Raw genomic sequence first — 72,089 nt, 5'->3', positions numbered from 1 at the left:
TCACGGCAAATTCTGCCGTGTCACGGTACAGTGTACCGTCTGACGGCACATTGTACCGTGACACGGGAATTTTTACCGTGTCACGGCAGTCCTAAAATCAGTCCGGTGACCTATTTTCTTTTCCCACAGTTGACTTCCTTCGATTTTTCTGAAAAAAACGTATGTGTTCTACATGCGTCTTAGCCCCGGGGAATTTAAGCTCTATCAACCCAAAAACGCTCATGGCAATAAGGGTTCATCCGAGTCATTAAGTTCACCCAAACCATGGAGTCGAGTTCGATTTCATCACGAACTCGCGGAGCCGCCCGTTGGCATACACCCTCAAGGGAGGCTGCCTTGCTAACGCGTCCAAACTCTTAACCATGGTACCCTTTTGACACCCAAAGCTTGACCAATAGTTGAACATAGATCTTGACTTTAGGTTGCAAACTTTTTTTGCATCATCGTGCCTAAATGCTATGTGTTTGTTCGGTGCTAACCCTAATGTGTTTGCTCTTTTTGTTTGACCCATGACCGAGGGTTTTTATTCTCACATAGTAATTAGTACGGACTTAAAATCGATTAAAATCTGAAAAAAATCACAAAACTGACCTGGAACTGCGCACCGTGTCACGGCATTTTCTGCCGTGTCACGGTGAACAGTGCCGTGACACGGTAAAGGCTACCGTCTGACGGTAAGCCTTAACCGTGTCACGCCAGTCTGTACCGTGACACGGTGCCCAGGAAAGTGTCCCGTCAGTCTTTTTTCTCGATTTTTGTGTCCAGTATTGAGTCGTGTCTAGTTATACGGTCAAAACACGTGTCTATAACCTCACTTAATCACTCACATGTCGTGTTTACACACTTTTTTGCTTTAAGTCGTGCACCACTTTTTTGACCGTATTTTAGGGAAAGTCTTGTTTTTATGTCTCTTTTTTAAAGTCGGATGGTATTCTCCCTTTAAAAATAAACAAGCAACGTTTCAAAATTATTATTTTTTTTTTTTAAAACAAAAAAAAAAAAAAAAAAAAAAAAAAAAAAAAATTTGACCGTGACACGGGAACTTATCCCGTCTGACGGGAGAAGTGTCCCGTGCCACGTCACTCTTTTTTTTTTTTAAAAAAAAAAAAAAAAAAAAAAAAAAAAAAATTGACCGTGACACGAGAACTTATCCCGTCTGACGGGAGAAGTGTCCCGTGCCACGTCACCCTTTTTTTTTAAAAAAAAAAAAACAAAAAAAAAAAAAAAACAAAAAAAAAAAAGGAATTTCGACCGTGTCACGGGAACTTATCCCGTCTGACGGGAGAAATGTCCCGTGCCACGTCACCCCTTTTCAAAAAAAAAAAAAAAAAAAAAAAAAAAAAAAAAATTGACCGTGACACGGGAATTTATCCCGTCTGACGGGAGAAGTGTCCCGTGCCACGTCACCCCTTTTCAAAAAAAAAAAAAAAAAAAAAAAAAAAAAAAGAGCGTCAGTTTAGCCTTCCGTATTAATTTGGTCCTCGCGTTAGTCATTTTGGTTATTGTTCACATGTCTAGCCATACGATCATACCACGAGTCTTATAACATCACTTGATCACTCACGAGTCAAGTATAGTCCACACACTTTCTTTATGTTCCGACTCGAGTCGTGCACCAGGTCGTTTATGATCGTATATTAGGTTCATGCACCCTTTTTTCGTCATAATAAAAAAAATGAGTGGAGTTTTCTCACCTGTTTTCAAATGTCTATTTTTTCCTTCCTTTCCTATCTTGAGCAATGAGTCAAACAATTAAGTGAATTGTTTTATTTCACAGTACTTGTTCAAGGAACAGAGATAGATCAATACGGTTCGAGCCATTACCGCAACAATCTCTCAGATCTAATAGGCGTTCAAAGAGAACTTTGTCATCTCCGTTACTCATCACCTTTCAATGGCCACTAAAGAAGACATTGAGAACATCAACAAATCCATTGAGGCACTGTCTTCCATGATGAAAACCCTTACCACTAGGGTCACTACCATGGAACAAAACAAGGTCATTGTTTCCACCTTTGACAAACTGAAGGAACAAATGAGTAATATTTCTGAGGATTTCACTTATGTGGAACGGCCTCCCACTCCTTTGGATGTGAAGGATAGACTCCCCGAAAAGTTCTCCACTGCTGATATTCCAAAGTTCAAGCCTACTAACAATCCAATATTCCATTTGAAGGCGTTCTCTGCAACCATGGCTCTTAAGGGATTGGACGTAACACTCTTCCCTACGGTGTTCCCTCTCTCCTTAGAACATGCCTGCCAACAATGGTTCTATTCCCTAGATGCCAAGCGTACTGCGACTTGGCAAGATGTCACTGACAGTTTCATGAATCGTTACAAGTGTAACATTCAAACTAAAACTTCTGAACGTGAACTCTCCATTCTCAAACAGAAAGAGAATGAAGGCTTCACCGCTTACTTGAACAGGTGGAGGGAAACAGCTTCACTCTTGGTAGATCCTCCCAAAGAAAGAGAGATGGTTCGCCTCTTTATTCAAAATCTGACTCATAAATATAGGGAACATCTCAAATTTCTTCCATTGAACACTTTCGAAGCTGTATACGACATCGGCATCAATATCGAGGATGAGCTAATAAAGACTGCTGGTAGTAACAATAATAACACTTGGAAAAACAAGAAGAATGACCATCCTTCTTCTTCGTCTTCTAAGCACGAAAATACTACCAACAATATAAGCCAAGTTGATATCAATGAAGTGTTAGCCCTTGATACTCCATTGCCCAAGAAGAAAAGAACTTACACTCATTTAGGAATGACTTATGATGCGGCCTTCGATCGCCTTTACGGTCAAGGCTTGATCACGCCTATTGGACCATTTCCAGAGCCAAAACCTGAAGAAAGGAGCGCCAAATGGAATCCCAATGCCTATTGCAAGTACCATCAAGGAAGGGGCCACACTACGGAGCAATGTTGGAATTTGAAGGACGTCATTCAAGACTTGATGGATGCAAACAAACTTCATGTCCCTCCAGGCGGCAAGAAGTAATAAATACAAGGCATGCAGATCCTTTGTGCAAGATTTCATGATTTCTTTCTTCATCATTCTTCTCCATTCCCCCATTCATGTCTAGCATAGGTTTTCCACTTCGAATTTTTTTTTATATGTTTCATGGGTTTCGTTCATCTTTTCCATTAATAAAATGAGCAATTTTCCTTTACATCTCGATCATAGAATTTTTCATTCTAAATAAAAAAAAATTACCGAACTAAACACAAGGTACACCAATGATTTGAGGCACCTTTGCAACCCTGTCATTCCCCATTAACCACTCAATCACATATCCAGCTCTTCATCAACCACTTTGAGCCTCGTCTAACGTCTGGCCTTCATTTCTTCAACCCACATTCACTCAACCCTGGGATTTGAAGATGTGTAATTGTATAACATTCAAAAAGCAAGTAAAAAAAAAGTAGCAAAGCAAAAATAAAACAATGTCTAAAGGCAAGTGTTCCAATGTCTTTGATATGAACACGTCTCAAATTGCGTCTCTCATCGAGTGCTCGGTACCGTGCCTGAGAAACATGAATGCTAAGTGAGTGATGGACCGCATGATCTGAGATTGCCTACATTGATTCAAAAGATTCGAAAAAAAAAAAAAAAGTTCAAAGCAAAAAAATGTGTTGAAAATAAACTTGAAAAATTCAAAATTTTCAAGTTCAAAATTACACATCTTGGGGATTCTCTCGGGTCTTGAGCCTTTTACCCCTTTCTTCCTTAAACCATCAACTTAACCACATTACAACCCTTGAAAGACCTCTTTGAGGTGTACATACACTTGCGCAAAGTTCGGTTAGAGCTACGTTCGGCCTGATTCCTAACGGATACGTAGGCAACCTCACATTGAGGTGCGGCCACATTCATATTCATATCCATGCATGATCGAGTCAAAGAATATCCAATGCTTATCCCTACCCATTTAGAGCTAGACTTGGGGGCTTGAACCCAAATCACATTAGCTTACCCAGCCTGAAGAGTCATCATCTTTAACTCTTCTCACATCTCTTTCCATCGCTATAACCCTTGCAGCCAGCCTTAGTATCACATTCACACACTTCACTCACACATCCATATCCATATCAATCATCCTTCCCTTTAAGAGTCCTTTATCATGAAATCTTGTTTCAACACTGTGCATGTTTCATCATATTTAAAGACAACATTCAGTAGAAGAAACATTGTATACTTGCTTAGCTTCCTGACCTGAGCAATGTTCATTGTTTCGCATAATGTGCTAAGAAACATTTATATATCAATGATTTTTAATCATACAAAGCATATCGTGCTTAGCTCCTTGACCTAAGCAACGTTCGTTATGCAATAATCACTATACGTGCTTAGCTTCCAGACCTAAGCAACGTTCAAAATCGCTTCTTTACACCATATATGATGCTTAGCTCCATGACTTAAGTTCATTCATCTGTCGTGTCACATGATGTAATTGTCCTTAGCCTCCTGGCCTAAGAACATGCATCATGCATACATTATTTTCAGAACAAACAATTCAATCCATACGAATCATTTCGTCTTGCTCAAGGAAGAAGTTCAAAACTTCTCTCCCTTTTCATTATTTTATTTCGGGGAAGTTCAAAAAAAAAAAAAAACTTTTTCCAAAGTTTTCATCGAAGGAAGTTCGAAAATAAAAGTTCAGTTTTTACATCTTTCTTTTTCGGGAGAAAGTCGGTACCCTCCACTCATGACAAAAATTGACGGAAAATTTTTGCTTTTGCATCTTCGTTTGCTTGTGTCTGCACACACACATATACACACACACACACACACACACACACACACACACTCACAAGTCATACACATGTCATGTCACATCAAGTCAAACTTGGTCAAGTTAGTGGTCAAGCCAATCACAGTGTATACGAGTCCATTGGAAAATTTATTTTTGCAGGTCTTATCTACAGCCCACGTCCGGGGACAAACGGACCATTTACAGCCCACGTCCGGGGACAAGCGGACCATCTATAGCCCACGTCCGGGGACAAGCGGACCATCTACAGCCCACGTCCGGGGACAAGCGGACCACCATCATTTCATAACGCAAGGTTCTCGATACACAGAGACTTGCAATCTCATCATCTGTCGACTTTCCTCAAGCATGGAAAGTATTATCCGGTGGATTTCTTCAAGCATAGAAAACTGCCAAGTCGGCTTTCCTCAAGCATGGAAAGCGTTATCGGTGGATTTTTCTTCAAGTATAGAAAACCGCCAAGTCGGCTTTCCTCAAGCATGGAAAGCGTTATCGGTGGATTTTTCTTCAAGTATAGAAAACCGCCAAGTAGTCGGCTTTCCTCAAGCATGGAAGGCATTATCGGTGGAATTCTTCAAGCATAGAATGACACCAAATTCATACGTCGACTTTCCTCAAGCATGGAAAGTGTCATCCGGTAGGTTTCTTCAGGCTTAGAAAGCTACCAAACTCATCTGTCGGCTTTCCTCAAGCATGGAAAGCATTTCAACAAACATCATTCGGTGGATTCCTTCAAGCATAGGAAGCTACCAAACGCATTTGTCACCGATACACCGGTGCCAGATACGTATTCTATCCCTTTACTCTTTTATCTGTAGAACTAACATTTTTCTGCAGGTATCGGCGTATACAGAGTGATTTAGGATCGCAGAACGTCTTAAATCATTCTCTGTCCCTATCGACTACTTTGACCATCGTTTTCGAAACTGACGTTTCTACAAACTCAGTCAAAGTGGGGGCTTCTGTAGACACCTAAAAATGTCTCCCCAAAACCAAACCCGATGATAAATAACCTTTCACCGCCACTGTTGGTCGGGTTTAGTATTTAATCCCGAGAGTGCTTAAAAAGTCGTGTTTTATTAAATCCATATTTTTGAAAGATCCATGGATCAGTCTTGGTGTTTGGTAAAAGCATAGTTTTAATTTTAGCCCAAACTTGTTAATTAATTTTAAGCCCAAACCTTTTTATTTTATTATTTTATTATTTATTTTTGGCCCAAATATTTTATTTATTTTTATTTTATTATTTTAGCCCGAATAATAAAAGTCAGAAAAAAAGCCCGAAATTATCAATCGGCACTTAAAAAGCCGAAAGAAATTAGGGTTAAAAATGAATTTAGACGGAAAAATGGACTGGAAATTTTCCCGTTTGACGGTGGGACTTCCCGTGACACGGGAGGTCTGCCGTGACACGGGAAGTTCTGTGTCCTTTCCGCGTAAACCCTTAACGCGTTTTCCGTTCCGTTTTCTAAAAATTTCCCGCGTCACTCTAAAACTGACCGTGTCACGGGAACTTGTACCGTCTGACGGTACAGTCTAACCGTGTCACGGTACAGTCTGACCGTGTCACGGGATACTTTTTTAGGGTTTTTATCATTTTAGGGTTCCGTGTGCTCCCTCAGCACATTTCCCTATAAATACCCCCTCATTCCTGATGAACGGGGCAACGAGAATTCGATTATTCTTATTTTTTCTCTCTTCTTTGCTATTAACCTAAACACTAGCCTACCCTTTTCACTTCAAAATTCCTTCTTCAAGCACTCAAAGGAGTCCATATTTTACTCGAGGTTCTGTCCTTAAACCAAGGCGTGAAAGGTAGAATCATTTGAGGGTTTGGCCCCAAAATCAACTTTATTTTATTTAATTTAATCTAGTTATTGTTTTGTTATTTCCTTGAAGTTACTAACTCGTTTATTATTTTGTAGTTGCAAACAAACAGATTCAAAGTAAGGATCATGCTCTTTTTATTATTATTGTTTTTCTAACGATTTTTATGTTGTTGGAATTATGATTAAATTGGTTTTTATGTTCATATTGATTTTATTATATTTATGATCACTATATTGCATGTTAAAGGGAATATGTAATTGAAAATCACGCCTAATAAGATAATTTGGACAACCGGTTTAGGTTCCTTTTAATCTTGTTGTTTAATCAAGTGATCACAATATTTTAGAATTATATGTTGCATAAATATTCAACCAATTTAGCCTAATAATAGTTTGGAGCAAATTGAATATTTTATTGTATGCCTTTGAGATCACAGGAATGCTTTTCAATATAAGAATCGAGTAGAGGCCAATACGGGCGAATGTGACTCCATGACTCACTTCGTACCATCATCCCCGATCCTCCTTTCGTGGTTCCGAACCATATGGAGTTAGTAATCTCATGGATTATGAATGGGGTGTAACCTTCACGGGTCAATCGTTGTTGCCTATCGTTGTCCCTTATCGTGGTTGCCTTTTTATGATCCGTGAACGGTTTACAAGTTCCTTAAAAACTTGTTGGCGGCTCCCTACTTTGTTTGTCCCTCATCGTTGTCCCTAATCGTAATGTCGATTCCCACTTCCTATGAGTGTCAAGCATATTCACCACATGCTTTTAACGTAGGCGCACTTCGAGCGACGCCTACACCTACATAACACATTTCTTTTATCACTTTTTTTAATGCAAAAGTTCAATCGAATATATCTTTAATTATATTATTGTAAAAAATACTTAATATTGAATTTTAATTAAGTATATATTTTGAAATGAATCTAATAAGATCCCACATGACTTTTTTTTATTATTATTTATATATACTCCGTATCTATAAATTACAAATATTAGTCAAAATGAAGTTATTAAATAGTGTCAAAATCAAAACGTGTCATCTATTTTGAAATAGAAGTATAGATATAAATTTAGGTAAAAAATTTAGAGGTAAATACCAAAATATCATCAATGGATCTATTGGTTTGGCCCAAACCAAAAGCAAATTGTTTGATCGCCCAAACATGCTTGAAACCCAATGCAAAAATTCCAAAATAACCTAAAAGCTCTTTTGTGTGTTTGCATGTATATCTAAAAGTTAGACACCAACTTTTCACTCCCTTCCCCCCCCCCCTAAAAATTATAGCGATTCATAGCCTAAATTTTGAACTTTGGATAAGTTTATCCCTAGATCCAGACTCAGACTCCAAACTCTGCCACATCAGCTTTCCACTAATTCTCAATTACTATTTTATTATTTAGACTTACACAAGACTCTCTCTACTTTTACACATTATCCCAAGATTCACTCTAGATTCACTTACCCTTCTAAATACTAACATTAATTTATTTATAAATTTATTTCTTTTATAAATTATTATTAATACTAATGATGGGTTGGCAATATATTATTGGGCCATGGAAAATTTGTCAGCTTATTGCCCCCACAGGCATAGTCTTGAGATGAGTTTTCATTTGCCAAACCGCTTGCAAGACTTATGATAGCCTTTTATGACATTATTGCCAAAGTCTTGCATGAGACTCTTCTTGAGACTCCGCTTCACACTCGCGATAAAGACACCCTTAAAAAAAAAGAGCAATAATCACCTAATTAGATAAAGCATCATCTAAATTTTATTGCAATTTATATATATATATTAATCTATATATATATATATATATATATATATATATATATATATATATATATATATAAAGGGGAGTTTTTTTCCGTGTTTTTAGAGATCCATGTAGGATTTAATTTTCTTAAAGCGCCACGTAGGATTTAATTAGGTTAGAAGCCGTGCAATGCAAGGTTATTTTATAATTTGCACATTTAAAAAAAGGATAATATAAATAAGAATTACGCATCTTGTACAGAAATATTTGTAATTTTATAGTTTTAGATTTTCATCAATATTATGATATAATACCTATTCAATGTCACCTAATACATATTTCAATGTAGGAGTCTATTTATTAGTGTGCTATTTACAATTATTTCATTTTTTGAAGTTAGATTGATAGGTTATAATTGTAATGTAGAAGCTACTAATATTTAAATTTCAAAATTGTTAAATATGATAGCTCTACCCAAAAAAAAAATAATAATAACATGATTGTAAATGATGACAAGGCGAGAAAAAATTTATTATGTGAGTAACATGTGAACAATGATGACGTCAGCAACGTTTTGTTTTAGTAATAGTTAATAGATTTTGTTTTTTGAAAATTTATTACTACATACCTTAAAAATATTAAACTATTATATATTATGAAAATTTAATTTCTATATATTTTTGTTGTGTATGTTTTATCAAAATTATTTGTTAGCTATAATTAATATTTTAAAAAATAAGACTTACTGTGCATGGCAAGGGGCCTAAGCTAATATATATATATATATATATATATATATATATATATATATATATATATATATATATATATATATATATATATATATATATTGAGTTTTGCTACCACTAAAGTACACCACTTTGACTTTTGCTACACACCTAAATTTTTATTTGATTTTATTACCACCTATAATCAAAGGATGGGTAGCAAAAGTCAAAGTAGGATGTTTTGATGGTAGCCAAACTCAAAATATATATCAATTAGTTTCAATTCAATAACTACTCCCTTCATTCTTTTTTGTTTTACTCACTTTTTTTTTTTTTTTAGGTATGACACATTTTACTTTGTATGACATATCGATTAGATATGACTTATATTGATTGAAAAAAAAAACAAATTGAGGGAACAAAGTATGAACTCGTCAACAAGTTTTAAGGACATATATCGTGAATGGATCCCATGAATAAGGGACAAACCACACACAACTATGAAAAAGGACATTAATCTAGCTACTAAAGTTAAACCCTTTCAATAGAGCTATGAGATCCATGGCTCACATGTGATACATATGATCTTGGACTATTTAAGATTCAGCGAGATGGTGTATATATTTTACCAAGCTAATTAGTTGATAGTAATAAATCGCAACTTTTTTTTCAGCGATTAATCTAATATATATATATATATATATATATATATATATATATATATATATATATATATATATATATATATATATATATATATATATATATATATATATATATATATATATATATATATATATATATATATATATATATATATATACATATATATAAAGGGGAGTTCTTTTTCCGTGTTTTTAGAGATCCATATAGGATTTAATTTTCTTAAAGCGCCACGTAGGATTATAAATTTTAATTGTAGCCAATAAAATAAGAGATTATTAATTTCTTTTATAATTAAATAATTCAAATGCCATCTAAGCAAAATTGGCGAATGAGATTTTTAAGTTTAAATTAATTAAATATAAAATATTATCTTTTGATATATGAATATTATCTAAATTTATAACAAATTTTAGCACATACATAAAAAAAAGTATATGTATATTTTTAAAAATTCAAACAAACCGTGCATCGCACGAGCTTCATCTAGTCATTAATAACTGAATATTAAAACAGACACTAGAAGTGACACATGTCACATCCTGGTGCTGTTTTTCCCTCCAAAACTCCTCATTCCTTCTTAGTCAAAATCTTAATTTTTTTGGAATATTTGTATAATACCATCATAATAATATTATTATTTCGAATCTTTAATATTATATTTATAATAAATGTATTCCCTTTTAGTTAGTGTGCTCAATTCTTCCATACACATTTGCCCAAAATATTATTCAAATTATTTTTTAATTATCTTTTATGGAGGCTAGTATTATAAGATTTTTCCAAAAAAAAAAAATAATAATAAAATTGATTCATATAATTGATATTAAAGAAATAAGTTTAAAATATCACTTTTTTTTTCAAATTCCACTAATATTATTTTATTTCAATTTAAGTATTAAATATACATTCAAATTAACGACAATTAGGTTAGAAGCCGTGCAATGCAAGGTTATTTTATAATTTGCACATTTTAAAAAAAAAAGGATAATATAAATAAGAATTACGCATCTTGTACAGAAATATTTGTAATTTTATAGTTTTAGATTTTCATCAATATTATGATATAATACCTATTCAACGTCACCTAATACATATTTCAATGTAGGAGTCCATTTATTAGTGTGCTATTTACAATTATTTCATTTTTTGAAGTTAGATTGATAGGTTATAATTGTAATGTAGAAGCTACTAATATTTAAATTTCAAAACTGTTAAATATGATAGCTCTACCCAAAAAAAAAAATAACATGATTGTAAATGATGACAAGGCGAGAAAAAATTTATTATGTGAGTAACATGTGAATAATGATGACGTCAGCAACGTTTTGTTTTAGTAATAGTTAATAGATTTTGTTTTTTGAAAATTTATTACTACATACCTTAAAAATATTAAACTATTATATATTATGAAAATTTAATTTCTATATATTTTTTGTTGTGTATGTTTTATCAAAATTATTTGTTAGCTATAATTAATATTTTAAAAAATAAGACTTACTGTGCATGGTAAGGGGCCTAAGCTAAAATATATCGCGCGCGCGTATATATATATATATATATATATATATATATATATATATATATATATATATATATATATATATATATATATATATATATATATATATATATATATATATATATATATATATATATATATATATTGAGTTTTGCTACCACTAAAGTACACCACTTTGACTTTTGCTACACACCTACATTTTTATTTGATTTTATTACCACCTATAATCAAAGGATGGATAGCAAAAGTCAAAGTAGGATGTTTTGATGGTAGCAAAACTCAAAATTTCCTCAAAATATATATCAATTAGTTTCAATTCAATAACTACTCCCTTCATTCTTTTTTGTTTTACTCACTTTTTTTTTTTTAATTTTAGGTATGATACATTTTACTTTGTATGACATATCGATTAGATATGACATATATTGATTGAAAAAAAAACAAATTGAAGGAACAAAGTATGAACTCGTCAACAAGTTTTAAGGACATATATCGTGAATGGATCCCATGAATAAGGGACAAACCACACACAACTATGAAAAAGGACATTAATCTAGCTACTAAAGTTAAACCCTTTCAATAGAGCTATGAGATCCATGGCTCACATGTGATACATATGATCTTGGACTATTTAAGATTCAGCGAGATGGTATGAACTTATTCCGGAATTAGTGTTAACTCATATAGCCATTTACTTGATTTTATTTTAAACATGTTGAAATTATTATTATTATTATTATTATTATTATTATTATTATTATTATTATTATTATTATTATTATTATTATTATTATTATTATTATTATTATATTTTTTTAATATCATTGTTGAGGTGAATTTTATTTTTATTAACAAAAAGTCAAATAATTTATCTTGTTTAATGATATTAAGGGGCTACCCCTACTGTTACTGATTATACTTTGATAACCTCGCTAAAATTTACAACAACAAACACTAGATGTAATCCTTGAAGAAGTTGAGTAAAAATTGAATTAACCAAAGATATGAACAGATTAATATAAACAAATGAAGGATGCAAATGCTTTCCATTAATTGAGAGATAAAGTCAAGGATATAATTTTATTGTAGGAGGAGAAATTACCTCAATGTTCATACAATTGGAATGGTTGAACGATTTTCAAAACAAGCTAAGTAAATCCTTAACTATCGCTTAGCTACTAAACCAAGGAAAAATTAAGAAAAGCGCTAAAAAAAGTGAAAGGAAATTGAAATGCTTTTGTTGGTTAATTCGATGATGTCTTTTTCTATGTAATCCTTCGCATATATATCAATAAAAACTCCATGGAAATTTGGTCTTGGTCATCCCTATATGCCCTTCTAACCGCTATAATCCTTAGATGCCCTTCTAACCGCTATACACTTTTCTCCTCTTGGCGTCAAAGTATTCCTTTCGAAATAATTTTAACTAGATAAGTCATATGATTGACCACGCTTCTTTCAAGACATGGGCCTTTTAATTGGGCCACATATTGCGCTTGTTGGTTTATGATAATACATGTAACCATAGAGCCAAACCTTCTAGCGTTAGTAGTAAATAAGACTAGCCATAATTAAGTCAAGCTTTGGTCAAACTTCCCCTAACAAGTCAAAGTCAACAAAACCTTTAATTTTATTTTTATTTTTATTTTTATTTTTATTTTATTTTTGTGGTGTAAACGAAGGCAAATCCCTTTTATTCAAACAACAAATTTTTTTAATTAGGTGTAACAATCATGCACTTACAATATTACACCCTAAAATTAAATTATGTTGTATTTAATCACATAAATAATCTAAATTTGATGCCACTTTGAATTGATCTAAGCAAGCCCCGGATCATCTCCTATATAAACCTGAGATATTTGTCTAGAGCTATAAACGCTTTTTTGAGTTGTTAGTTAGGATGTGAAGGTAATTTGATGGTTACACAAATAAAACAGATACGAACAGTTTCACCATAGATAGTTGGTGTTTCTTCTACAACCAATATCCGCAAATTCAAGGAATGCTTTCAAGTGTTTTTCCTTAAATTAATCATCTCCTTCAAATTTCCAATCTCTTGGATTTTACCGTGTCTTTAGTTCGTCATCGATTTTCTACAGTAATTGGGGTTTACTTTTCGCACAAATTAACATAAACAAATAATTCCAAATAGTAAGTAATCGAAAATTAATACAATTAAAAACATGATTGAAAGCCTTTTCAACCCTAATTTCTAGAAGCACAAATATCGTAAACTAGAGATAACCACAGTTCGAAACCATACCTTACGTAGATTAGACCGTATACCAACCGGATCTACCCACCATCGATCACCGTATACCGACCGGATGTCGCGAAATCACTGTTTACCAACTGTATCTAGCCACCACGATCACCGTTATAGGTTGGTAAACCTTATCTCATGAGTTCTCCCTAAACATTTAACTTCCCCATTCAAAGTTTCAACACAAAATTAAAATTGAAAATCTTATGCCTATTTGTTTATATTCAAAAGATTAATTAGATGCTCAATTATATGCTTCTCGTAGTTTTCATTAATAAAAAAGAAATAATATACAACATAACTTAAAGTTCATATAACATCCAATACATTTCAATAAATCTGGTAATAATTAAATTTTATCTTCTTCCTCAAAACAAAGAAAACTCCTACACCCAGGTTCTTGTAATCTTAGCGAGCTCCCTCGTAAAGTCAATAAGATATTCGAAAATCGGGAAATTACGATGGGTTCGGCGGCTTTGTCGCCAAATTTAAAGAAAATTCTAAGAAAAATGTAGAAATTAAGGGAATTGTTAACCCTTAAGGGTAGGTTCTTGTCATGGACGAAGGTCTTCAACAAGGCAGGATAGAGAAATCAAGAAGGAAGATCTTCAACAATGGAGGAGAGAGAAATCTTGGTGGAAGGTCATCAACAATGGATGAGAGAAAAATCGTGGAGGAATATCTTCAACAATGGTACCTAGCCCATGATTTTTAGTTAGAAGGAATGGTGGAGGTGGAGGTGTTTAACGGTGAAAGAAGGTGTCTAAAGGTGTTTAATGGTGAAAGAATTAAGAATACCACAACTGCTTCAAAATTGACTTAACTCACCTTGAGTTCAGTCATGACAGTCATATATATAACAATTGAGTTTGTTAACTCCGTGAAATACCTTTTAGCATGTAAGTTAGACAAAGATGGACACATGGCTTGAAAAATATTTTTAAATGGCTTTTGCGAAACCCAAGACAAGTTTATTACAATAATGCCATGTGATAAACTATCCAAGTTTTTCTAGGAGATCAACTTGAACTTTCTCCTTTGAATTAGATGTCACTCCTTCCATGTTTTAATAAGTGTTACACTTACCAAAAGCGACTGTGCTTTTTATATGTGTTACACTTTCCTTTTTAGAAAAAAAAAAACTACCTTTTAACATTCCCACCCAAACCCAAAACTACGGGTTCGTTTGGCATTGTTGTGGTTTTCTGCTTTTTTGGTTTTTTGTTTTTTTAAAAGTATATGATATATGTCCCATAATGAATCAAAAATTATTTAAACTTATTAAAATCATGATAATTTTGTAAATTGACAACAGAAAAGTGGAAACACTTTTTATTTTATTTTTTTTTATGTTTCCTGTTTTTGGTTTAAAAAAAAAAAAGAAACTGAAAACAAAAAATGATGTCAAACAAGCCCGTACTTTTTTATTTTATTTTATTTATTTTTTATTTTTATCCTCTCACATTCATTACTTTTCAATAAATTATTACTCCATTATCTTTCTTTAACCATTTAAAATACTCTAACTACCCATTTACTTCTTATTTTATTTAAATCAATTAAATTGCCTAAAACTATGTGTCGGTCAAAGTGTAACATTTATTAAAATACGTAAGGAGTACATATTTTCCTTCGTTAATGTTAACTGTCAAAGATTAAATTTTGTGACATAAAAGGCCTATTCACTTCATCTTAATTTCAGTTTAGTTAAGTTCAATTCAGTTAAGATCCAATCAGTTCAGTTCAGTTCAGCTCCTAATTTCCTTCTCTTAGAAAATATTCATTTCAGCCCTATTCAGTTCAATTCAGCTTCAATCAATTCAGTTTAGTTCAACTCAGTTTAGTAAATGTGAACAGGTCCAAAGTCAAGTCGAAACAACTTTCAAACATGACCAATTAGTCTAGGATTCATCCTAGTGTGGCTAGGATAGCTGCACCAAGGCCCACCCGGCCAGATGGCACACAAACCTCCATAAAATGCGAGGCCTAGAATAAATTTCTTCCTTCAACTGCTATAGTTTTATTTCAAAACATAAAATAAAAAAACTGTTCATTTTTCTATGTCTCCAACTTCTCCCAACTTCTTTAATTAAACAAACTTCATTTCTTCTCTCCTCTTATAATTTTCTCTCTCTATAAAACTAAAAACTACCATGGATATTTGAAAAGAGCTTAAAAATCAACCAAATTTTCTTAGAGGTTTGTGGGTCTATTGGAATAATACTAATATAACTATGAAAAGTATTGACCTTAAAGAGCGATGTGCTCATTTGTTAGTAAATTTTAAGCCTTTAAATAAAGATATGGTTATCATAGGGGTTTATTGTCCTGCGCAAGAAGCTGACAAACCTTTGTTTTGGAATTATTTAACCTCATATGGTATTAATACAACTCTTCCGTGGCTTGTCCTTGGTGATTTTAATGAGATGCTATTTCACTCAGATAAGCTAGGAGGTAGAGCACTTACTAGTCAGCAACTCCAACGTCTACCGGCTTTACTTGCTAACACTAATTCCATTGAGGTACCTTGCACTCAAAATGCTTTTTCATGGAAGCAATGCCAAAATGACAAAGTAATATATGAAAGGTTGGATAAAGCCGTCTCCAACCATTCTTTTAATCTAGTTTTTCCTAATTGCTTATCGTCGTATGGTACCTTCACGGTATCGGATCATGCCCCTCTTCTTTTTGACTCACGTTTCAACCTCGCTACTTTTACGCCAAGACCATTTCGTTTTCAAAATTTCCAGACTTTAGATGTAGAATCTCACGCCATAATTAAAAAAGTGTGGCCCTACCCTATTCAAGGGTCTCATTTCTATCGCATTCAACAAAAACTTTCTCAAATCAAAGCTGAACTTAAATCGTGGGCTAAGAAGCGATATGGCAATAATAAGAATAAATTATTAGCTAACGAAGAAAAAGTCAAACAACTTGAGCAGGCTCTTCAGCTCCAGCCTTTTAACCCGATCCTAGTTAGTCATATCAACAGACTAATCCGTTAACGAGAAAAGCTTCTCTTATTTTGCCAGCGGTATTGGGGCACCTTAAGCCAAAAATATTGGCTAGTTCAAGGAGATAGAAATACTCGCTTTTTCCATAATCGCATGCGGAAAAAAATAGCCTCAACGACTATTCACAGGCTTCGAAATGAGGATAATGATTGGGTTGATGATTCAAACGACACGATATTAAAAAGCTCCTTTGGGATTCTTTCCATTTTCGTTTCAACTCGACTCACTCTATGGCAAGTAGGGTTGTTCATAACCGGGTACCCGGCTTTTCGGGTACCCGAAGAGGCGGGTACTCGCTTTTGCGGGTAGTCAATTGCTCGGCCCATGACCCGACCCGTGAAATCCGGGTACCCGAATCTCTCGGATCGGGTCAGAGGGTACCCGATAAAAAAATTTAGAAAAAAATATGTGAATGGAAAAATTTTAATGCGTGTATTTGAAAGCCAAAAAAACATACATCCAAAACACAAATCAAAGATAATTATGATTCAACCAAAGAATTAGAAGAAATTGAGAAAGGAAAGACAATCGCAATTACAATTACAATGTATAAAATATCAAAAATAAAAAAGAATAAGAAAAATTACACACCATGAACAATTACAGAACAATTTAGCTTTAAATATGAATCTGAAATCGGATTCATCATTATCAAGTTATTTAATTCAATTATTTATCAAAGTTGCATCTTTGCACACGATAATTTGAACTCGTACTCAGAACTCATGCGATTGCAGCTACTATGGGAGATATCTCTTGTTGTTGTGTCGTTGCGTGTGGGCTGGAGATCTTTCAAATGGTTGCTTGTGCGGTTGTGCCACTGCAGTGAGACCGACTGTTGGCCGAAGATCTCTGGCTTGTGGTTCGATTTGTGTGTATGTCAAATGTGTATATGATGCTAGGAAGTTTGATTGTCGACCGACGGTGTGTGTTTCAACTTTGAAGGAATGAGAGAGAGAGAGAGAGAGAGAGAGGGAGAGAGAGAGAGAGAGAGGGAGATGAGAGAGAGTACAACACTACAGCGGCTGCGTCTATTCCTATCAAATGCATAAAGCCCTTATTGCCTAACCCTAAAGCAGTAAAGCCCCACTCTTCCAGAAAGAAAAAAAAATGAGTCGGGTATTTAGCGGGTACCCGATAAACTCATAGGGCGGCCCATTACCCGACCCGCAATTCTAGTTTTTAAGCAGGTCGGGTACCCGACCAGTAAAAATGAGAAAAATTCAAAGAATACCCGTCGGGTATTTTGCGGATCAGCGGGTCAACGGGTCGGGTCAACCGGGTCGGGTTTTTTTTAACACCGCTAATGGCAAGGCACCTTGACCTTTTTTTCATCAAACCCATAACCTCAAATGAGGATTGTAGCTCTCTCCTCTTTCTCGTCACCCAATTAGAAATAAAAAACGCTTTCTTTGATATGAACCCTAACAAAGCCCCGGGTTCAGATGGTTTTGGGGCAAAGTTTTTCCAGTCCTACTGGAACATCATTGAAAAGGATGTTACCCTTGCAATCCAGAGTTTCTTTTCCCATGGCCATTTGCTCCCATCTTTGAACCACACTATTATTTCTCTGATTCCAAAAATCAAGCAACCTGAATCGCCTAACCATTTTCGCCCCATTAGCTTGTAAACGCAGTTTATAAAGCCATTTCTAAAATATTGGTTACCCGTTTATGTCCAATTCTCAAAAAATCAATTAGCCCGCTGCAAAATGATTTCATGCCAGGTCGTTCTATTCATGATAACATACTTATTGTTCAAGAAGTACTAAATACTTTTCAAAAGTCGAAGAATAAAACGGGATGATGTGCACTAAAATTATTTATGGAAAAAGCCTACGACAAGATCGAGTGGGAATTTCTCTAGGAGTGCCTTAAAGCTTTTGGATTTCATGATCAATGGATTAATTGGATTAAAGAATGTGCTACTACTATGTCGTATTCTCTCAAAATAAATGGGGAAACGACCGAATGGTTTAAGCCTTCTCGAGGTTTGCGGCAAGGGGCTCGTTTATCTCCTTATTTATTTATTCTATTCTATATATGGAGGTAGTGATTAGGAAATTAAACTCTCTTTAGAAAGCTAGGATCGTAAATCAGGATTTGGTTTTAAAATTTGTCCAAGATTGTTTAATATTCCTTGCTTGCTATTCGCTGATGATATCCTTGTCTTTTGCAAGGCCACCTCTTCGGCTTGTCGTAACCTAAAAAAAGTGTTAGATGAGTTTTATGGGGTATTTGGTCAGCTAGTAAATTTCTATAAATCATCTATTATCTTCTCCAAGAACGTTGCTAATAATCGAAAAGCGAGCTTAGCTGCCAACTTTAACATGATGCCAAAGGCTTCCCTAGGTAGATACTTAGGGGTGCATTTTAGTTCTTATCATCCAACTAAACGTGATTTTAGGAATGTTGTAGAAAAAACAGAGCAGTGTATCCAACACTGGGAAGCAGGCTACCTCTCCAAAGCCGGTAGACATACACTTATTCAAAGAAACCTAGAGGCTCTACCCTCTTATTTGTGCTCCTCATCGCTTCTTCCTATAGAAGTTGCAAAGAACATAAACTCCATTCATCGAAATTTCTTTTTGAGGCAAAACAAGGACAAGAATAGCATTCCCTTTGTCTCTTGGGATAAGGTGTGCAGACCAAGGGGATTTTGGGGGTTTAGGCTTACAGTATACTATACCGCTTAACAAGGCCGCTTTCATAGCAAATTTGGGTTGGAAAATAGTTTCGGACCCGACCAACCTATGGATTCAGATTGTTAGAGATGAATACCTTCGTAATGCTTCCCTTTTTAATACACACCAAGTGTCAAAGACTCCCTTATTTGGCGTAAGATCCTAGCCCAGCGAGATATTTTGAGAAAGGGCATTCGTTGGAAAATTGGGAATGGACAAGGTATCTTTTTTTGGATTGACAATTAGGTCACACACCAAATCTTACTTGAACTCCTACATATGGACCCTAACCTTGTAGATATGGACACTAGGGTGTCTGATTTTATCTTCGATAAGAATCAATAGGATCGCCAGAAACTCAGAGTTGTTCTTCCCTCTCATATTGTCTCTCAAATTATTGGGATCCCCTTGCCCTCCGTCCCGACAAGAGATAGTTCAGTTTGGGGTCTTACTCCATCAGGAAACTTCTCAGTTAAAACAGCCACATGGCTAGCTCATGATCCCAACTTGGATGACTCCAAATGGACTCATAGTTGGATTTGGAGACTAGATATTCCACCAAAACTCCAAATCTTCCTATGGAAAATCTTGCATAATAGTATTAATACCCGTGACATTCTCCATAAGTGACGGATAGCCCCTTGTGGTACCTGTATTCTCTGCAATAGTCTAAGTGAAACAATAAACCATCTCTTCCTTACGAGCTATCGCATTAAAGATGTTTGGAATCATTCTTTGGTTAGACAATGGCTAGGTTGTACTATTCCCTGCAATGATTTAATAGAGGCATTTATGTTGCTTAAACAACACAAAATAACTTCAAAGAAATTTATATTCCTCATTTAGAGTATTTGGAAGGAACGAAACTCCATTATCTTTAGGCAAGACTTCTTTGATATACTGAGAATTTACCACCGAGCGCATATTGCGTTCATCGAGTGGCATTATAGAACTCTCAGAGATACCTTTTTCTCCTCGGGGTCTCCTATCCAGAGGCTCCCCCCTTCTTATCTACCCATCCTCCTCTACCTAATCCCATTTTGGTTTCTTAAGAAGCATCACCCCTTAATTTCCACAAACTCAACTTTGACGGTTCGGTTCTCAACAACTCAGCAACAGTAGGAATCATCACCAGAGACAACAACGAGATTTCTTCAGGAGCACGTATCTTCAATCTCAACAGCACCAAAGTCTTCATTGCTGAGGCGATAACTCTTCACAAAGGTATTCTTTTGGACCTTGAGCTTGGGATAAAAAATATTCAAATCGAGGGCGATAATCTCCTAGTCATCAACTCTCTTAAAGGCACTTGGTCAACCCCCTGGCAGATTCAGCTCATAATTAAAGACATTTGCGCTCTTCTCATCAAAAATGAAAGTTGGAGCATATGGCATATCTTTCAAGAGGCAAATCGGGCAGCTGATTGAATAGCTAATGTCGGTCATTTAGTTAGTGATAGTATGGACATTACTCTTTGTAATAACTCTAGTCTTTCTACTATTCTCTCTTGTGATGCATTAGGAGTTCCCCTCGTGAGGAGGGTCTTCTAATGTCCTCTTTTTTCTTACCTTTATAAAAAAAAATAAAATAAAATTATGCACCATACCTCCCTTAGTTTTATACAAGTACAGTATATATAAAAAAAAAAGTCCAATCCAAATAAAGGTCTAGATTGAATTGGATCTCGCCCAATTTGTTTCAACCAAATGGACACCCTTAAGAAAAACCCAAAACAAAATAAAATTCTTGGATGTAGCATGTAGACTGTAGAGCAACAACTCCAGGACAAATGACAGAAGCAGAGCATTTTACGACTCAAAACTTCTATTGAATTCCTCCTTCCCTAATTCAGCTGCTCTTCAAACCCCTTATATCTTCTGAATACAGAAAATATCAAACCATTTCAACTTTTAATCGTTGTAATTGTATTGAAGGTGAAGAACAGCACCCCCAATTAAAACAAAGCAAGTATTTTAGGTATTTATTTAATTTGCTAATTTTTTTCAAATTGTATTATACCTTTTGTTTTCATGTTCAAATTTTTACTTGTTTTTGTTAGGTTAACTTTTAATTTCATGGTGTTATTGTTAATTCGAAGCTATTGCTTCATACCCATGAATTGAATTACTGGAAAAAACCACTAGTTTAGATTTAATTCTTGATTAGGGTATTGTCTGTAATTATATTGGGTTTTGAGTAGTTTATGCGATTGATTGAGCTTTGAATTCATCAATTTCCTATTCCCAGGTTAAAAAAATTGTGATTATAAATTTCCCAACAATCAAACTTCATTATGTTGAGCCAGTCTTGTTGCTACAAGGTTCAACAAACCCTTGAACCTTCGTGTTCTCAACCGGCGGTTCCGTGCCTTCCTCTTCAATTCAAGGTCCATATGTTTCTCCCTGTGATTTTATTGTGATATAGGTAGATAACTGCAACTGATTAATGACATGGGTTATTGAAATTTCAACAGAATTCGAACTTATTTGGATCCCAGTGTAAAGGTTTTAATCGTGCAAGACGAGGTTTTGCTCATTCAAGTTGTATCCATTCGCTCTCTTCGACTAGAGCTCGAGGTGGGTATTTCTCAATTTGTTGCTACTATTGTGGTTTCTTATTAGTCTTTGTGGTAGTGTTATCACATTGAGTTTATCACAGATGCTAATATGACCTCAGAAAATGTGAATTGTTGCAGCCTAAAATAACTATTCTGTTAAGGTTAAGCCCTCCTCTAGAAGGGCGTTAATAAAATATCTTTCTAATTAAAGCATAAGTTGTTACATACGTTCTGCATCATCGTATCGAGTTATCTACTATATGCAACAGTGTTAGCGTAATATTTTTCACATTTCCTGTAAAGCTCCCTTGTCATATGTTAGCTATTTAAAAAACTACTCCGCTCAAGTATTATGCTATAGTATGTGCCGTGTAGGTCTTTTATCCCTATACTGCTAACATTGTTAAAAGATTGATGATGCTTTTTAGTTCTATGTGCAAAAAGTAAGCTGCATATCCAATTCATACCTGTCAGCCATTATTCCCTAGAGAGGGACGTTTTACTTGTAGCCAAAAGATGTACGAAGTATTAAAGATTAGTAATCTAACGTCCTATTCTTATGAGGTCTATCTGTGTACTCGCAATTAGGATTTGTTTTCAGTTATTTGTTTCCTGTTCTTTTTAGGATTCTATGTCGTATCGTACTATTGTTGTTTGATTTAGTTAGGACTTTGATTGTTTCCAAAATGTTTTAAAAATCTACTCCCCCCCCCCCCCCCCCAAAAAAAAAAGGGCACGTGTTTTTTATTCCCTCGAATTGGGTGTTGTGTCCGACATGGTGATGGATCCTTCGACTGACTCTCTAGATGTCTAGATTTTATAAATTTTCATATAGACCACTATATATTTGGTTGTTATATTGTGTCAAAGTGTTGGAGGATCCGACATGCGACACCTGAAGTACAGCAGGCCGAGCAGGGTCTCGAAGTAACATAGGAGTAGTTTAGGCTGATTTGTTTTCATCATGCTAAGGAGTCCTAGTTTGTCTGTGTTTGCATTTGTATCCTATAAAACGCAAATCTTGTATGCATTATCTTACAGGTATGAGTTTATTAAATTGATGATGACTTCAAGAAAACCTCAGTAACTTGGAATTTTGAGATCTGCCCCTGTTACTAACCATAATTATAATTATTTAGTAAAGTTCGTCAGTGGCCTAAATTCTGTATCAAGCAGATCCTAGAAATTTTCTACAGGCCAATTGTCTAGTTGCTTGATCATCTTGTGAATAGGTGAAAGGGGGAAGGGATGTTGTCTGAACTTGTCATTTTATCTGAAATATGTGGTGGTATGTCATTGTCAATGTGGTGTCTTAGTCCTTAGATTTAGCCTTCATTTCGAAGTTGTTTTGATTTTATTAATAGTATAACCTGCATAGCAATAATCCAATGTTAATAATTATATCCTTTTCAATTTATTTTTAATTATTTTTTGTGTTATCTACCATGATGAAGCTCTCGTCCTATGACTCACTTTTGTTTTTTCTCTTCATTTCAGTGGTTAAAGCTGTTACCACTCCTAATTCAGCTCTGGAGCTTCCCCTAACTGAAGAAAATGTTGAAAGTGTACTAGATGAAGTGCGGCCATATCTAATGGCTGATGGTGGTAATGTTGCTGTGCATGAAATTGACGGAAATGTAGTCAAATTGAAATTGCAAGGAGCATGTGGATCCTGCCCCAGCTCTGTAACAACCATGAAATTGGGTATTGAGCGCCGCCTTATGGAAAAAATTCCTGAGATAGTTGCAGTGGAAGCAATTCCTGATGAAGAAACTGGCCTTGAGCTAAATGAAGACAACATAGAAAAGGTGTGCTTACATGTTTAGTCATTATTTTTAAGGAAGTAAATCATGAAATGAAACTTTTTTTTTTCCTTTCCTGTTTGTTTCTTTTTATCTGTCATCAATTAATTGGATTAATTATACTAAAATCCTTTAGTGACTTAGAGTAGTTGAGACACACCTGAACGGCTTAAGTTAGTTTCTCTGAGATGTTTACATCAGAATCGTACCTCTTTCCTCTGGTGTTAATCTAGGGACGAAAGACTAAAGGAAATTATCAATGGTGACAAGAAATTATGATGATATAATGAGTTAATAATATGATATTTTATGGAAACTAGCTAGAAAAAGAGAAATGCATGCAAAGTTTGATGGAGAGCACCTGTGTGCAATTATGAACTTATTCTATTCCTTTGGGTATCAGTGATAGCACCTGTGGTCTGTTGAGTGTGATATGGACTAAGAAGGTTTAAATTAACTTTTATGCAAGGTTATGCTGTTGCCTATGAGTGGTTGGTAATGTTTTGTTTATAGTCCTGTATGTGAAGAGAATGACTTTGCACCATATGATGTTATAGTCTGAATGCTATTTTGTTCAAACATGTATATTATGGCATTTGATCAGTGGGGCAAAAGTTGATTGTATGATTGTGGCATAGATGAGACAGTTTATCACGCAGATTTCTCTTTATGTCTGTCATGAGTTTACTGGATGCATCCGACACTTAGAAAATATTGATTTGACCTAGATTTGATGGCAGCAGCCAGAGATTCTCTAAGGCACCACTAAGCACACTTAATGAAAATTTGAGAGCATACCTTTTAATGTCCTTATGCTGGAACCTCCTTTTTCTGCTTTTGTATCAAGTGCTTGTAGAATGTTGCAAGTTACTTGAATCACAGAGACCACATTCACTAAAATTGTATATTTAACCCACTGTGAGGGTGTCTTAACTCTTAACCTATTTACTCTTTGCCGATACTAAAAGATGCTGTTGTTTTGCAATTTGAACTTACACATTTACTCAGTACTCTGGCTGAAACCTGAATCCAGTAGCTTCTGCTTTAGTAGACTGATTTCACTTCCATTCACAGATGATGTTCTTAATCTGGTGTTGTTTTTAATTTACATATTTGACTATGATGTTGTTCCGTTATACTTTGGGATAGAAGTTAGTGCTGGGTTTTTATACCATACACAAAACTGATGCATTAGTGCTTGTTGAGATGTTTACAGAATCAGCACCTTTTTTTCATCACAAGGAGACAGTAAAGTAGATGCTTTGAGTGGAATATAATGTACCACTGGGTTCTCCTATTAAGAATATAAGCAAATTTACATCACAAATGAATAAGCTCATACTGCACTTAGGCTTGGTAGCTCTAACCTGTCATGCTGGAAATCGGGAATCACACAGATTCTTTTATCTTATTAAGAATTAATATTTATGATCAATTTTGATCCCTTGTAGATATATCATAAGCACATAGCTTGTCTAAGCTAAAGACTCTTCTTGATCAAATAGGTTTGTGTTATTTGCACCCAAAAAATGCCTATCTTGAATTGCGCCCAAAAGTTTTTGTTCATTGTCGGAGGTGATTTTTTCGGAATAATGAATTGGGAAAGTGCTGTGTTATTGACAGTACATGACACAACAATCTTACAAATCAGACACTTAGACAGTATACAACAGTCCATCCAACGTGGGGCACTTACAGTTGAGTGGCTTTGTCTGGTTTTAATTAAAATAGCTATTTCACTTTTAGTTCGTGCAATAGAATGACTATTTTCTACATATACTTCACACTGGTGGGGTGTTTAAGAGGATTAGTGGTTTGCGAATATGAACAAGAAGCTGATTCCCACATATCTCTTGTTTTTATTATATAGGATTGAGATCACTTAAAAAGGTTTGGGTTGGGAACTGTGGTTTTTTTAGGGAGGGCTAGCACTTTGTAATAAAGGAAGGGAATAGAGCTAAGTAATGGAATGAGCATGTGGCCAAATTTTTAAATGAAAATGGAGGTTAGTTGGGGAGGAAGTTTTGGAAATTTATGTACTCTTTCTTATTTCAAACTATTCATGTCATAAATTATTATGGAGTGAATCTCTGATTACTGATTCCTATTTTCATAATTTACTTGTTTATCTTCAAATATCCATTCTCATTCCCATTTACATAATGTACCGTGGATGATAAAAATCAAGATTGTGAGGTGGTGAACTAATGCGTTAAGTTCTTGAAGAAAATCATCTGAATTATAATTTCTAATTAGTAGGTTTGACAGTGCTGGCTACACTTGATATATGCATTGGTGAAATTCACACAAATTATTGCAGGTCCTTGAAGAAATAAGGCCGTTCCTTATAGGAGCTGCTGGTGGAACTTTGGAGCTTGTTGGGATTGAAGAGCCAATCGTGAAAGTCAAAATCACAGGTCCAGCTGCCGGAGTGATGACTGTTCGAGTGGCTGTGACACAGAAATTACGCGAAAAGATCCCTTCCATTGCAGCCGTTCAACTTTTATCTTAATTTTTGATATGCATAATAATATTACAGGCTTTACAGCTATACCAAAATAGTTTTTGGTGCAAAGCTACACGCTAGATAGTGTTTGTAAGTTGTATTAGTCTTGAAGGATATGTATAATTGTACAGTGTCATTCAATTTGGTTGATCACTTAAATTTAATACAATCTATTTCATTTTAATAAATAGAAAAAATAAATATTCAAAATTGTATCGAACTCAAAGCTTCATGGAGTTTTTGGATCTAGTATGCAAATCCTCTACACAATATACTCGACTGGAAGTTCTAATACGTTAAATATATGTATCAAGTTGAGTACAAGCTGAGCTGAGCTCGAGTAGGTATTAAAGTTTTCAAGTTCAAGTCGAGTTTCAAATCTCAAACTCGCGCACATCTCATATCTCTAGCTAGCACCTATAGTTTGGCCCGATTCAGTGTCATCTTTCACTATCGCAACGAGGGAGCTAAGAATCACAAGAATGTCACATGTGTCATAAATTCTGATGGCAAATAAAAGCGTGGATTGATACCCTGAAAATCGCGAAAACAATTGCATTAATTACAATTATCAATGCAAATCCAGGAACGATGACGAGTAGGGAGTAGGGACCCCTCGAATGAACCGTTGGCTAGCAACGTAGTGTGTGTCCTATCTTTAACGCCGTATCATTTCTCACCACTTTTGCACTCTTCCCACCTCACCCTCACCCTCACCCTCACTCACACACTTGGAGACTCGCACCATTTTCTGCAAACTCAATTAACTCACAAACAACAATTCTACTAGAGAGAGAAAATTCTCTCTGTTTCTCTCTCCTCCTATTAGCTTTAAGCTCATTTTAATGGCGTTTAATCTAAGCTCAACCTCCATTACTACTATGATCTGCTAAATGTGCTTTATCCTCAGAAGTGAAGAAGAACTTCTAAGCTCAGTTGCTCAGGTATTCTGTAACTTTTCGATTTTAATTTTTCGTTTTTTTTTTGGTAATTTACAAAATTCGAACTATTGAATGCTTGCTATTTACGTTTAAGGTTACTTTAATTTGTGATGATTGCTTATTGTTGCACCCGAGTGTAATTGATTGGCGTTATACAGTTATAAATTTATAATCTATATGACTATATCCTAGCGAGATTACTCCGTGTTTTTACTAGGTACACCCGAATGTGTAATGGATAGTATGATACATATTCAGCGTTCGATAAAGAGAAGAGACGAGTTTGTGAGAAATCTGAGAATAGAATAGCGAATTAGTTATACTTTGTATATTAATTCATATGGTACACCCGAGTGTATAATCAGATTGTGATCGTAATAAAAACATAACAAAATTTTGAATGGAATAGTAGAAAAGTAGTACTCCGTACTGTAATTTGAAGTAGCTCATATGGTACTTATATTCTTGTATTTCGTACGAAGTATATGATTCCCAGATTTCGTTGACTTAATTGTAATGATTTGGAGTACGCCCTGAAAATGCAGTACTACTTTTTTTTTTTTTTCTTAAAATAATATTTTTACATTACTTAAAATTTAAAATTTGAATATTTTGTGTCGGTAATTCAGACTGGTGGAATAGGTTCTAATTATGGTGATTTCATTTAATAACATGATTAATTTATTATTAATTTTATTGTATAAGACGTTGAGGAATCATTGTCAATACACACGTCTATGTTTGATGACTTTAGCGCCTGTAGATTTTGTCTTTGAACCTCAAAGCCAAGTAGTACTACTTTTATTCTTCAAAGCAAATGATCAACAACCGTACACCATTTATTTTTTTCACTTTCGATTCACAAATTCTTTAGGTTTTGCTAAACATGACCCTTATTAAGTTTGGAATCTATAACAAATTCGTGAAATCGCGCGTCTATTTTGACTCTCTTTGAGTATGATTGCTAGCCCAATGGTTAAGATTGAGGGCCTGTGTACAATCTTGACATATTTTAAGAGTCAAGATCTTTTTTTTTTTTTTTTTTTTTTTTTTTTTTGAGATTTTTAAGACAAAATTACGCATCCATTATTATTAATTCGACTTCCCTAAAAAAATATTGATTCAACACTTAATGGTTTTTAATTTTTTTTTTTTTTTTTTTTTTTTTTTTTTTTTTTTTTTTAATATTAGCTTCTTATTCAATGCATGACATTTTCTGATTATAAATATACTGTATCACTGTATGAAAAATTAATTAATGAAAGTTGACGATCTGTTTGATGTGGGTACATAATTTAAGCATATATTATAGGCTGTACAGGAGTTTTGGAGAGTTAGCTCGAATCATGGGGAGCACAATAATAACATAAACTTTAATATTAATTAATTATACATAATTGATTTTCTTGAAATGGTTGAGTGGTCGCTTTCCTACTGTGTAAAAGATTAGCTTTGGCAATATCTGGAATGATTGGTTTGGTTTTATTATTGTTAATCCACATTGTTTAGTTTTCTTCTACAAATATGCTATGCCTTAGTTTGGCTATGTCTTCTGCTTCTGCTGTGCTGGTAATGGCATTGTTGATTCGGGTTTCTAGTTTTGGCATGCACCTTGTAATCTGCTAATAAGTCATTTCGTGGGAGTTCCATCTCTATTGCTTTGTTTTGGAAGACCAAATTGGCTTGTTCTGTCCCAAGTGCCTTCATATTAAAGCCGAGTAGGAGTCAATTATAAATGGGTTTCATTTAGCATTATATGGGATTTTTGTTGTCTGAAGATAGTGATGCATTGCTAGTAGACGACTAGTTACGATTCTGTATTCAAAAATAGCTTGCATAAAAGTGTAAACAACTGAAAGGTTTTATATTCAGGTATTGTGGACAATGTCGGTTAGTTTCTTTCATATGCTTGTTCCTGAATGGACGAGTATTAGAATGTGCAGAGAAATATTCAATCATGCTTTGATTCTTTATCTGTTCCAGATATCTTGTTATTATTCCAATTGAGATGGGTCAGATATTGGTCATATGCAATAGATTTGTAAAAGTACTTAAATTTGTACTTTTTTTGGGAAGAAATTTATTGGTATTGTAATTTTAAGTGTAGAGTGTACTTTTGTGCATCTTCTAAATAGTGTTAACATGTCTTTTGTGGATGGCAATTCCTTGAAAAATATGAGTTTCTAGAGGGATTGTTGGCCAAACATGAATTTGGTGGAATTTTGTTTGACCCATATATTTATACACTTAGGAGGACTTCAGATTATTATTATTATTTTTTTTTTCTAATTGCACCTGTGAATCTGATATATTTCTGAAACAAAGGTTAGAAGAGATTAATTTGGCTGACTATACATGAATTGATCAATCTCTTTGGCTAAGATGAAAGCATTACAGTTGTGAATTAAGCTCCTCCATTGGGCCATTCTTTAGGCTGATAATTGTGTAATCAATCATATAGCTGATTCCTATAACAATTCTGTGACAGATTTGGTTGTTGGAGGATTTGAAATTCAACTTATGGACATGAAATTCCAACCATACTGTATGTGAAGGTATGCACTAGCCCCCTCTTCGATTTAAGCATACAAAAGAGAATTTCTGGGTTCTTAATGTTTAGAGAGAATCATACAGAGCCTTTTTATGTTCTGTTCATGTTCATGTTCAATTTGTATTTTCTATATGTAAGTAATTTCAGATTAAAGATGCCTTTCTTTTGTTAGTAACCATGTTCTTTTAATTTGAAAGTTTGAAACAGTATAGAAGTTGGTGTCACACTTCCATTTTTCACTTGCTAATCTACTATTTTGTCTTTATTGTCTCATAAACTTGATAAAAAGCAAAGTACATCTTCTGTTATATTTGATGCTTTGCTTGCTTGCTGTCTGATAGGGACATTGCTACTATTAGTATTAAAGTTACATTATAATGTACATTTAGCATGTCTGTTGATTTATTTTTTCTCTTCTGAAGTTCAACTCTATCATAGGAATTGATGAAGATCCAGCTGCAGGTCGCTATTACATCTGTTTTGTTCTTAATCTGCATTCAGCAGACAACATGTGGTTAGTACCTTAGAAACTAAAAGTCTTGAGTATATTAGTTTATCGATGGAATTTTTCTTTTCTTACAAAGTCATTCAATTATGGTATGCAACTTTGGGGCATTTGATATAATATTTGAACTTGATGTCCAAAATACTTCTGTGGTGCTTTTCAATGGTAATATATGAGCAACCCCTGACTCTACCTTTAAACCCCACTGAACCCAAATATATATATGTAATGATTAATTATTCTGATCGCATAGTTGGCCCTTTTTGTGAGGGTGGTGAGTCATAATTAGAGTGTTCCGCCTATTTGTTTGATAGGTCAAAATAATCCATCTTTTGATGAGTAAAATATCTGGTTATTTACCAATTGGCATATGCAATAGGATTGTGGTCTTGTGGGTGTTGCATGGCCTAGTCATTTAAAGCACATAGATAAGGGGCTTCCTAATGCTGTTTATGCCCATATGCCTGAGGCAATTTCTGAAAAGCTACTGAATTGGTCTCTTTTTGTATTGTTTAGAGGCTTTCATGAGTCCCATCTGGTTCAGCTGTTGTTCTGGCAGGTTTCAATCAAACTTGTCGGTAAGGGTGAACTAGATGAAGAATATGAGCAGATGAAGCAAACCTGAATTATATTTTCTCTCTGGGTGCAGAACAGGTGTCTAATTCATCTGGAACTAGGTGGACCTGCACATGTTCTGCTTATGAAGAAACTCAAAGGTCCAGTAATGCAGCTAATTGCTCCACATCGTGTGATTGCCTGCCTGGTAGGTTACCAACTTACCACCTTATGCTATTTCTGGTTGTATATGTAAGATCGGGAAAGATGAAGATAAACCAACATACCACAAAGGATATTTTTTTTATTTGTTTAAATATATTTTTGTATACAAAGATTATATTTTTGTATACAAAGATTATATTTTTGGTGTCTATTAAATCTGTTTCCTTAGCCACCGGTTCCTGAATTCTGTTAGTACTCATAAATTATTAGATCAATTGCTCATCCTTGTATTTGTTATTTTTGTATTTCTTCTTGGCGTAGTGAATGTTGGATCAACTGGAAACACTTGGACTTGTGTCTGTAATAGTGGTGAATTGCCTACTTTGGCAGCAGATGGTCAGAACAGTAACTGCTTTACAGGATGTGATTGCACCTCTGGTAATTTTCTAACCTTTTGAATTTATTTTAAGAAGCTACATCAGCTTGGTTTTTGGACTGCATAGGCTGAAAGCTTATCAAATGTAAATTGTACTATCAAATGTAAATTGTACATCGAAATTTCAAGCTCTTGTAGCATGGCTTGCATACTTAAAACATGATCAAGAATATGTCCAATCACTGAATCAGCTAAAGATATAACCCACTGCTGCATTAAGAATTAAAGATTTCACTCTCTAGTTGGTGAAAGAAGTAAAAGCCACTTTATAATCAAGATCATTATAGTACAAAATCGTATATGACACACTACTGAGTCTTTTTAGCATTGTTTAGGTCACTATTTTTTTACCCCTCATTGTTTCAATCATCCACAACAACCTACATGTCATATATTCATAATTACAGGGAGAAAGATTTCACATGCCTGCATAACTCATTTGGCTTTATGTAATACCATATCCTCTTACCTTTAAAGACGGGAGAATTTCTAGATGACTAGAAGCTAAAATATTGAGATTAATTTCTAAATATCTGATTACCCTAATTCCTGACCTTGCCTCACTTCTACGATCTCAGTTGGTAATAATTTTCAGACTATTCTACCTTTGGTGATTTTATTTTCTGAAAGCTATTGGATATACCATCTTTTGGAGTTTGTTGGAAAGCAGTGTGCATTTGCTTACTCTTTGTCTGGTGATATCAGTGCCAATTCTAAATATCAAAGTACATGTAATCTGGTTGAATGATTAAACTTCCGACTTGACACGTGTTTCTAAGCGAGCCTGTGTCATGCTTACTTTTATGCTTTGATGTTTCAATGTTATGGCCAATGCCCATGGCCGGCTGGCCGCACGAAATTGGTTAAATATCTATTTGTTCTAAATTTATTCCTTTTCCTTTTTTTTAACAGGATCTTTTACAGCTTCTCAGGCTCCAAGCAAACACGTTTCTAACCGAGTAGTAATTATTCTCTTTGTATGCTTGGTGCTCATTACACTTGCATTAATTGTATCCCTCACCTGGTTTTTTTACCCAAGAGACAAGTGTGAGCAACAAAAAAACTTGTCTGACAGAGGATCTAGCCTCGAAAGTACTACTGACCTGATAAAACACAAATTTCCTTCCCAGTCTCCAGCCAGAAGCAATGTGGGTCTTATGGAAAGTCCATTTACAGGTAAACTTGTTTGGAACAAAATGTTTTCAAGCGAATTCAAAATGTGTGGAAAATTAGATTTAGGAAATGCCCTTGAACTACCAATCCAAGTTTATTTTATTTTTTAATTTTTTAATTTTTTAATTTTTTATATATAAATCGAAATCACTTTGTTTTGTTCTCTTTTTAACAGGTTGGATTGGTTCCCTTTTATTCAGAAGAAAAATGAAAATAATTCATGGCACAGTCACCCATTTTACATATTCAGAGTTGGAACATGCAACAAACAAATTTTCTCATGATAATCTGATTGGAGTTGGGGGATGCAGCTATGTATATCGTGGCCATCTTAAAGATGGTAGAACTATAGCCGTGAAACGACTTAAAGCTTCCAAGGGACTAGATTCTGATTCTGAATTCTTTAAGGAGGTATAAGCTTACCTGATTTTGCAGTCTTCTGATTGCCTGGTCCAATGGTGGAAGGATAACACATAAAAAACAATTTTGGCCACATGTTGAACTGCTTGTGCTGGTCTTGAGTCGTCTAATTAGATTATTCTTGTGCAGGTTGAGATTATATCAAGACTTCACCATTGCCATATTGTGCCTTTACTTGGTTATTGCTCTATATCCTTGGGCAAACAGGTTGAGAGGCTACTCGTTTTTGAGAATTTGCCAAATGGTAACCTCAGGGATTGTCTGGATGGACAAAAGCCTTTGGATTGGGATACCCGTGTTGCAATTGCCCTAGGAGCTGCCAGAGGACTTGAGTATCTCCATGATGCAGCTGCTCCAAGAATTTTGCACAGAGATGTCAAATCCACTAATATTCTTCTGGATGAAAATTGGAAAGCAAAAGTAAGAATTTGACCAGTGTTACTTCATTTCTTCATGCACTAGAAATCTATTGGTAATTCTTTCTTCATAAGGGTTTTGTCAGAAAAATATCTTCAGTCCTAGATGACTTAGCAAGAAATAAGAAAACAATGAGGATGATTTTTTACTGAGCAGCAATTTTCAGAATTATGTTAGGTCAACAAAATATCCAATCAGACCATACAACCAATTGATAGACATTAGAGTAGTTTTTGGATTTTTAACCTTTGGATGACTTTTGTAGTTGTTGGTGAAGCAATAGTCCTTGAGTGTTTATAACCTTGTGATATTAGTGTGTGACAGACATGCTAATTCTATAATTGCAGGTAACTGATCTTGGTATGGCAAAATGCTTAAGCACTGATGGGTTTCTCAGTTGTTCTTCTTCTCCTGAAAGAATACAAGGAACCTTTGGCTACTTTGCACCAGAATATGCAATTGTTGGAAAAGGTACATTGAAATCAGATGTATTCAGTTTTGGAGTTGTTCTTCTTGAGTTGATAACTGGCCGAACTCCAATTTTCAATGTATCTGATAAAGGAGATGAAAGCCTAGTCATATGGGTATGTAATCTTCTCTTCATTCCTGCATTTATTGCCAGATAATGGTGTGAATTCACCTTTGATTATACTTCGTAAGTTTAAATTTAGTGATTCAGCTGAAAACTTATTTTGTTCTTGCAAGGAATAATGAGTTGGCACTTGAACCAAATTGAAAATTTTTAAGGCTGAAAAATGCAGTGTCTGAAATTTAATTTTTGAGTAATGCCTCGTGGTTGCTCTTGCTTTAGGCTGCTCCTCGACTACAAGATAGCAGGCGTGTAATATCAGAATTGCCTGATCCAAATCTGAAGGGTAATTTTGCCGAAGAAGAGATGCAAATAATGGCCTATTTAGCAAAGGAGTGCTTGCTTTTGGATCCTGAATGCCGACCAGGCATGAGTGAAGTTGTTCAGGTCCTCTCAACACTTGTTCCAAATGTGTCAAGGGGAAGAAGGTTTCCCACAAACCTGTTCCAGGTAGAGACTCTTGAACATTCTTTGTTTTTCAAGAGATCCAAATGAAATGTGTTAGCAAGTTGATGGTCCAGATTCATATAAGTCATTTCTTAACTATCCAGTTTCTCTTTCTTACCCACTAAGATACCCATGAAGGGCTAGAAACCTAGGACCAGTTCTTCACATCCTTTCAGGCTGTAGTCCTAATTAAGATGTAGATTGTTATGGATGCCAACTGCTTAGTTGGTGACATCAAATCTTGTTTACAACAATTGCCCTGTATGATTCTCCTATACGATCCCATCCCATCCCATCCTCCCCACCCCCCCCCCCCCCCCCCCCCCCAACCCCAAAACCCAAAAAAAAAAAAAAAAAAAAAAAAAAAAGGAAAAAAAGAAAAAAAAAGAAGCAGACTGCTACAGGTTGATCAACTTCCTTTGTGTATTTTCACTGAAAATTTAGCATGACTGTGTTGCATTTACAAATATAGCAGATCTATGTCCACTTTTCCACTAGTAACTTTATTCTTCAAGGTTTTTAGTGTAGAGATCAAATTTATGTTATAACATTTGTGAAGTTCTTATTTCATTGATTTGATAATACACATTCTCAGTTACTAAAAGTTGTTTCTTTCTTTTGCAGAACTTGTCCTCTAACAGCATGAAATGTGAACAACCATGCATGGAAAAGTCTACCAGTCAAGTTGAGGTTCTTGTAGACTCTGAAGAACTCAAACAAATGTGTCCAAGTCGATGGTCATCTCGATGTTCATTATCATCTGACATTGATCGCACCCTCTTAGCTGATAGCATTGGGAAGTCAGTAAATCTTTCATCAGTTCAGTATGTCAATAGTCTGCTATATTTGACATCAAGTGGAAGTCATAGTACCAATGTCGATGATGATGAGATTGTGGATCTGACAGAACCTCGACTAGAGTCATTCTCTGTAGGAAACGATCAATGATCTTCAACCAGCAACAAGTGCATGCCGGCAATCTTAGATGATGAAGAGCCATCCAAGGTTAGATCTGGATGGTAATTTGATATGCAAAACAGGGAATTACCATAGTTCTTACTACAAATTGTAAAGAAGCAAACCTTTTTTATTCTGTTCTCCTCCTTACTACTTTCTTTTTTTTTTTTTTTTGGTGGGTGGGGTGAGGTTTCTGTGTTTTCTGTACGGCAGAAATATTTGAAAATAGTCAATATATAAATTTGTTGCTGGTTACTTCCTGAATCCTGATTGCCGATTGGGACATCACAATATATAGGCACCCAATACAAATTCATTTTGTAAATAGAAAGAATTTCATCCTTATGTTATTGATTGATTTTTTATTTTTATTTTTTTATCATCACCATCAAAAGTGTTCAGTTGATCAGCAGTATCCGGCAGAGCATGCATTACTCTGCCAGTGAAAACTTTTGTGAACATGTTAGTTGCCGAGTGAAAGGATACTACACCAGAGGTGACCTTAACTTTGCAGTCGTCCTTGGTGCTTGCCCTGCTTGGTAAGCGCATTAAACCTTTCCCACCAAGCCTTGAACATATTCAGTAAAGTCCTTAATTCACCTGGACTATTATTTGCAGGGTTTTGATAATCTTTTACTACTTAACACTATGCATAAAATGTAATGGACTCCTCTGATTTTTAATGCATTAATGTTCAGCTCTTGCTGAGATATTTGATACAAGTACTAAAAATCAGTTTAGTCTCACACAAAACTGCTGTGTGCACCAGACTACCTGTTGCGATATAAGTCCAAATCAAATCAACACTTACTAAACAAAGAATAAAATGATAAATTTATTCAACCCATAAGAATCTTCATATTGAGTTCAAGAAACTTTACAATGAAAAAGCATAGAGACAAGACAGCTAGCCTGCAAGCTCGATGATAGCTGCACAACTACGGATGGCGACATTTAAGCTAAAAGTGAAACTAGGAACAAACAATCTACAGAGATTGATATATTTATCTTATACCATTACATAGGTAAACTAGGACCTGATTTTAATCACTTCCAATCTAACATGTCGAGCAACCAAAGGACCTCAGTCTCATTATTTGCAGCATCACAAAAGTCCATTTCAATGCCAAAAACGTTTGCCACCTCATCATTCTCAGCATCGGCAAATAACAATGAAACCCATGCTCTAATACCCGATATGAAGGGGTGTATGGGGGAAAAGTCAAGATAATCAAATGCAAGGGCCCGAAAAGATGTCCAATTAATATCATCAAACATCGCTTTATTAACTATACAGGCAAATTTGCTGGAATCCCTACGTCCAACCAACACAGAGACACTCACTTTCTGCCCCAACGGCACAGAAAACCTGGGTTCCACGGGCAACATCATCTTGTAATCGGGGCCTTCTAGACGGTATCTAAGAATGTTAGAAATTCCAGTAGGCAGAGTTTTTATGCCGCCATGCAGAACTAGGCCTGAGAACACTTCTGAAAATATTGACTGGCCTTCAGCCCAAATGTCAATGTAGAAGTCCAAATCATTGAAGGACAATCTTGAAGGAGGAAGAGCCTGGTGCCGCCGGCGCTTGTAAAAGGTCCCATAGAGTTTATAGTACGTGACTGTTGATGGTGAAGGTCTTTTACATAGAGAAGGCCATCTCCTAGCACATAAGCATTTCCAAAGATAATCATCTTGCGCAATGTCTCTCCACTGCTTGCAAACTAACATACAAGAAGCAAGGTCTACACCATCAAGTAGAGGAAAGACTGCCTTTAAAACAACGCATGTCATCTTGTCACGTGGTTTATGATAATAAGGCACTGGAGGGTTGTAGCAGAAGTCAGGTCCACGCTGAACATTGCATAAACACCAGATTTTAGTATATAGAGGTTTCTCAACATTTTCAGCATCCTAAACCAACCAGTGACTGCATAGCAGAAAATTCAATGACCAAATTGAAATTATAACCAAGGAGATGTATTAGCTAGCACCAAAACAACATAGTTAACCATCCAACAAATGCTTGATAAATCTCAAACAAAGGAATAAAAGGCAGAAAACACTAGACGACCTTTAGAATCATAAATTAATACTTTTTTTTTTTTTTTTTTTTTTTGAATAGTCATAAATTAATACTTTGTATAGCATTTTATAGCAAAGTGAAATTTCATGAACTTAGAGAGATAAATCTCATACTCAATGCTTCTTTTAGATTGAAATTCTTTCACAATAGCATATGAACTTTGTGTAAATTTTGAAGCATGCTATGTATTTAGAAGAACAGGTAAAAGTGGGAAATAGTAGGACCTGCAGTACTCAATTAGGAACTTAACTAGCAGCCAAAAAAGGAGTAATATCAAGATTGATATAGCACAATCAATACCACTATCACACTGATACTATATTCTAAAATGTTTAGCCACAACATATAGTACTTGCATATGCTATACCAATTTATAATCTTTGTAGATGTTTCAAACCACTAACGTTCAGAAACAATCTCCTATGCTTAGAGCTAAAGCTGTGAATATTCTAAATCTAAACTCCTCAAGGATCCATATTATTGTTTGTAACATAGTTGGTAAGGAGATTTGGGCAATCATAGAAATGTTTCTATATGTCATATGAATGGCTTAGTAATACCACTAAATGCCTAGACACACCTGAAAGAAAGTCTTGGTCTACAGATCTGCAACATGGAAATACAGTACTTAGAACAACAATCAGGGACGATTACCTTAATAACCGGTAGGTGGGCTAACTGCTAAGTCATTACTTCCCTAATCTTAATAGGTTTGACTATTTTTTGGAATAATGCAGTACGATCTTTTCACACTTCCTCTCAAAAGGGACTTGTTCACGTATTAAACCATCTAAGCCAGTAAGCCTTAGTTACAACAACATACATTCAATTAAGATAACACTTTTTCCATTTCCCTTTCACTTACTTCTGTCCTCTAATTTATTTCTTTTTTCCCTCAGATACTACAATTAAATATTTTTCTGGTACAGCTATTCTTAACATGATTTATTCAATTGCTGCATCCAACCGCAAAGCTATAGCTTGGTGAAATTCGATAAGCTTTCCATGAACCACGGAAACACTCATATTCACATGTATAAATCAAGAAGTTGCTAATCTAATGAGGAACTTCAATATCCCAAAGCTAAGATATACAAACCATACGCCTCGAAATAGTTCGGTTGAACAAAGAATCCGAAAATTAACGAAACGATAGAGGATAATTCTATGGAAATCAAATAAAAATCACCATCATATTGACAATTAATCATAGAATACAAATAATCATATGAATTTTCCGATTGCAATTCATGCAATCAATAAGTTCCAATTCATTATTCATGAATACATCAGGTAACTGAAATTCTCAGTCGCAATCCAAATTCAAAAATCAAATTACAATTTGGGTTAAATCAGATATGAACTCCCCATTTACAGTAATTACAAGCTTGATTTCTTATGGAAATCAAATAGAATCACTATTATATTGACTATTAATCATAGAATACAATTTAATACTTATATCATTTGCAAAATCAGAAATCTGGAAAATGCTGAACAAATTAAAAGCAAAAAATTACATACCACAATCTAAGAGCAGAATTGCCAATTGCCACTACGAATTAAAGGGCTCCTCGGATTGAAATCGCATAACAGTACCCAGAAAATCAAGTTTGCAACCCAAATGGGAAACTAGGGTTTATAGAAATTGCCTCTGAATTATATACTCGGGTCTTGAAAAAAAATTAAAAGGTGTAATTGATTGATTTGCAGGAGAGCTTTTGGCTGTTGATCGATAAATGGCCAAATTTTGGTTAGAGGGTTCAAATTCAAAATAATTAGTTAACCACTCACTAGTAGCACTATTAAAACGGTTTGACACTTCGGGTTCGGTTTGGTTTGAAATCGGTTCGGTATTAAATCGGGTTGGTTGAAATCGGTTTAAGTGTCTCGCGGGTCGGTTCCAGTTTGGTCTAAATAGTTATCGGTTCGATTCGGTTTCGGTTTATTCTTGAGCGGTTTAAATTCGATTCGGGTTGTAAACAGTTCGGGTAGTAAAGGGTTCGGTGTAGACGGGTTGCAGTTTGTTAACGGTTCGGTGTAAACGGTTTTTATCCCGGTTCAAACAGTTTCGGGTTGGAAACAGTTTCGGGTTAGAAACAATTCAGTTCTTTTACGGTTCAGTTTACAACTAGTTCGGTTCTTTTTCGGTTCTATTTATAATTGGTTCGATTCTTTTTCGGTTCAGTTTATAACTGGTTCGGTTCTTTTTCGGTTCAGTTTATGGCAGGAGGATTTTTAGTGGCAGGAAGATATTTTATACTATTACAATAATTTGGCAGGAAGATATTTTATACTAAAATAATAAATTTTCAATAAATATTAATTTGGCAGGAAGAATTTTTGTACTATGATAATTAACTTTCATTTAAAACACCTTTTAAGTTGATTTTAATATTCTCTTTATAGTAAGCAGTTTGTAGTCGATTTGTTTATTAGCGGTCCGGTTCATAAACGATTCGGTTTGTAAGCGGTTCGGTTTATAAATGGTTCGGTTTATACACAGTTCGGTGCAAACGGGTCGCGGGTTGTTAACGGTTCGGTGTAAACGGTTTTTATCCCGGTTCAAACGGTTTTGGGTTGAAAGCGGTTTCGGGTTAGAAACAGTTCGGTTCGGTTTGATTTCAGTTCGGTTTAGAACTGGTTCGGTTCATTAACGGGTTCGGTTCTTATACGTTGTAACGTTATTCGGATCGGTTCGGTTTCGGGTTCATTCACATACAGTTCGGATCGGTTTTCGGTTTCAAAAAAACGGTTTTTAATCGGTTCGGTTCTCATTTGGGTCGGTTGATTTCGGGCAGTTAAACGGTTTCGGTTTGAAATTTGACAGCACTACTCACTAGTCACTACACACTACATTTTTTAATAATTAGTTGATCATTTTATTTTTAGTATCATAATCGTCAAACCAATCTAATTCTTCAATTGTAAAATTATAAAAGGTGGTTATTAATAAAAGGAAATTGCTATAAGCATTAAATATACTCTTGAAAATTGTTTAAATTTAAAAAATCATGACAAAAACAAACTAATTACACTGATTATGCGTGTTTTTGTCATAAATTTTTAATTTTATACAATTTTCAAAAGTGTTTTGCTTATATATAGCCCGTATGCATCACTCTTAATAAAATATACGTTAAGCTGATTCAAACAAGATCTCACTTAACTATGAGTTATTGTAGCTATAAATCACAGAAGCTGGTCAAAGTATAGTTTATGAATAGTGTAAAAGTCAAATGATGTCAACTAAAAAAGCGGAGGAGGTATAATGAATTAATAACATGTGTTTTAAGAAAAAAAAAAGTAGTGACATAGAAGGATAAATTTATTTTTTTTAAAAAAAACTTCATTACAGTAAAAGTCGTTTGGTTGGGGTTAATAATCTAAGGGAAAGGGAATGAGCAAGCTTAATTCCTTTTATTGTGGTTTGTTTGTCACTTTTTATCATTCCCTTTACCCACTTTTATTTTTCAGTTTACCCAAATCTATTTTACATTGATTCCCCACCCCTAGCATCAGTGGCGTATCCAGGAATTCCGAACTGTGGATTCGGAATTATAAAAAAAATGATGTTCATATATTAACTAAATATTCAATACATAAGTTCATTTTTTTTTATAATTACAAATGGATGGATTTTCACTACTAGAAATAGGCTAAATAGCGACGGATCGCTTCCGACGGACCTATTTTTCCGTCACAACATTCAAAAATTCCGACGGAATTTTTTCTGTAGCAAGTTTTCGACGGATTTCAATTTTTTCAACGAATTTTCCGTCGTAATATTTCCGACGGAAAATTTTTCCGTCGTAATTTTCTTTTTCCTACGGAATATTTCGTCGAAAATAGGTTTGCGACGGAATATTCCGTCGGAAAAAGGAATTACGACGGAAATTATAAGCCTTTTTTAAAAAATTACCCAAATTGATTTAACCTAAAAAAACGAAGGGGAAAGGACGTTGCAACGGACAGAAGAAAGAGAAGGAGAGAGAAAGAGAGAGGGAAAGAGAAAAAGGGGACCACACACCGCCGCCGTCTGTCACGCTTCCGGCGCCGTTCGTCACCCATTCGCCGTCGACGAAGACCAAAACGCCGCAGAGAATGTAATAGAGAAAGAGGACGAAAAGGAGAAAGAGAAAGAGGACGAGAAGGAGTAAGAGAAAGACAACGACGGTCGAAGGGGCGGCTTGTTTTCCGTCGAGCCTCTGTTGACGCTGCTTGTTGTTGCCGGCGCCGCGTCTAGGTAATTTGTTTTCGTTTTTTGTTTTCTTTTTTTTTTTTTTCGTTTTTTTTAATGACATTCAAATATGACTTGATTCCTTGACCACCACAACCGCAGCCCCCGGCCTTCGGCCTCCTCCCTTCCCTCCCCGTGGCTGAAGCAGTATAGGAAGACAGTTTTCATCTCTTTCTGGTAAGTTGTCCTTTCCCCAATTTTTTTTTTAATTTTTTTTAATAATAAACCCTTATTTATTTAATTTAATTATTTTTTTTTAATATTTTGTATGTAGGATTTGTACAATTAGATGGTTTAATTGTCAAAAAGAAGTGCAGATCTAAAGGTTAGTCACATTACAAACCCTAATATAATGTATGTATGTTAGTTTGGTTTGGTTTTGTTTAACATAACTTAGTTTAGTTAAGTTTATTCTAATATAATGTGTTTTAGTTTAGTTTAGTTACTTTTTTTTTTGTAAGTATGTTAGTTTAGTTTAGTTTAGTTTACTTTTTTGTAAGTATGTTAGTTTACTTTAGTTTATTTTAATATAATGTGGTTTAATTTAGTTTAGTTTTACTAAAGTATATTAGATTAGTTTAATATTATGAAACTTAAGTTACGTTTTGTTCGTTTTGTTTAATATGATGTATGTTAGATTACTTTAGTTCATTATAATCTAGTTTAGTTTAGTTTTGTTTAGTTTAATATAATGTTTCTTACTTAAGTTTAATTTTTTATAATGCATGTTACTAGATTTAATATTATGATATGTTAGTTTAGTTTGGTTTTGTTTGGTTTGATTTGTTTATATTAATGTTATGGTTTTATGATATGTTTGTTTATGTTAAGTTTAATTATGATATATTTGTATAATTTTTTGTATGTTAGTTTAGTTTTAATATCTTTAAATAAATCATTTGCATAATCATATGCCTAAATACCCGTTCAAGGCATACACATTAGGAGTATGTCTTGAATAGTCCCCGGTTGGGACTGTCCTTGTACGTTTAATCTCACTTAGGTGGTGAATGTATTCCTTTTTTTTAATTCTAAGGAAGATCCTTGCTTGTCATTTCTCTACAATGTTCTCTAGGTACATATATAGGTGTTTCTAATCGCCTATATCGTGTACTTAGAGAACTGTAGGGAAATGTTGCCGGATTTTCCATAGAATTGAAATCCTGGCATACATTCACTAGTGAGATTGGACGTCCAAGGATGGGTTAGGTTGGAGTGATAAGGACCCTTGGAAATCATTTCTCTTCTCATTTGCATTTCCATAACACTTTGATCTGTAATGAATATATATTGTGCTTTGTGACTAATGTGATTAATGGCATATGTGTTAGTTGTGTAGAACTTGTAATCATAAAACGAAAAGAACGTAGCTGGATGTACGAAAGGAAGGTTGGGAATTCTATTAATCCTGAGTTCTTAAAGGGGGTAGATGAATTCCTTAAATATGTGGAAGATCATCCCGAGAGTAGCAACCCGAATGAAGTTAGGTGTCCATGTTTTAAACGCAAAAACAAACGTCTTTGGGATGCAGATACGGTTAAACTTCATTTGTATCGCAGTGGTTTTTTACCTAATTACTATGAGTGGATGTGTCATGGGGAAGGGTTTCCAGGAACTCGTAGAAGGCAGTCAAATGAATATCGTGAAATGGTTTTGGATGCATTTGGTCAGTCTCAAGATCAAGGGCATTCTGAAGAGGTGGTTGTTTCATTAGAGGAGGAGCCTAATGCACAAGCCAAGCCATTTTTTGTTTTGTTAAGGGCTTCTGAACAACCGTTATACGAAGGGAGTTCATTGTCTGTGTTAGAGATGGCTTCTAGAATCACTAGCCTAAAGTGCGAGTATAATTTGCCGCACAAATGTGTTGATGGATTTGCTTCTTTGGTTAATGAAGCGATTCCTAACAACAACCACATGGCCGAGATATTCTATGAGGTCAAGAAAATTGTTAAGGGGTTAGAGCTGCCCCATGAAAAGATTCATGCATGCCCGAAAGGATGTATGTTTTTTTGGAAAGATGATGCTCAATTATCTACATGTAAGGTGTGTGGTAGCGACCGATACAAGAAGACTTCTAAAGGTAGCTTAGTGCCTTTGAATGTTCTATTTTATTTCCGTATCACACCTAGGTTGCAAAGGCTTTTTGCAACTAAAAACATTTCCGAGGAAATGACATGGCATGCTAAAAATCCTCGAGTTCAAGGCACAATGGCACACCCTAGCGATAGTGAAGCGTGGAAACACCTTGATAGTTGCTTTCCTGAGTTTGCCTCTGAACCTCGTAATGTTCGACTTGGCCTATGTACGGATGGATTTGCTCCACATGGTCAGTTTGGGGGACAATATTCTTGTTGGCCTGTCATTTTGACCCCTTATAACTTGCCTCCGTTAATGTGTATGAAAAGACAGTTCATGTTTCTTTCGTTACTCGTTCCTGGTCCTAAAAACCCTAAGGGCAACTTGGATGTTTACATGCAACCGCTCATACACGAGTTGAAACAGTTGTGGGAAGTTGGGGAAAATACTTACGATATTTCGAGAAAAAAGAATTTCAATCTTCGAGCAGCCATCCTATAGACCGTTAGTGACTTCCCGGCTTATGGTATGTTATCTGGTTGGACCACAGCTGGTAAGAAGGCTTGTCCATATTGCATGGAGTAAAGCAAAGCATTTTGGCTCGAACATGGCGGTAAGGTTTCTTGGTTTGATTGCCATCGTCAATTCCTTCTGACAAATCATCCTTTTCGAAATAGTAAAAATGCATTTTGTAAAAACAAAGTCGAAAAAGGTTCACCACCTCACATCATGTCAGGAGAGGAACTCTAGGAATGTGTGAAAAACCTCCCGAAAGCAACAGATGGCCCCGAGGCACTGAAACGTCTCAAGAATGCAAAAAAAGGGTGGTTCAAGCAAATCACTCTATGGGACCTTCCATATTGGAAACATCTGCTTGTTCGTCACAACTTAGATGCCATTCACGTTGAAAAGAACTTTTTTGATCAGTTGATTCACACTATAATGGACGTGAAAAAGCTATCTTGTGACACGCCATCAGCTCGGAATGACATTGCCAAATACTGTAAACGGCCCAGCTACATCTTCAAGAGGATGATAGAGGAAAAGAATTCATGCCAAAGGCTCCATTTGCTCTTGACAAGGCTCAGAGAAAGGTTTTGTGTGAGTGGGTCAAACAGCTGCGGTTTCCTGATGGTTACGCTTCAAATTTGAGCAGATGCGTTGATTTGCAATCAGGTAAGTTACATGGAATGAAAAGCCATGATTGTCACGTGTTCATGGAGAGGTTGTTGCCCAGTGCTTTGAGAGAATTGCTCCCTACCCATATATGGAATGCAATTACAAAGATAAGCCAATTCTTTCGCGATTTATGTTGCTACACAATTATAGTTAGCGACATGGAGCGATTGGAAATAATTACAGGTTCCTCAATCACCTGAAACGAAAAATTGGTAATAAGGCTCGTGTTGAAGGTTCCATATGCAACGCTTATCTCACTGAAGAGATATCAAACTTCTGCTCCAATTATTTCCAGCCCTCAGTTGACACAAAAACACGAGATCTAGGTCGAAATGTGAATGCTGATATGGAATCCACGGTCGACAACGATGAAATCCCTGAGCTGTTCACGGTGGATAAGGGTCGTGTGTCAAATTTGGGTAAAACTCGGTATTTAGATGACAAGGAACTCGAACGTGCTCATTTGTTCGTTTTAAGAAATACCGGCATTCTTGGTGAATACGAAAGGTATATATGTTTAGGATAAACTTTTGAAAAACCCTTAAATTTAATATAATTGCTGCAATGATTAACCATGTGTCATTAATCTATTAGGCAGTTTGAGGACTACATTCTTAGTACTCGAACTTATTTGGGTCGAGAAGATGTCATGGAGAAATGCGAAAGTGAATTCCCTGATTGGTTTCATCACAAGGTGATAATACTTTTCGAACATTACATATCGATTAACTTGTGATAATACAATATATTTCATTTTAATTAGCGTGACATTTGTATTCGTAACGGTTATTGGTGAGAGAACAGAAACCAAGTTCCGATGTGTTGCGAGCATTGTCTATGAGGCCTTTCAAGAGTGTTCGAACTTGGAACCAAATATTTGTCGGTGGCTTTAATTTTCACACACAGTCCTATGGCAAACACAAATCTACGATGAATTATGGGGTGTGTGTCTCAAGTGAGGACGGTGGAGAGTACTTTGGCATTTTAAACGACATAATTGAACTTGTCTACACCGGTCCCGAAAAAGAGTACAAGACTATTTTGTTTAGTTGTAATTGGATGGATTGTGGTAAAGGAATGAACATTCATGAACAATACAAGCTTGTCAAAGTAAATCATACTAAGAAATATCCCAAGTATGATCCATTTGTCTTATCTTACCAAGTGTCTCAAGTGTATTATGCATCTTACCCTAGCCTTAAACGTGATCGGGTTCAATGGTGGGCTGTATTTAGAACTCAATCAAGGTCGGTGATTGATGCTCCGGTGGATTTAGAGTTTTTGCAGGGTCCTTCACCACAAGTAAATGCAACGCTTTGTCCACCAACTGACATTCCAGACTATGAACTTGATAGTGATGATGATGATGACGATGGCTCTGTTATCTCAAGTGATGATGAAGAAAAAGAAAGCATTGACTCCAGTGATAGTGACGAAGAAGAGGACATCGATGTATTTTTAGATGACACTAGTGATAGTAATAATGATAGTGGTAATGAAGAGGAGAATGTGTAGTTACTCCTTTAACTATTGTCTTCGAATGTTTAGTTTTTAATGACTACTCGGACTTGTAATATTGCATTATAGTTTTGGTCTCATTTTATTTTTTAATGTCATATGGATCTAATTTATGAAATTACAATGTGCGATCATGGTACTAACAATTTTTTCAGGTGGTCATCATGGGAGGAGGAAATAAAGGAGAATCGTCCAAGAGGAGAAAGACTAAGGGGAAATCACAGGTTGTACGTGATGACGAGGATGAGTCAATGGAGGAAGAGGAGGCACATGATTTGGGGGCCTCTTAAGAAATCATCAATCGGAGACAAATTCATAGGCATGTATAGGGGCAACAGGAGCAACAGGAACAGGAGCTACAGGACCTGCAACCTAATGACTTGCTGGAGTTGGACCCTTCCACACTTTGGTGCGTATGTATTTGTAATGAAATATCCTTAAATTCGTATTAATTTTGATAAAGTGAATTTTTATTTTTTTTATTATCTACTTACATGAATGTCTATCCTTTATTATAGGTTTGATGATAAGCCGGTGAAGAATGTACTCTCCGACACGCTAACCGACTACTATGTTGAGCCTTGGAAGAATTATGGAGAGGTTGATGAAGATTCGAGAGAGCACTTTTGGAACTTGTTCAGCGTATGATAACTTTAACCTAACATAATACATGTTTTATAAAGTATATTGATGGAGTTGAATTTTGTAATAATAAAGACATTTTCTTGATTTGCAGAAAAAATTCAAGTGGGCACCTGAGTTAAACGACCATGTGAAGGACACTTTCGAATTCAAGTTTGCAAATGCCTACGTGACACGTTCTACCACATCACAAAGAGGTTGAATGGTGGCAGACCAAAATGGATTAATAAGGATGTCCACGAACGCATGATGCGAATTGTTGCCATTGATCCAGATTATAAGAGGCGGTCGGAACAAAACAAGAAGAACCGAAGAGGCGAATCCATGGAAAATGTCGTTGAACCGACCTACTTTTAAGGTTCAATGTCAGCTGTACAGCATGCTAAAAGGATGGTAAGGTTCCTAAAATATGTCTACTAACAATTAAGTCATTTGTGTATTAATGAGTTTTTGTGGGCTAACATGTTTTCATTGATATTCTGCATGTATATATAAAGGCTGCACAAAACCAAGGCCAATTACCAAATGCCCATGATCTTTTCTTGAAGACACAGTTCAAGGAAGTGCCTGGAAAAGGTCAAGTGGCTGCCAACACCAAAGCAAAAAGGATTGCGGTAAAAACTTATTATATGACTTGATATATGGCAAATTAGCAAAGTAGAACTCATTATATGCAAATTTGGATGATTTTGGATGAGTAAGGGTCGATAACTGACATATGTGCTTATTTCTCTTAATTTCTATCCTTAGGCACCTAAAAGTATGTGATATTGGAATGTTAGAAGAAAGAACAAGTCCATTTGATTGAAAACATAGAAAATAGGCATGGTTTTAGCCATATAGGCCAAATTTGGATGATTTTGGATGAGTAAGGGTCGATAATTGACATATGTGCTTATTTCTCTTAATTTCTATCCTTAGGCACCTAAAAGTATGTGATATTGGAATGTAAGAAGAAGGAACGAGTCCATTTGATTGAAAACATAGAAAATAGGCATGGTTTTAGCCATATGGGCCAAATTTGGATGATTTTGGATGAGTAAGGGTCGATAATTGACATATGTGCTTATTTATCTTAATTTCTATCCTTAGGAACCTAAAAGTATGTGATATTGGAATGTTAGAAGAAAGAACGAGTCCATTTGATTGAAAACATAGAAAATAGGCATGGTTTTAGCCATATAGGCCAAATTTAGATGATTTTGGATGAGTAAGGGTCGATAATTGACATATGTGCTTATTTTTCTTAATTTCTATCCATAGGCTCCTAAAAGTAATTGAATTTGGAATGATAGAGGAAAGAACAAGTCCATTTGATTGAAACATAGAAAATAGTTATGGTTTAAGCCATATAGGCCAAATTTGGATGATTTTGGATGAGTAAGGGTCGATAATTGACATATGTGCTTATTTATTTTAATTTCTATCCTTAGGCACCTAAAATTATGTGATATTGGAATGTTAGAAGAAAGAACGAGTCCATTTGATTGAAAACATAGAAAATAGGCACGGTTTTAGCCATATAGGCCAAATTTGGATGATTTTGGATGAGTAAGGGTCGATAATTGACATATGTGCTTATTTTTCTTAATTTCTACCCATAGGCTCCTAAAAGTAATTGAATTTGGAATTCTAGAAGAAAGAATGAGTCCATTTGATTGAAAACATAGAAAATAGGCATGGTTTAAGCCATATAGGCCAAATTTGGATGATTTTGGATGAGTAAGGGTCGATAATTGACATATGTGCTTATTTTTCTTAATTTTTATCCATAGGCTCCTAAAAGTAATTGAATTTGGAATGCTAGAAGAAAGAACGAGTCCATTTGATTGAAAACATAGAAAATAGGCATGGTTTAAGCCATATAGGCCAAATTTGCTTGCGTTTGGATGAATAAGGGTCGTAAAGTGACTTTTGTGCTTATTTTTCTTAATCATATAGGCCAAATATGCAACTGAATAATCAAGAATAAGAAACCTTACCTTATATTGTTGGTTGTTTTTTGAACAATTTTTTTTATTATCTTCAATATTTTGTAGGAGACCTACCAGAAGAAGCTCGAAGAAACAAGGAGTCAGGGGATTCAGAAGAGTCCCAATGAGTTGTACTGGGAGACGGTGGGTGGGCGCAATAAGAAGGGTCGTGTGAAGGGACTTGGCCAAAGTGCAGAGCTCTACTATGGCAACCGGTTGGGTCGAGCTTCCCGTTCTTCATAGCAATACACGCCGTCTGTCATTTCTCAGATGCAAGACCAGATGGAACACAGGGTGCAAGCTCTCCAAACTCAAATGGAAGCCGAGATGCAAAGGCGAATTGACTCCCGAATGGCTGAAATAGAGAGGAGATATAAGGAGAGTATGGATGAGATGATGGGTCGAGCTTCCCGTTCTTCATAACAATACACGCCGTCTGTCATTTCTCAGATGCAAGACCAGATGGAACACAGGGTGCAAGCTCTCCAAACTCAAATGGAAGCCGAGATGCAAAGGCGAATTTACTCCCGAATGGCTGAAATAGAGAGGAGATACAAGGAGAGTATGGATGAGATGATAAGTCGTTTCACCAACAACGACTCATGTTCCACCATTCATCCTCAGCATTGAGACCCAAGGGACGACCCGGGTAGTGGTGGAGCAGGTCAGGGTACCCAGGCGATTGCTTAGCTTAGCTTAAGTCTAGCAAATATCTACTCTAACATAGCTTTTGTTTGGTATAGATACCAAAATACTATCTTTTGTACTAGAACATAATTACTATATTTATATGTAAATAAATATAATTTCGTAGGTCGGTAATTAATTTTTTTAAAACAACAATTTTAGGTTTTGAAATGCTTTTTTTTTTGTCTATTTATTATAAACAAAATTCAGGTTTGGAAATGCATTTTTTTACAGAAATTTATGGCGGGCTGGAACTAAAAATTCCGACGGAAAAATCCGTCGCAAACTATAATTTACGACGGAATTTTCTGTCAGAAAATATAATTTACGACAGAATTTTCTGTCGGAAAAATATAATTTTCGACGGAATTTTCTGTCGGAAAATATAATTTCCGACGGAATTTTCTGTCGGAAAATATAATTTCCGACGGAATTTTCTGTCAATATAATTTCCGACGGAAAATTTCCTCGCAAACTATATTTTCCGACGGAATTTTCTGTCGCAAATTATAATTTACGACGGATCATCAGTTAGGGCCAATTTCAAGTCCGACGAAGTTATTTCTGTCGTAAATTCCGTCGAAAGGAAGGTTTACGACGGAAATTCCGTCGGAATATGATTAATTTCCTACAAAGGGTTTTTCGACGACCGGTTCCGACGGAATTCCGTCGGAACCCTTCTTTCCGACGGATATGGCATAAGTTCCGACGAACTTTTTCTGTCGCAATTTTGCTGTTTTCTTGTAGTGTTTACAAACAAAAAAAAAAAAACAAACTACAAAAGCATTTTTCGAGTTTTCATAGTTTGAAAGCGTGCTAGTACATTACTACTTCTATAAATCTATATTTCTATTGCAAAAAATCAATATTACACGTAAAAATAAAAAATCTCAAGTCCCCAATAAACACAAATTTAACAATGTAAACTTCTTCTAATTATCAATTAAAAGACTAAGTAAAAATTTAAAATTCTAAGTTTCTACAATTCAATTTGTCAACAATTCAAGTATTCAACAATATATCAAAACCAATTAAACAAATCAGTATGTAATTAAACTAATTATCACTAATTTTAATAAAATTAACCATTAAATAAAGATTTAAGAAGTAAGAGGAGTAGAGGATTAAGAGGTCTCACAAACTCACGAAGAACGGAAGAACTCGAAAAAAATTTACAAAAAAAAAAAAAAATAAAAACATAAAATGAGATTAACCATTAAATAAAGATTTAATAATTAAGAGGAGTAGAGGAATAAGAGGTCTCACAAACTCACGAAGAATGGAAGAACTCGAAAAAAAATATAAAAAAACAAAACATAAAATGAGGGTAGCAGGAATCGAACCCAAGACCTAAGGAGGAGGTTCAATGCTCTAACAATCACTCCCTTACCAATGTGCTAGGCTTTGACATTTGATTATTTATCTCACATAAATTAGTTTTAACCTTTTTTTTTCTTTTTTTTTTTTAAAAAAAAATTAAAACTTATAATTTTTTCCCGAAAAATCTGTGGGTTTAATGAACCCCCCTAGATCCGCCCCTGCCTAGCATTTTCCATCCCCTTTTCTTAGCCACCACACCACCACCGCCCTCTTACCTACCCACGTACACTACCGGAAAATCATGCCATCGCACTGCGGCTCTTCCTTAACCCTTCGCCGCACCTCCCTTGCCTGTTGCCGAATAGGGTTATAAGGGTGGGGGAAGGCATGACCAACAATTTTACGGGGGTCGGGAGGATTTTTTAGGGATTTTTTGGGTTGTGGAGAGGTTTACAGGGGATGGAGATCTTTGCGGGCGGCGGCAAGGATCAGGGGAGGAGCTGCGAGCGACGGTGAGGGTCAGGGGAGGTGCGGCGAGTGGTGATTTGGCTGGGTGGTGGCTTGAAAAGTTAGGAAGTAAAGGAAAAAGGTGGTTGTGGGTGGTGATATGGTGATGGAATTGGTGGCTTGTTTCCTTTGGTTTTTCAAAACAAACAACATATAGCAAATGCAAGGTTTTTCATTCCATTCTTTTTTTTCCCTTTGTTAATTCTAGTCCGTTTAACTCGTGCAAACCAAACGCCCCCTAAGATCATTCGGAGTAGCCTTTGATTTATGTACTACTATATGAATATTTTATTAGATTTGCTTTAATTTATACTTTCATAATATCAAATTTACCTAATGTTTACTTATTGATAATTATTTTGACAGGCTTAAAAATAATTTAAAATACTCCTTCCATGTTTTAATAAGTGTTACACTTCTTGTAGGGAATAATTTCAAGCGTTAATCCCCTAGCTTGAACCCCACTGTGATAATACACTAAAGTACGGTGGTGTCCAAAAGGGAAGAAGATAGAGCAAAAGAATCGCCAACAAGTTTTAGGAACTTGTAAACCGTTCACAGGGTGAAGGTCACACCCCTTAAAGATCCAAGAGATCGTCATCTCCATAAGGTCTTGAACCAAATAAGGGTTCGGGGATGAAGGTACAAATCCAACCTAAAAGAGATTGAACCTGCCCTAATAATAGGCCTCTACTTTATTCTGATCGTATTCATGTGCGCTTTCTGACTAACATGCAATCATTAGGATTAACCCTAAACCTGTTTATCTATGTTGGTTGAATATTAATGCACAAATAAAACTATTATTGGTGATCACTTGAATTATAATCATATTAACCCTAAACAAGATTATTAATATCTTATTAAGCGTGATTACAAGTACAAATTCCCTTTAAACATGCATAAAAGGCGTGATCAAGCAATAACAATATATATCAAGCAACATAATAAATCATGATAAAATTATAATCATAATAATCATGTTAAAGCATAATAATAGCAAGATCCTAGGCATGATACTAACAAGATTAATAACAAACCCTAGCATGTCACTAAGCAATAAAAATCAAAGCTTTAGCCCTAACATGATACTAACATGAATAAATATTAGGAAGAAAATAAAAGGCATCATACTTTTAATCATACTTGATATTAAAGTTACCCTAGACGTGATACTAGGAATCAAAATAACAACTTAAGCATGAACTCTATATCATAACATCAATAAAAACCATTAAAGTACTTACTTTGATGCCTCGTATCTCTTTCTAATAACAAAATACACACGTTAGTAACTTCAAGGAAAATAATAATCAAACAATTAAATTAATTTAAATAATGGAAAGATAGATTAGGGACCAAACCCTCAGAAATTAAACCTTTCACGTCTAGGGCGAAGGCAACTTCGAATATGGCTAGGTGTTTCTAGATCTTGTGAATGCGGAATTTTGTATGTAAAAAGCTAGTTTAGAAAAGAGAGAGAGAGAGATGGTAGATTGTAGATGAATGTAGATGAAAACTGGTTAAACCTGGTTATCAAAAACGGAGTTTTTAATACGTTATTTATAGAGAAAATCAGCCAAAAAGATAAAATATCAAAACAGAGTTTGGCGCATAAAAAAATTGAGCCAGCGCCAACGCTGGCTATTGGTGCCAGGCGCCAATGCTGGCGCTAGGCGCCAAGCGTGGTGCCAGGCGCTACAGCTGGCGTTTGGCGCTGATTAAAAAATTCACGCGTTTTCTAAAATCAGATAAAAATTGCCGTACAGGAAGATAAAATCGTATTTTTCCTCAAAAATGCTCTTTGATTTTAATTAAAACTCTGAAAAGTCAACAAAAGTCAATTTATCAATGCTAATTGAATTAGGAATGAAAAGAACCTTCTCGAAGAATTTAGAAGACTAAAACCATTCCTAATTGCATTAGGAATGATAAATCATATTAGGCCCTCCCCTATATCATTGAGCCGCATATAAGGCTCAAACCGGGCCTAGTTTAGTAAATTGGCCATAACTTCCTCAATATTTATCGGAATTGGGCTCATAATATATCGTTGGAAAGCTCTTGTCAAGCCTCATCCAACTACACTACTATTAGACCCATATCAGTGACCAACCAAACTGGATTGGCTGTTTTCTTAAAATAAGTTTTTCAAAAACAGAGAGAAGAGAAAAGAAACTAAAACTATCCGCAACACTAGACTTTCCACACTTTCACTTCATTTGATTATGATTCGACGTGAAAGGTACTCATCAATGGGTTTGGTTTTGGGGAGACATAAATGGGTGTCTACAGAAGCCCCCACTTTGACTGAGTTTGGAGAAACGCAAGTTTCGAAAACAAAAGTCAAAGTATCGATAGGGACGGAGAATGATTCAGAACGTTCTGCGATCCTAAACCACTCTTGTAATGCCGATACCTGCAAAACTAGCGTTAGTTAAACAGATAAAAGAGTTAAGAAACGCGTATCTTGCACCGTCGAGCACACGTCTCTGAAAGTAACCGATTGTTTTGATGACCTCCTGCCAAGAGAATGCCATCCCGCTTGAAAACCGCTACACTTGTAACTGCTTCCAATATAGAAGACTGCTTCGCCTGAAACGATCCTCCCCCGCTTTGATAATATTCCACGTCCAAGGGAACACTATCTAAGATTGCTTTGCTTGAAACAATCCTCATCCGCATTGATAATATTCCACGTCCAAGGGAATACTATCGAAGATTGCTTCGCTTGAAACAACCCTCATCCGCATTGATAATATTCCACGTCCAAGGGAATACTATCGAAGATGCTTCACTTGAAACAATCCTCAGTTGTTTGTGACAACTCTCCACAGTCTAGGAAACGCCACCTTGAAAGAAATGTTCACGCGTCTCTGAACAATAGAGCTTTTGATGATATGATCTTCTAAATGATGTGTCCACGTGTCTCTGAACGAAGAGCTTGATAATAGGATTCCCACGCGTCTCTGAGCAAAAGAGCTTGTAGGAAATGTTCACGCGTCTCTGAACAAAAGAGCTTGAATAATATGCCCACGCGTCTCTAGATAAAAGAGCTTGAAAGAAATGTTCACGCGTCACTGAACAATAGAGCTTTTGATGGAAATGTTCACGCGTCTCTGAACAAAAGAGCTTGAATAATATGCCCACGCGTCTCTGGAGCAAAGAGCTTGATGGAAGGAATGTTCATGCGTCTCTGAACAAAAGAGCTTGAATAATATGCCCACGCGTCTCAGGAGCAAAGAGCTTTGATGATATGTCCACGCGTCTCTGAACAAAAGAGATTTTGATTGATAACATGTCCACGCGTCTCTGAACAAAAGAGCTTGATGATATGTCCACGCGTCTCTGAACAATAGAGCTTGAATAATATGTTCATGCGTCTGTGAACAAAAGAGCTTTGATGATATGTCCACGCGTCTCTGAACAATAGAGCTTCGATTGAGATTTGAACGTTTGTTCTGAAGAAAAAATTTCCGAAGACCAACGCTTGCCGATCTCTAAAGCTCGCTTGAACTTCGCTTCCGCTATGCCAATACGTCGGCGGTTGGTTGCTTGTGAACCATTATGTCTGTGACAAGCCAACGCTTAGGCGCTTTAAGCTAAGTGAGACGATCTTTTATCATGTCGATCACTTATTGTGACTGTAATCAAACCGACTACTTAATCATGTCAAATTGCTTACAGGGGCTAACTGGCGTACCAAGGAACCCGAAATTGTTGTATGAGGTCGAAATCACCTTTCTGAGAGGCTTCGAGCTCTGTCGCTGCTGAAATATCTCTGGCGCCAAGAATTGGCTCTGTCGCCAGACGCTGTGATCTAGCGTCAGGCGCTAGAAATTGTTGCCAGACACTAGATGTTTTCGTCTGGCGCTGGAGTAGGGTCTTCCTTGTTCTGCTGCACCTGTATTTATTTTTGACTATAGAATTTTGCCAATCTCTTTAATTATCTTAGGGTTGACCTAAGGTTTAAGGTCGCTTGACTTATTGACTCGACACGACGCAAGGCATAAACTTGACTCGCTGTGATTGATTCGACTCAAACTGTTTGACACATGTGACTCGTGACCCGTGTGTGCATTGTATTATGATTGTGCGACTAAAAAATGCAAAAATTTTCCGTCATTTTTATGGAGGGTACCGACTTTCTCCCGAAAAAGAAAGACGCGAAAAAGAATCGAAAGTTTTGAAGGTGCATGTTGAATGAGCTTAGCCAAATGTTGTTTGATACTATCTCTCAAGGTGCAAGGATTAATCCATCCTAGGCTGTCTCATTGATTGACTCAATGACGAAAGTATTTGGGTAACTTAGGCACGGAGGCTAAGCACTTCATACTTCGTGATGCAATGACAATTATGAGTGATGAGCGATTTTGATATGACAAGTCATGCTTCAGCGTTGTGTTAAGATTCCATGACAAAGGGTTCCTAAGGGAAGGTATATTTGGTCATGTATCTGTGCAGTGTGTGAAAGTGACACTAAAGTTAGGCTGCAAGTGCTAAGTTTGTGGAAAGATATTAAAAGAGTCAAATGGTGGTGACTCTTAGGCTAGGTAAGCTAATGATATAGGGATCAAGCCCCCAAGTCTAGCTCTAAGTGAATAGGGATGAGAATAGGAGATCCCTTGATATGATCATGGTGTAAGTATGTGAATTTGAATATGAATGCATGTTTATTACGACCGCACCTCGAGGTGAGGTTGCCTACGTATCCGTTAGGAATCAGGCCGAACGTAGCTCTAGCCGAACCTCGCACAAGTGTGTGTATACCTCAAAAAGGTCTTTTTAAGGGTTGTAACGTGGTTAGGCTAAAGGTTTGAAGAAGAAGGGGATAAAGGCTCAAGACCCTAGATAAGCCCCCAAGGTGTGCAACCTCGCTTTTGAATCTTTATATTTTTATGCTTGAGTTTCTACTCTTTTTTAGCTCTCTTTTTTTTTGCTTTGGCATCTATTTTATTTTTGCAAGTGTGGGCAATCCCGATCATGCGGTTTATCACTCACTTGGCATTCATGTTTCTCAGGCACGGTACCGAGCACTCGATAAGAGACGCAATCTGAGACGTGTTCTTATCGAAGATATTTTCATATCAAAGACATTGGAACACTTGCCCTTTTGTACACTTTTATTATTTTCTATTTCTTTTTTATTTATTTTGATCTTTTGAAATCACTCAAGCTTTTGAGATTGCGTAAGTTACACACAATCCCATCCCAAGGTTAGGTAGATATGGGTTGAAAAATGAAGGGTCTATCGTTAGACGAGGCTCAAAGTGGTTTATGAAGAAAGGATTGTAAATTTGAAAGGTGAAAGGAGATATGATGTGGCTACAAGGGGTGCCTCAAATCATTGGTATACCTTGTGCTTAAATCGACATGGTTTTTTTTTTTTTTTTTTTTTTTTTTTTTTTTTTTTTTTTAATGCAATGATCATATGCAAGGAAATAAATGCTCATTTTTATTAAAAGAAAAAATATAATGATCCTACAAAATAAATCTAAGGAGAATAAAAAGGTGCCTATGCTAGACTTATTGGGGAAAGGGTAAATAAAAAAAAAGAAAAAATGATGTCATGAAATCTCGTCGTTGAAGCTCGCCTCTTGTCCTGTATTGTTTTCTTTATCATCACTCGCTCTTCTTGTTAACTGGAGGTATGGGAAGCTTGTTATTATCAAATCAAATGTTGTATAGCCTCCTTTAGCTTCCAACAGCTCTCAGTAACATGACCCCTACCTTGATGGTACTTGCAGCGCACATTTGGATTCCAACTAGGCAACCTCTTCTCAAGTGGGGGATCTTGAAGAGGTCCAATAGGAGTAATGAGTCCCTTGGCATGGAGTCGATCGAAAGCATCATCGTAGCTAATTCCAATAGGGGTAAAATCCATTTTTTGCTGCTTTCTTAATCCTAAGATCTCATTAAGGTCGAAAGTACCAACATTGTTGCTAGAGTAGGTGTTTTCGGAAGAAGAAGGATAGTCGTTCGTTTTCCCTTTACATCCACTGTTACTATTGTTACTAATCTTGGCCTTCTTGTCGCGCGGAGGAACATGAAGGAGATTTGAATCAATGAAGTCTTGAACACGATCCTTGAGGGCGAGACACTTTTCGATAGTGTGACCGCGACCTCTACGGTATCGACAATAGGAATTTGGATCCCCATTGGGAAAACGTTTTTCAGATGGAGAGTCTTGACTGGGACCAATGGAGTGAATATGACCTTGATCATGTAGACAGTCAAAAGCTTCATTGTAAGTCGTTCCTATTAGTGTGTATCCTTCAATGGTCCGTTTTCCTCGTGGCTAGGAGCATTGAGTTCTTCATTAAACTCTTGGCGAGAATTTTGTTTGATGGCCATCACCCGATTTGCTAATCCTTCTACCACACTCAAGAGCATGGCAACGACATCTTGCAATTTTCAAACGTCCTCTTTTAGACTTGACAAGTCTTCCCTGGTATTATCTAAGAAAAGACTTTCATCCTCCCCAATCATGGCCACTTCATCGAGAGAGGTCATATAAGCTGTCTCGATCATGGGCTCTCCTACAGGTGTGATAAGAAGTGATGGATCGAAGGATGCTTGGTCATCTTCGATGGCTAGAATCTTGGAAGTTTCATTGTCATCGATCAGATCTTGAATAGCTTCTTTGAGTTTCCAACACTCCTCAGTGTCGTGACCCTTTCCTTGGTGATATTTGCAGTGCTTATTAGGGTCCCACTTAGGTGGCCTGGCTTCTGGAACTAGATCTTTGATGGGCCCCATGGGCATGACTAGTCCTTTGTGGTGTAACTTCTCGAAATCTGTTTCATAACTCATACCAAGTGGAGTGATCACCCTTTTTTATCTTTGGATTCGTAGTTTAGAGGCGTTCGTGGCATGTACCTCAATAATGGGAGAGGAAGAAGAAGGATGGTCGTTCTTCTTTCCTTTCGCACTATTATATTTCATAAGGTCATCTTCAATGTCAATGCCTATATTATAGACAGCCTTGAAAGTATTTAAATTGTGTTGGTGATTTAGGTGCCTTGAATACATCCCTTGGAGATTCTAGATAAACATCCTCACAGATTCTTTTTCGGTAGGAGCCTTGACCATATTAGCGGAAGTTTCCCTCCATTTATTGAAGAAAGACGTGAACCCTTCGTTTTCTTTTTGTTTTAACATCTCGAGTTGTCTACAGTCTGTTTCGTCTTGGATGTTGCATTTATACATATCTATGAAAGCGTTTGTTATCGACTCCCAAGAAGAGGTTTTTTCTTTCTCGAGAGAAAAGAACCATTGTTGACAAACAGTTTCGAGAGATAGTGGGAACAGAGAGGGGAAAACCTTCTTATCGATACCCTTAATGCTCATTATAGTTTCAAAATCTCTTAGATGAAATTAAGGGTTATCTTTTGCCTTGAATTTAGGGATGTCAGTGGAGTTGAACTTATGTGGAAGAAGTTCCTTGTCCAGCGAGACCCCTTGTGAACTCATGCCCTGAAATTTATAGTCACTAGATAGCTTTCTCAAACTTTCTTGCATGAGGTTCATTTGTTGTTGCTTCACAAGGTCATCAATTTTGAGGGTTAAAGCCCTTAACACCTCAGCCACATCATTCAATTGATTCCTAAGTTCATTGACTTCCTCTTGATTTGCCATTATTTTTTTAGCCTTCCTCTTTTGACGAATTGGTTTATCAAAAAGTGAGACTTGAATAAAGAGGTTATCCTTGATTAATCGCCCTTCTCTCGTCGACCAAGTACTGTGGAAAAGGAATTTGGGGATATTCATTGTTAATTATTTGACTCAAACTTTATTCAACATGCAATGGATGGAGGAAGTGAAGAAAGATTGGAATAGAATGTGAAGGAAGATTTAGATGGAGAGATATGGAAAATTAGGAATAGAATGTACCCCCAACTCGAACGACGGAAAAAACCGACTTATGCATGAACCTAAGACATGGTCATGGTGACATATACTCAAAGTGTGTGCTAAGACTAGTGAGTGTAGGTGATATGTTAAGACTCGTGTCATGACCATGTGGCTAGACTATGTGACTAGACTCACTTAATGACTTAACAAGGTATGATTGACAGTAAAATTTAACCGAATTAATTAGCAAACTGGTTAATTAGACACTAGGTGATGACTCGACCAATAATCCGAACTGTCGGCAAAACGACAAGACTGGCGTCGCACTGTGTAGTGTAACGCCAGACGACAGTGTCGCCAGGCGCCACACTCCACAGAGTGGCGCTACAGCTCAGATTTTGGCGCCAATGCTGGAGCTTCAATCTGAGACTATTTTCGGTGTTATTAATCAACAGGGGATACCTAAAGTCGTACTAGGTCAATTCTGATTAAAATATTAGACTTTATTGACTCTAATTAATTAATTAATTAAGCAAATTTCTTTAAGTAATTAATTTATTTAATCTCAACACAAGTCAAACAAACGGTTAAGAAAACATATATATGCACAACAAATAATGCACAATTAGTCAAGTAGGCACAATATGATGCAATGAGTTTGCAACCTAACCATGACTCTAGTTCTCTAAAGTTCGGGATATGGTTTAGTCAAAGAGGGTCCATGGTTAATTGTCCGGATGCACCGCGCGGAAGCCTAAATGTGAAGGGTTGGCGCGAGTGGATGGGACACCGCGAGTTTTAGAAAAACTCGCTTCCATGGTTTGGTGAATTCAACATTCTCGGATGTACCCTTTGTTGCTCAGAGCGCTCAATCAGGTAGATGGAGCATGAATTCCCAGAGGGTTATGTCCATATGTAGAACACATATGGGTTTCAGAAAAGTGAGAAAAACTCAGTCAGGAAGTAGGATCGAGCAAACAATACGAAAAATTGGTCGAAAGTAGAACTCATATTTCTGGCTCGGTATTAGAAGAATTTGGCGCCAGCAAATAGAGCTTGGCGCCAAGTTTTAGCTGTAGCGCCTGGCGCCAATGCTGGCGTCTGGCGCTACAGTTAAACTTCTGGCGCCAATGCTCTGGCCTCTGGCGCTAATTCCTACATGCCTCAGCAGCTTTCTGTGCTCGATAAAATTTTCCAATTTCGCGCAGTGTTATTTCAGTCCTAGTTGTGAAAGATATTTCTCAAATTTCCTACGTTTAAAATCCTATGTTTTTAACTCATTACGGATGGTCTTACCTATGAGATCTTTTTTATGCATATGACAATAATGTTAATCAAAATTACGCACATGAAATACTAAGAACGTTTCGAGTCTTATCCACTCATTCTAAATCATTGCCGAAACAAATTTAGGAATTAAAATAGAAATCCCCCCTAGCGGAGTCGCCAAAAACTGCGGGGAATAATTTCAAGCATTAATCTCCTAGCTTGAACCCCACTGTGATCATACACTAAAGTACGGTGGCGTCCAAAAGGGAAGAAGATAGAGCAAAAGAGTCGCCAACAAGTTTTAGGAACTTGTAAACCGTTCACAGGGTAAAGGTTTTACCCCTTAATGATCCAAGAGATCGTCATCTCCATAAGGTCTTGAACCAAATAAGGGTTCGGGGATGAAGGTACAAATCCAACATAAAAGAGATTGAACCTGCCCTAATAATAGGCCTCTACTTTATTCTGATCGTATTCATGTGTGCTTTCTGACTAACATGCAATCATTAGGATTAACCCTAAACCTGTTTATCTATGTTGGTTGAATATTAATGCACAAATAAAACTATTATTGGCGATCACTTGAATTATAATCATATTAACCCTAAACAAGATTATTAATATCTTATTAAGCGTGATTACAAGTACAAATTCCCTTTAAACATGCATAAAAGGCGTGATCAAGCAATAACAATATATATCAAGCAACATAATAAATCATGATAAAATTATAATCATAATAATCATGTTAAAGCATAATAATAGCAAGATCCTAGGCATGATACTAACAAGATTAATAACAAACCCTAGCATGTCACTAAGCAATAAAAATCAAAGATTTAGCCCTAACATGATACTAACATGAATAAATATTAGGAAGAAAATAAAAGGCATCATACTTTTAATCATACTTGATATTAAAGTTACCCTAGACGTGATACTAGGAATCAAAATAACAACTTAAGCATGAACTCTATATCATAACATCAATAAAAACCATTAAAGTACTTACTTTGATGCCTCGTATCTCTTTCTAATAACAAAATACACACGTAAGTAACTTCAAGGAAAATAATAATCAAACAATTAAATTAAATTAAATATTGGAAAGATAGATTAGGGACCAAACCCTCAGAAATTAAACCTTTCACGTCTAGGGCGAAGGCAACTTCGAATATGGCTAGGTGTTTCTAGATCTTGTGAATGCGAAATTTTGTATGTAAAAAGCTAGTTTAGAAAAGAGAGAGAGAGAGATGGTAGATTGTAGATGAATGTAGATGAAAACTGGTTAAAACTGGTTATCAAAAACGGAGTTTTTAATACGTTATTTATAGAGAAAATCAGCCAAAAAGATAAAATATCAAAACAGAGTTTGGCGCACAAAAAATTGAGCCAGCGCCAACGCTGGCTATTGGCGCCAGGCGCCAACACTAGCGCCAGGCGCTACAGCTGGCGTTTGGCTCTGATTCATAAATTCACGCGTTTTCTAAAATTAGATAAAAATTGCCGTACAGGAAGATAAAATCGTATTTTTCCTCAAAAATGCTCTTTGATTTTAATTAAAACTCTGAAAAGTCAACAAAAGTCAATTTATCAATGCTAATTGAATTAGGAATGAAAAGAACCTTCTAGAAGAATCTAGAAGACTAAAACCATTCCTAATTGCATTAGGAATGATAAATCATATTAGGCCCTCCCCTAGATCATTGGGCCGCATATAAGGCTCAAACCGGGCCCAATTTTGTAAATTGGCCATAACTTCCTCAATATTCATCGGAATTGGGCTCATAATATATCGTTGGAAAGCTCTTGTCAAGCCTCATCCAACTACACTACTATTGGACCCATATCATTGACCAAACAAACTGGATTGACTGTTTTCTTAAAATAAATTTTTCAAAAACAGAGAGAAGAGAAAAGAAACTAAAACTATCCGCAACACTAGACTTTCCACAGTTTCACTTCATTCGATTATGATTCGACGTGAAAGGTACTCATCACTGGGTTTGGTTTTGGGGAGACACAAATGGTGTCTACACTTCTATTTTTTTTGCAAAAAGCTACATTTAAATATAATATCTCTCTCCTCTCATAGTCCCCACCCAAACCACTACTACATTTTTTATTATTTCTTTCATCTCACATTCATTACTTTTTTAATAAATTATTATCCCCACTAATGATTGAATAACGTGAAATAAGATTTCAACTTTAGTGAAACCAAGGAAATACTTTTTTTTTTTGTTATTTGGGTGTAATTCTTTTGGAGTAATAAACATCTAATATCCTTTTGGAGTAATAAACATCTAATATCCTTACTATTTACCTTTTCATCTTATTGATGTTTAAATTAATTTGATTTTTATTTTATTTTATTTTATTTTTTACAGTGGAAAAACAAGAAAGAGAGCTAGACTCCTTAATTTTCTAGTTTCGATGGCTAGATTACTAGCGTAAGATATGGCTATTCATGAAACATAACTAAGCAGAAGTAAGAAAGATTATTAATGAAGTAATGAATACTTAAGACTATGTTCTTCACTGGATTATGGCACAACTGACTTTTTTTAGAAATTAGGCATTTGTCCATGTGTATGTTCTAAGTTCCAACTTTATCAAAATAATTTGATAAGTTGTTTATGTTCAATGTTACAAGTTAATAAAAGATGAAGGATGTATGGTGTAAACTTATAAAACTAGTGATATTACAATTTATGAATCAAATAAGGTAAACTATTAAAAAAAAGGAAAAATTGCTCCCATTAATCTGAACTTTGCCTCATCCGCCGAAAATAATCCCAACTTTCGTTTATTATCTATTGCACCGAACTTTGGGGGGTATTAATTTTCGTTGCACCCAACAAGTCATCCAACCTGATGTAGCAGGGGTGGCTGGGCCTAATATGATTTATCATTCCTAATGCAATTAGGAATGGTTTTATTCTTCTAGATTCTTCTAGAAGGTTCTTTTCATTCCTAATTCAATTAGCATTGATAAATTGACTTTTGTTGACTTTTCAGAGTTTTAATTAAAATCAAATAGCATTTTTGAGGAAAAGATACGATTTTATCCTCTAGTACGGCAAACTTATCTGATTTTCAAAAACGCGTCAAAAATAGGCCTGGCGCCTGACTCCAGGCATTGGCTTCTGGAACCAGGCCTGGCGTTTGGCTCCAGCCATTGGCGCCTGGCGCCAGCTCTGTTTTGCGTGCGCCAACCTCGTTTTACGTGTGCCAAGGACTCCGTTTTGATATTTTATCTTTTTGGCTGATTTCTCTATAAATTACGTATTAAAAACTCCGTTTTGATTTATCTACATTCACCAATTCTCTCCAATTATCACCTGCAATCAGTTTTCATTCGCAATCATTAATTCTCTAATTCTCTCTTAATCATTCACAATTTCTCATCAAGTTTTCTTGATTATTTCATCTCTCTCTCTTTCCTTTTTCTAAACTTTGTTTTCAAACACAAAATTCTGCATTCACAAGATCTAGAAACACCTAGCCATATTCGAAGTTGCCTTCGCCCTAGACGTGAAAGGTTTAATTTCTGAGGGTTTGGTCCCAAATCTCTCTTTCAATTATTTAATTTAATTGTTTTGATTATTATTTTCCTTGAAGTTACTGACATGTGTATTTTGTTATTAGAAAGAGGTACGAGGCATCAAAGTAAGTAATTTAATTGATTTAGTTGATGTTATGATGTGGAAATCATGTTTATATTGTTATTATGATATTCCTAGTATCATGTCTAGGGTAATTTTAATATTAAATATGATTGTTACGATGCTTCCTATGTTCTTCCTAATATTTATGATTGTTAGTATCATGTTAGGGTTAAAGCTTTGATTTTTATTGCTTAGTGACATGCTAGGGTTTGTTATTAATCTTGTTAGTATCATGCCTAGGGTCTTGCTATTATTATGCTTTAACATGATTATTATGATTATGATTATTATAATTAATATTATGATGATTATTGTTTTTGATTTTTATTATGATTATTTTAATTATGATTATTGATTATTATTATGTTGCTTGATGCTATTCATTGTTATTGCTTGATCACGCCTTTATGCATGTTTAAAGGGAATTTTATACTTGTAATCACGCTTAATAAGATAATTAATAATCTTGTTAGGGTTAATGTGATTATAATTCAAGTGATCGTGAATAATAGGTTTATTTGTGCATTAATATTCAACCAACATAGATAAACAGGTTTAGGGTTAATCTATTGATTGCATGTTAATTAAAAAGCGCACATGAATACAATCAGAATAAAATAGAGGCCTATTATTAGGGCAAGTTCAATCTCTTTTAGGTTGGATTTGTACCTTCATCCCTGAACCCTTATTTAGTTCTAGACCTTATGGAGTTGACGATCTCTTGGATCGTTAAGGGGTGTAACCTTCACCCTGTGAACGGTTTACAAGTTCCTAAAACTTGTTGGCGACTCTTTTGCTCTCTCTTCTTCCCTTTTGGATGCCACCGTACTTAAGTGTATGATCACAGTGGGGTTCAAGCTAGGGGGTTAACGCTTGAAATTTATTCCCTACAGTTTTTGGCGACTCTACTGGGGAGGATTTCTATTTTAATTCCTGAATTTGTTTCGGTAAGGATTTAGAATGAGTGGATGAGACTCGAAACATTCTAAGTATTTCATGTGCGTAATTTTGATTAACATTATTGTCATATGCATAAAAAAGATCTCATTGGAAAGACCATCCGTAATGAGTTAAAAACATATGATTTTACACGTAGGAAATTTGAGAAATATCTTTCACAACTAGGACCGAATTAACACCGCGCGAAACTGGAAAATTTTATCGAGCACAGAAAGCTGCTGAGGCATGTGGGAAGTAGCGTCAGGGGCCAGAGCTTGACGCCAGCATTTTAGTCGTAGCGCTAGACGCCAGTATTGGCGCCAGGCGCTACAGTTAAAAGCTGGCGCCAGTCTCTGTTTGCTGGCGCCAATTTCTCCCTATACCGAGCCAGAAATATGCGTTCAAATTTCGACCGGTTTTTCGTATTGTTTGCTTGATCCTACTTCCTGATTGAATTTTTTTTCTCACTTTTCTGAAACCCATATGTGTTCTACATATGGACATAACCCTCTGGGAATTCATGCTCCATCTACCCGATTGAACGCTCCGTGCATTAAAGGGTACATCCGAGATGTTGAATTCACCAAACCATGGAAGCGAGTTTTTTCTAAAAGCTCGCGGTGTCCCATCCACTCGCGCCAACCCTTCACGGTTAGGAATCCGCGCGGTGCATCTGGACAATTAACTATGGACCCTCTTTGACTAAACCATATCTCGAACTTTAGAGAACTAGAACCATGGTTAGGTTGCGAACTCATTGCATCATATTGTGCCTACTTGACTAATTGTGCATTATTTGTTGTGCATATATTCTATGTTTTTCCTAACCGTTTGTTTGACTTGTGTTAAGAATAAATAAACTGATTAATGACTTAAAGAACTTTGCCTAATTAATTAATTAATTAATTAATTTGAGTCAATAAAGTCTAATATTTTAATCAGAATTGACTTGGTACGACTTTAGACATACCCCTTTTGATTAATAACACCGAAAACAGTCTCAGATTGAAGCTCCGCCATTGGCGCCAAGATCTGAGCTGTAGCGCCACACTGTGGAGTGTGGCGCCTGGCGAAAGCTCTGTCGTCTGGCGCCAAGGTGCACAGTGTGACGCCAGTTTTGTCGTTTGGCCAACAGTTCGGATTATTGGTCTAGTCATCACCTAGTGTCTAATTAATCAGTTTAATAATTAATTCGGTTAATTTTCGCTGTCAATAACACCTTGTCAAGTCGTTAATTGAGTCTAGTCACATAGTCTAGCCACATGCTCATGACACGAGTCTTAACGTACCATCTACACTTACTAGTCTTAGCACACACTTTGAGTACACATCACCATGACCATGTCTTAGGTTCATGCATGAGTCGGTTTTTTCCGTCATTTGAGTTGGGGGGTACATTCTACTCCTAATTCTTCATATCCCTCCATCTACATCATCTTGTTTCACATTCTATTCCCATCTTTCTTCGCTTCCTCCATCCATTGCATGTTGAATAAAGTTTGAGTCAAATAATTAACAACAAGTATCCCCAAATTCCTTTTCCACAGTACTTGGTCGAGGAGAGAAGGGCGATTAATCAAGGACAACCTCTTTATTCAAGTCTCACTTTTTGATTAGCCGATTCGTCAAAAGAGGAAGGCTAAAAGGATAATGGCAAGTCAAGAAGAAGTCAATAAGCTTAGGAACCAATTGGTTACCGTGACTGAGACACTGAAGCTACTCACACTCAAGATCGATGATCCCGTGAAGCAACAACAAATGAACCTCATGCAAGAAAGTTTGAGCAAGCTATCTAGTGACTACAAATTTCAAGGCATGAGTTCACAAAGGGTCTCGCTGGACAAGGAAATTCTTCCACATAAGTTCAACGCCACTGACATCCCTAAATTCAAGGCAACAGATAACCCTTACTTTCATCTAAGAGCTTTCGAAACTATAATGAACATTAAGGGTATCGATAAGAAGGTTTTCCCCTCTCTGTTCCCACTATCTCTCGAAACCGTTTGTCAACAATGGTTCTTTTCTCTCGAGAAAGAAAAAACCTCTTCTTGGGAGTCGATAACAAACACTTTCATAGATAGATATAAGTGCAACATCCAAGACGAAACAGACCACAGACAACTTGAGATGTTAAAACAAAAAGAAAACGAGGGGTTCACTTCTTTCTTCAACAAATGGAGGGAAACTTCCGCTAATATGGTCAAGGCTCCCACTGAAAAGGAATATGTGAGGATGTTTATCAAGAATCTCCAAGGGAAGTATTCAAAACACTTAAAATACCAACACAACTTGAATGCTTTCAAGGCTGTGTATAATATAGGCATTGACATTGAAGATGACCTTCTGAAAGATAATGGTGCGAGAGGAAAGAAGAACGACCATCCTTATTCTTCCTCTCCCATTAATGAAGTACATGCCACGAACGCCTCTAAACCACGAATCCAAAGGTCAAAAAGGGTGTTCACTCCACTTGGCATGAGTTATGAAACAGCTTACGAGAAGTTACATCACAAAGGACTAGTCATGCCCATAGGGCCCATCAAAGATCCAGTTCCAGAAGCCAGGCCACCCAAGTGGGACCCTAATAAGCACTGCAAATATCACCAAGCGAAGGGTCACGACACCGAGGAGTGTTGGAAACTCAAAGAAGCTATTCAAGATCTGATGATAACAATGAAACTTCTGAGATTCTAGCCATCAGAGATGACCAAGCATCCTTCGATCCATCACTTCTTATCACACCTGTAGGAGAGCCCATGATCAAGACAACTTATATAACCTCTCTCGATGAAGTGGCCATAATTGGGGAGGATGAGAGTCTTTTTTTAGATAATACCAAGGAAGACTCGTCAAGTTTAAAAGAGGACGTTCAAAAACTGCAAGATGTTGTTGCCATGCTCTTGAATGTGGTAGAGGGATTAGCAAATCGGGTAATGACCATCGAACAAAATTCTCGCCAAGGGTTTAATGAAGAACTCAATGCTCCTAAGCCACAGGCAAAACGGACCATTGAAGAGTACACACTTATAGGAATGACTTACAATGAAGCTTTTGACTGTCTTCACGATCAAGGTCTTATCCACCCCATTGGTCCCAGTTAAGACCCTTTGCCTGAAAAACGGTTTCCCAATTGGGATCCAAATTCTTATTGTCGATATCATAGAGGTCATGGTCACACCACCGAAGTATGTCTCGCCCTCAAAGATCGTGTTCAAGATCTCATTGATTCAAATCTCCTTCATGTTCCTCCGCATAACAAGAAGGCCAAGATTAGTAACAATAGTAATAGTGGCTGTAAAGGGAAGAGGAACGACTATCCTTCTTCTTCCGAAAACACCTACTCTAGTAATAGTGTTGGTACTTTTGACCTTAGTGAGATCCTAGCCATGGGTAATCGGAAGCAACCGAAAAGGGAATTTACCCCTATTGGAATTAGCTATGATGAGGCTTTCGACCGACTCCATTCCAAGGGAATCATTACTCCCATTGGACCTATTCAAGATCCTCCACTTAAGAAAAGATTGCCTAGTTGGAATCCAAACGAACACTGCAAGTACCACCAAGACAAGGGTCATGCTACTGAGAGCTGTTGGAAGCTAAAGGAGGATATCCAACATTTGATTGATAACAACAAGCTTCCCATACCTCCAGTTTACAAGAAAAGCGAGTGATGATAAAGCAAATAACACAATATAGAGGCGAGCTTCAACGACAAGATTTCATGACCTCTTTTTCTATTTTCTTTTTCATTTTTTTCTTTTCCTCAATAAGTCTAGCATAGGCACCTTATCTTTTCCCTTAGATTAATTTTGTAGATTATTTCTTTTTCTTTAATAAAATGAGCATTTATTTCCTTGCATATGATCATTTAATTTCATTATATTGCATTAAAAAAAATAAATAAATAAAAAATAAAAAACCATGTCGGACTAAGCACAAGGTATACCAATGATTTAAGGCACCCCTTGTAGCCACATTCTATTACCTTTCACCCTTCAATTATACATCCTTTCTTCATAAACCACTTTGAGCCTCTTCTAACGATAGACCTTTCTTTTTTCAACCTACATCTACCTAACCTTGGGATTGGATGGTGTGTAACTTATGCAATTCATAAAAAGCTTGAGTGACTTCAAAAGATTAAAATAGCAAATAAATAAGCAAAAAAAAATAATAATAAAACTGTACAAAAGGGCAAGTGTTTTAATGTCTTTGATATGAAAATATCTTTGATATGAACACGTCTCAGATTGCGTCTCTTATCGAGTGCTCGGTACCGTCCTGAGAAACATGAATGCAAAATGAGTGATAGACCGCATGATCGGGATTGCCCACACTTATAAAAATGAAACAAATACTAAAGCAAAAGATAAAAGAGAGCTAAAAAAGAGTAGAAACTCAAGCATAAAAATATAAAGATTCAAAAGCAAGGTTGCACACCTTGGGGGCTTATCTAGGGTCTTGAGCCTTTACCCCCTTCTTCTTCAAACCTTTAGCCTAACCACGTTACAACCCTTAATAAGACCTTTTTGAGGTATACATGCACTTGTGCGAGGTTCGGCTAGAGCTACGTTCGGCCTGATTCCTAACGGATACGTAGGCAACCTCACATCGAGGTGCGGCCGTAATAAACATGCATTCATTCACACACTTGCACCATGATCATATCAAGGGATCTCCAATGCTCATCCCTATCTACTTAGAGCTAGACTTGGGGGCTTGATTCCTACATCATTAGCTTACCTAGCCTCAGAGTCACCACTATTTGACTCTTTTAACAAATAATATTTTTCCACACACTTAGCTCTTGTGGCCTAACTTTAGTGTCACTATCACACACATCACAGATACATGACCAAATACTTCCCTTAGGAACCCTTTGTCACGGAATCTTAACACATCGCTGAAGCATGCCTTGTCATATCAACATCACTCATCAATCATAATCATCATTTCATCACGAAGTATGAAGTGCTTAGCCTCCGTGCCTAAGTTACCCAAATACTTTCATCATCGAGTCAACAGTTGAGATAGCCTAGGATGGATTAATCCTTGCAGCTTGAGAGATAGTATCAAACAACATTTGACTAAGCTCATTCAACATGCATCTTAAACTTTCGATTTTCTTTTTTCGCGTCTTTCTTTTTCGGGAGAAAGTCGGTACCCTCCACAAAAATGACGAAATTTTTTTTCTTTCTACATTTTCGAGTCGCACGATCACATTACAATGCACACACAGGTCACGAGTCACACGTGTCATTTCACTTCAAGTCGAGTCAACCTCGAGTCAGTCAATCATATCGAGTTAAGTTTATGCCTTGAGTCGTGTCAAGTCAATAAGTCAAGCAACATTAAACCTTAGGTCAACCCTAAGATAATTTAAAGCCTTAGGTCAACCCTAAGATGGTTATAAGATTGGCAAAGTTCTATAATAAAAAATAAATACAGGTGCATCAGAATAAGGAAGACCCTATCACAGCATTCGGTGATAGAGTCAATTCTTGGCGCCAGAGATATTTCAGCAGCGATAGAGATCGAAGCCTCTCAGAATGGTGATTTCGACCTCATACAACAATTTCGGGTTCCTTGGTACGCCAGTTAGCCCCTATAAGCAATTTGACATGATTAAGTAGTCATTTTGATTACAATCACAATAAGTGGTCGACCTGATGAAAAATCGTCTCACTTAGCTTAAAGCGCCTAAGAATTGGCTCATCACGGAAACACCGACATACTGGTTTTAGCGGAAACAAAGTTTAGGCGAGCTTTAGAGATCGACAAACGTTGGTCTTCGGAAGTTTTACTTCAGAATATTATCGCAACAAACGTTCAAGTACCGAAGCTCTTTTGTTCAGAGACGTGTGAACATCTTCAATCAAGCTCTATTATTCAGAGACGCGTGGACATATTATCAAAGCTCTTTGCTCCAGAGACGCGTGGGCATATCAATCAAGATCTATTGTTCAGAGACGCGTGGACATTTCCTACAAGCTCTATTGCTCCAGAGACGCGTGGGCATATCATTCAAAAGCTCTTTGTTTAGAGACGCGTGGACATATCATCAAAGATCTCCTATTTTCAAGCTCTTCGTTCAGAGACGCGTGGACACATCATTCAGAAGAACATATCAAAAAGAAGCTCTTTGTTCAGAGGCGCGTGAATATATAAAAAAGAAGCTCTTTGTTTAGAGGCGCGTGAACATATAAAAAAGAAGCTCTTTGTTCAGAGATGAGTGAACATCGAAACAACAAGGTGGCGTTCCCTAGATTGTGGAGAGTTGTCACAAACAACTGAGGATTGTTTCAAGAGAAGCAATCTTCGATGGTATTCCCTTGGACGTGGAATATTATCAAAGCGGAGGAGGATCGTTTCAGGCGAAGCAATCTTCTCATTTGGAAGCAGTTACAGGCGTAGCGGTTTTCAAGCGGGATGGCATTCTCTAGCTTGCAGAAGGTCATCAAAACAGTGAAGCGGCAACAAATTGGTTACTTTCAGAGACGTGTGCTCGACGGTGCAAGATACGTGTTTCTTAACTCTTTTATCTGTTTAACTAACGCTAGTTTGCAGGTATCGGCGTTACAAGAGTGGTTTAGGATCGCAGAACGTTCTGAATCATTCTCCGTCCCTATCGATACTTTGACTTTCGTTTTCGAAACTTGCATTTCTCCAAACTCAGTCAAAGTGGGGGCTTCTGTAGACACCCATTTGTGTCTCCCCAAAACCAAACCCGGTGATGAGTACCTTTCACGTTGAATCATAATCGAATGAACTGAAAGTGTGGAGAGTTTAGTGTTGCGGAAAGTTTTAATTTCTTTTCTTTCTGTTTTTGAAAACTTATTTTAAGAAAACAGCC

At 36.1% G+C, this 72,089-nt stretch overlaps 4 protein-coding genes across 7 annotated transcripts; 3 read left to right on the top strand and 1 right to left on the bottom strand.

The window, feature by feature from the left end:
• The first annotated feature begins 21,016 nt into the window (after positions 1 to 21,016).
• On the top strand, positions 21,017 to 26,339 carry LOC145558368 (nifU-like protein 2, chloroplastic). The gene is made up of 5 exons (XM_081619590.1): positions 21,017 to 21,231; positions 21,502 to 21,640; positions 21,728 to 21,830; positions 23,309 to 23,619; positions 25,934 to 26,339. The coding sequence occupies exons 2-5, from the start codon at positions 21,548 to 21,550 to the stop codon at positions 26,123 to 26,125; spliced, it is 699 nt and encodes a 232-aa protein (XP_081475716.1). The 5' UTR covers positions 21,017 to 21,231; positions 21,502 to 21,547; the 3' UTR covers positions 26,126 to 26,339.
• Positions 26,340 to 26,804: 465 nt separating this feature from the next.
• LOC145559528 (receptor-like serine/threonine-protein kinase NCRK) lies at positions 26,805 to 35,539 on the top strand. Of its 3 annotated transcripts, none has more exons than XM_081620943.1 (11): positions 26,805 to 27,063; positions 29,549 to 29,615; positions 30,050 to 30,125; positions 30,766 to 30,879; positions 31,158 to 31,274; positions 32,185 to 32,448; positions 32,621 to 32,856; positions 32,995 to 33,285; positions 33,630 to 33,866; positions 34,094 to 34,321; positions 34,943 to 35,539. In XM_081620943.1, the coding sequence occupies exons 3-11, from the start codon at positions 30,056 to 30,058 to the stop codon at positions 35,264 to 35,266; spliced, it is 1,881 nt and encodes a 626-aa protein (XP_081477069.1). In that variant the 5' UTR covers positions 26,805 to 27,063; positions 29,549 to 29,615; positions 30,050 to 30,055; the 3' UTR covers positions 35,267 to 35,539. The 3 variants fall into 3 exon arrangements, with proteins under 3 accessions (XP_081477069.1, XP_081477067.1, XP_081477068.1); XM_081620941.1 differs by having other exon boundaries at positions 30,034 to 30,125; XM_081620942.1 differs by lacking the exon at positions 26,805 to 27,063 and adding an exon at positions 28,575 to 28,932 and having other exon boundaries at positions 30,034 to 30,125.
• A 547-nt stretch (positions 35,540 to 36,086) lies between these two features.
• Positions 36,087 to 39,153, bottom strand: LOC145559527 (F-box protein At5g39250-like). 2 transcript variants are annotated; one of them, XM_081620940.1, is made up of 2 exons: positions 38,886 to 39,153; positions 36,087 to 37,205 (listed from the first exon to the last, which is right to left on the bottom strand). In XM_081620940.1, exon 2 carries the CDS (start codon positions 37,067 to 37,069, stop codon positions 36,323 to 36,325), a length of 747 nt encoding a protein of 248 aa, XP_081477066.1. In that variant the 5' UTR covers positions 37,070 to 37,205; positions 38,886 to 39,153; the 3' UTR covers positions 36,087 to 36,322. The 2 variants fall into 2 exon arrangements, with proteins under 2 accessions (XP_081477066.1, XP_081477065.1); XM_081620939.1 differs by having other exon boundaries at positions 36,087 to 37,129.
• Positions 39,154 to 46,570: 7,417 nt separating this feature from the next.
• On the top strand, positions 46,571 to 49,471 carry LOC145559526 (uncharacterized). Its single transcript, XM_081620938.1, has 5 exons — positions 46,571 to 46,783; positions 46,893 to 47,016; positions 47,111 to 47,409; positions 47,514 to 47,630; positions 49,056 to 49,471. Exons 3-5 carry the CDS (start codon positions 47,380 to 47,382, stop codon positions 49,230 to 49,232), a joined length of 324 nt encoding a protein of 107 aa, XP_081477064.1. The 5' UTR covers positions 46,571 to 46,783; positions 46,893 to 47,016; positions 47,111 to 47,379; the 3' UTR covers positions 49,233 to 49,471.
• The last annotated feature ends 22,618 nt before the right edge of the window (positions 49,472 to 72,089 follow it).

This window comes from Chenopodium album, chromosome 9 (genome assembly GCF_948465745.1).
Source record: "Chenopodium album chromosome 9, dcCheAlbu1.1, whole genome shotgun sequence".
Lineage (NCBI taxonomy): Eukaryota > Viridiplantae > Streptophyta > Magnoliopsida > Caryophyllales > Amaranthaceae > Chenopodium > Chenopodium album.
The sequence above is the reverse complement of the archived record's forward strand: the minus strand, read 5'-3'. Positions and strand labels throughout refer to the sequence as shown.

Bases quoted from the DNA above. Each gene is read 5' to 3' on its own strand.
- LOC145558368 (XM_081619590.1), top strand. From the start codon at position 21,548: ATGTTGAGCCAGTCTTGTTGCTACAAGGTTCAACAAACCCTTGAACCT. The intron at 21,641-21,727 runs GTCCATATGTTT...AAATTTCAACAG, and splicing joins GCCTTCCTCTTCAATTCAAG to AATTCGAACTTATTTGGATC. The intron at 21,831-23,308 runs GTGGGTATTTCT...TCTTCATTTCAG, and splicing joins CTCTTCGACTAGAGCTCGAG to TGGTTAAAGCTGTTACCACT.
- LOC145559528 (XM_081620943.1), top strand. From the start codon at position 30,056: ATGAAGATCCAGCTGCAGGTCGCTATTACATCTGTTTTGTTCTTAATC. The intron at 31,275-32,184 runs GTAATTTTCTAA...TTTTTTTAACAG, and splicing joins AGGATGTGATTGCACCTCTG to GATCTTTTACAGCTTCTCAG. The intron at 34,322-34,942 runs GTAGAGACTCTT...TTTCTTTTGCAG, and splicing joins TTCCCACAAACCTGTTCCAG to AACTTGTCCTCTAACAGCAT.
- LOC145559527 (XM_081620940.1), bottom strand. From the start codon at position 37,069: ATGACATGCGTTGTTTTAAAGGCAGTCTTTCCTCTACTTGATGGTGTA.
- LOC145559526 (XM_081620938.1), top strand. From the start codon at position 47,380: ATGTCAGCTGTACAGCATGCTAAAAGGATG. The intron at 47,410-47,513 runs GTAAGGTTCCTA...GTATATATAAAG, and splicing joins TACAGCATGCTAAAAGGATG to GCTGCACAAAACCAAGGCCA. The intron at 47,631-49,055 runs GTAAAAACTTAT...AATATTTTGTAG, and splicing joins CCAAAGCAAAAAGGATTGCG to GAGACCTACCAGAAGAAGCT.